Source organism: Dufourea novaeangliae, unplaced genomic scaffold, assembly GCF_001272555.1.
Source record: "Dufourea novaeangliae isolate 0120121106 unplaced genomic scaffold, ASM127255v1 scaffold52, whole genome shotgun sequence".
Lineage (NCBI taxonomy): Eukaryota > Metazoa > Arthropoda > Insecta > Hymenoptera > Halictidae > Dufourea > Dufourea novaeangliae.
This window is the reverse complement of record NW_015373929.1, coordinates 156,773-228,861: the sequence shown is the minus strand read 5'-3', so window position 1 is coordinate 228,861 and position 72,089 is coordinate 156,773. Positions and strand designations below refer to the sequence as shown.

The 72,089-nt window shown below is 36.1% G+C and overlaps 1 protein-coding gene across 1 annotated transcript; it reads left to right on the top strand.

Moving 5' to 3' along the window:
• The first annotated feature begins 42,744 nt into the window (after positions 1–42,744).
• On the top strand, positions 42,745–48,120 carry LOC107195128 (major royal jelly protein 1-like). Its single transcript, XM_015584911.1, has 3 exons — positions 42,745–43,092; positions 44,081–44,487; positions 47,488–48,120. The coding sequence occupies exons 1-3, from the start codon at positions 42,745–42,747 to the stop codon at positions 47,969–47,971; spliced, it is 1,239 nt and encodes a 412-aa protein (XP_015440397.1). The 3' UTR covers positions 47,972–48,120.
• Positions 48,121–72,089: the final 23,969 nt, after the last annotated feature.

The window sequence follows — 72,089 nt, the reverse complement described above, 5'->3', positions numbered from 1 at the left end:
TTGTTTTCAATTTATCAGATGTTTTACGTAGCCAAACGCTTGCACAGCAGCAGCCGCATATCCGTTATTCTGTACGTACCATTAGAGCATTGCGTAATACTCCCGTGAACTGAACATCTCTTTCGTCCGATTGGTAACCACTGACAGAATTTTTCCGAAACGGCTTCCTCTACCTCCAAGTAGTTTCCCATCGTTACATTGTAAGTTCACTCCCACTGCAGCAACAAGATTTAGATAAAAAAAAACCAGCGTTCTAGGAAAACACGTGCTTTGCAGAAGTGCAACAAACGAACCGTCGTGCAGTTTCACCGAAGCGGGGGCTCCGTTAATTTACTGCCAGGATATCCATTGCTTCGAGATAGAAAGCAGAAACTACGTTTTCCTCGAGGAGCAGGAAAAAGAATTTCACGGACACATTTCATAAATTGAAAACAATCGGCTAGGGGGTACTTGCCCCCCTCCCCTGGACGGAAAAAAGTGGCTTTTGCCCTACCCTACAAAACAGAAATTGAATTTTGCCTCCCCCCCTCCCTTCCCAGAGTTACAACATTTTTACATAATGTTTAATATTGCAGTATAATTTGAAAGACGGCTAACAGCTTCTGTTAACAAAGCGCATACAGTTTCAACGATTTATGACTTTAAAAACAAAATAAAGTGTGTCCCGTTACGTACGGCCTTTTTTACTGTGGCAATCGATGTGTTAATATTGTTGCCCCTGACTGATAACACTGGTAACCTGGCTACGCCCATGCATCGGTGTGTTCTTGACTCGCCAGGTTTCCAACATCTCTGCATTAATTAACTTCGTTGCTTATTCATTTTATTTTTATATTAGATAGAACCTTGAAACGAGTAGAGTACACCGTGTAATTTTGTAACAACGAAAGGAATTTTTATTAATTAATAATTTTTATTCATAACTTTCACATAAAAAATCACTGTCAGTAAGATCGCTCATTTCATGTGCAATTGTTTAATATTTCAAGTGTAATGAATTTATTATAAAACTGTACGGAGAAAAACTATTACCTTGATGACTTTAGCTAACGCAAAAATCATGGATTAGTTCAACATACTTCCTGGCAAATGATCCGCGCTTTAAAACGCGATCCCATTAGATTTCCGACTTGTGAAGTTTCTACGACTAGCTCAGAAAAACGTGACCGGGGGGGGGGGGGCCTCCCCGCCCTTGTTGTTTCCCCCTTCCGTCGTTGAGAAGTTCGACGATTGTGGTTTGCTCAGACATCATGAATTCCGCATTATAAAGACGTCTGAGTTTTACTGTGGTCGGCCATAAAGAGCGTTATCATAATCGCGTCGGTACATTTGGAGAATTACCGTCCGGCGGGATATTCGATTTTATCAGCATTGAAATCAGCAAAAGATCGCGGTCGCGGGAGCGGAGCGGAATGACGGAGAAGAGATGCAAAAGGGATACGGAAAACGTTTGCTGCGTCAACGGTGCGAAAACTCTGCGGTGAAATTTGGGTCAGCATCATGGAACGAAAACGGCCGTCAATTTTTTTCATCCCTCCTCATTGTCGTTCGAATCCCATTCTCTCTTTCCTTCTCCCTTCGGACCAGCGGAATGCTGTTTTCGGCAAGTCGACATCGTCTTTTCCGTATCGAACTCTCTGAGTGTTCTCATTAACAGAGAAAAATCGGTTTCCAAAGCGAGCGATAAAAGGAACTTAAGTGATCCAAGATTATGTGTAGGGATAGTTCACCGTTTCTCTGTTATCTTCCTTCTTTCAAATTCTCGAGTTAATTAGTACTGGACACCTTGCAAGTACAAGCAATATTCTCTTTTAATTCGTTCATCCGTTTATTTATGGATCTTTGATACATGTATGTAATTGGGGGTTGAAATTTGAGGACGTAACCTCAACTCTGTTAGACCTACTGTCCAAAAATTACATTCTATATTTTATGGGTACTTATGTATAATCTTTCGGATGTCAATTAACCATTTTGTGATCAAATTGCATTACGCGTTTAGAGGGATATTAGTGATCCATATGGCAATAGTACATAAAGTTCTGGCTTTTAAAATTAATTTGGATCCAAGAAGCTTGAGGAAATTTAATTTACTTTATTAATAATTTTAATCAATAGGATTTGATATTCATTTTCGAAAGTTGCACAATAAATAAAATAGACAATCGATTAATGGTCAGTTCAAATGTATACATATAATGTAATACTTTCCCCACTTCATCAATCTTGCCGTGTTAAGGCTTTCCATCTTTTGCCTTCTTTAAAGTTTCTGAGCTTCCGATTATTATGGAAATCCAGATCATTCTTGAATGTGTCTTCTAATCTTTCACATTTCTCTCCCCTTTTGCAGTGGCACATGGATTATTCAATACTAATATGAAAACTGGAAATAGTTCGATAGATTCGTAGCAGGGATTCTTGAGCAAACTCTGGTGCGTTGTAAACATTCCGCAGCCATCTGCAACCTTGAACGGTTAAGAATGCATGGTGGAATATGAAGAATCCTAATTAAATCAAGCGGCCCTACTCACCCATCAAATATTAAGCATGAACCTCTAAGTATTACCAATGAAATAGTAGACTTTAACGGATATAACTGCGATGGAAGTAGTCTTTTTGGGTAAAACTTACGTTTAGGGGAAACAGCTTCGATGAACTTGATCTTGTCATATGTTGTCTGAACAAGCCCCAAAAGGCTTTTGCCATCTCTCATTATTTCTTTAAAAGTTATTAAGCATTAAATATATGACATTCACCGTGCCAATTTCGCTTTCGCGAGGACGAATTTGGCAGATTTTGATAACGCAGTATAAGATATAAAGAGCTTGTAACATCGGTTTGGTGACTGGATTAACCCTCCGACAACTGAAGCACGCACTACTGTGCCGGAGTCATTTCTAACCCAACACCGATATTCCACGAACGCAGTGAAGGTGCTCGAGCTTGGAACTCTGACCGATATATTATAAGATTGTGTCGATCGCAGCAAAATATAAACGGACAACTGCAATTTTGTTGGTTTTCACTATTTTAATCTATTTATGTAACAAAGTGAAATTCGTCAAAACTGCAGTTGTCCTTTGTACTTTGCTGGCGTCGAATTGAATGATTTTGTGTAGAATGGTTATTGCAAGCATGCCTCTTACAATAATCGCATTTCTAAGTATGTTTATTATTGTTCCTTTCAAAAACACAGTCTTTCTAAAATAAATTTTCTATCTTGTCGGACACGTCTTGTTGCTTCAGAGCGTTTCAAGGAACTGAATCGTGCCCTCTGTTTCTGCACCTCCATCGCGACTTCTCGAACGAGCCGCAGAAGTTTTGACCCGAAAAGCTGGCCGAAACCCCAAATTTTACCTTTGTTCAAAATGAATGAAACTTTGTCCCTATATACCTAAGAATGAATAAAAGAAAACTGCTGTTTTGGTTTTTTTAAAACAGCAGTATTTAGCAACAAATTGAGGCTTGAATGTCAACAATTTTTGTGTTCGAAGAAAATGCCAAGAAACCTATATTAAGAATATGATGTATTACAGGTGTAGTGTTAAGGAAGTGCAATAACAACATATGTAGGGTATAGAGGAAGGTATGTAGAGTAATTTGGCACAAATCATTGAATTACTTTTTTGCACCGCAAAGCACCCCTTTACTTTTGATATATTTTTATCCTTGGACATTGCTTTATATATTTCTTGAAAAGTTAGGTGCTAAGAGGTGCTAAAACTACAGTTCTGTTCAAAAGTATCGCCTCACTTGTGCACTTGTGAAGAATTATTGAGATTCAATGTTCCATAACTTTGTTAATATTCGTCAGAATTTGTTTAAATAAAAGGAAAATTAAAGTTTGAACCTTCTACATTTTGATCCCTTCGTTCGATTGTATTTAACCGGTGTCCAAGAGGTAAAATCTTCCCTTATAAAAAGGGCCTTCAAATTGTAAAATTTTGTTCATATTTGAGAATAGATGTTCCTCATAGACAACAGTGTTCGGAATTTTGAATGTATTTCAGAAATAATGATTCTTTGTCTTCAAAACGAGCCAAACTGCATCGAAAACGGACGTTTTTTAACGAAGATATACTCATTTACGGTGCCATGCACGAAAGACACGAAACCATAAAGAAGCAGGCGTTTCTGTAAATGACCATAACTTCATTAAAAAACATCCGTTTTGGATGTAGTTTAGCTTGTTATGAAGGCAAATAATCATATGATAGGCGTATATTATATGGTTGATTTGATGATGGGTTAATTGAGGCGTGGATGATAGGTCGATCAACGACAGATATATCATAAGTAAGAAATACTGTCTAATGAAGAATCTTGCACAGCATTTTCTAACCAAAATTAATTCTATTATATATTGCAAATGAAAAATATTCTTAAAATATATATTATTTTATATATTATATACCATAAATCAGAATGTTTATGATCGTAGATACAATCGATCCGCATGCATCCATCACTGTCAGTTGATTGTTAACCTATTAAGTAAATTTCGTCTGTCGATTCCTGATGATTGAAGTTTTTAGCATGTATTAACTTTATTGGGACTAGGGTTCGTTGATGACCTTCTATTATATGTATGTATTATACCATATGTATATGTACACATTTCTTACCGTACACAAAACATTTGTAAAATATAAGTTTCCTTTAAAGGGCTGTATCTTTGTTAAACAACATTCTTCGATGAGATTTGGTTTATTTTAAAGACAAACGATCATACTTTCCGGTGGTATATATCAAAATTGCAAATAAATATTGTTTGCACTCCGTAGCACTTGACGAACATCAAGGGAAAGTACAGTTTGACACACTCCTATTAAAGGGTGAATTTTACCCTCTGGACAACCATTCTGATAAAATAAAAAACTAGAAAGTGCAAACTTTAAAATGATTTTTGTTTCATCAACTTCGGATGAATAGTAACAAAGTTATGAGATTTTGAAGATCGAGTAAATTCTAAAATAGGTTTGACCAGCTTTTCGGGTCAAATACCCCACTGTGCAGCGAGTCAAACAAAAATAGGAAGTGAGCCGAAGACGTAAGTCAATATTTCTGCGGCGTCTCAGCCCGGCCGTTTCCATACAATGTCACAAACCTCGGTCACGTTCCGACTTACACGGACAACTTCGTCACAGTGTGGATGCCGCTTACGGGACCGCTTGTTTCCACCACTGACTCTGTCACTGTAGGCGTACGTGTCGCTGTCGTGACGGGTCTGGAATGACTCCAGTACCGTAGTCGGAGGGTTAAAAATACTAACCCAAACTTAGAAATGATGTCATTTTTCTTAAACTGTCTGTAACCAAATTTGAAGCATTATACTGATCGGTGTTGGTTAGAGACAATTCAAGAATTGTTGTGTTCATAACTTTTTAATAAAAAACATGCGACGGCTATAACCTTTAGAAATGAACTCACAAGATTATCCTTGCCAACATATACCAAGGACAAGATCATCACATCTACGTAAGTTTTACCTTTTTTTGTAGTAAGAATTCTCCTGTTAGTTCTGTTACATCGTACAGTACTCTTAACTTGCAATTACTCTTAAACTTGCTTCGTATTATTCGACTTGTTTGTGTAAATATCTATGATTGAAAAAATATTGCTCTTAATGTTGAAGTAAATGTTATCATCTTAGAAAATGGACTCACTGTTGCACTAAGCAGTAAGTAAAGTAGTAAGACTGATCAAAAGAAAGCATCGACGGTATAAAAATTTGTCTACTATTAACATTAGTGGAAATAATGGATTATGAAAGTAGTGAACGACGACTCTACTTCACTTTCTCTTTTTCAAAAAGGTTCACTTTGCTTATGATTTTCGGTTACTCTTACAATAGACTACACATAATTTTGTATGAGGTGGTGATTATGAGAAAATGTAAAACACAAGCGTAGTAATAACAACGTAAACTTTTATCTACAATTTGCAACAAGGAATTACAAGTTGGCAAGAAAGAACTGTATTTCGTAACACTGATAAAGTGCATATATTTGCAGGTATGAGAATGTACAGATTTTATTTTAATAATAGAAAGAAATCAAAAAGTTCCCAAGCTAAAAGTAAGTTTACACACGTACAGCTTTCTCCAGTTCTAGCTTATAATATATTTTCTAGTAGAGTCGACAACTTTTTAAATGTACATTAACTCACAATCAGAGGCATACAAACAGGGATAGTATTCACTGTATATTACTTCATATAATTCTTACTACAAAAGGCAAATTAAGTTTATTCGTCTTTGCATTAAATATCTGCTTCTTCTATATCTTGCAATAGATTAAATAAGTGTAACTTACATTGTTTTGTCTGGTATGTAGGCGGATCAAAAAGATGGCGTTTCGTCTCGGGAATCGTCTACCAAGACTCGACAGTGCGGCTGACGGTAGACAACCCTTACCCCAGACGCCTGGGTTGCTCCTCGGCGCAGCCCCTTAAGTAGCCAAAGGCTTTAATTACCGCTTGCGAAAACACTCGCTACCTAGCGGCCGTTATCAAAAACCCAAGCGACTGGGAGAAACGTCTCCACACACCGCCTGTTCCATAAGATCTACAGCTACAAACTGGCGGCGCGATGACGGTAGATCGAGTCCGCGATTGTCGAACTGCGCACACGGCGAATTAACGTCGAGAACGCTGATTGAAACGGTCCGTCGGAAGTAAAGGATTTGCACTGGAATCCGGTGGTTTAACAGGATGGTATATTTCCACTGAGATGATTACAGATATGGTCTGACGAGTTCGAATGTCTCTATTGGTTTCTGAGCTTCTAGTCGGGTGTGTAAAATCGTGTTGGAGTTAGTTGATTTGCCTGGTTGGAAGAGGTGGAAGGTTTGGTGGAAAATTAGGCATTGCTAGTCTCTAATTGGTTGTTGGGTTCTGTTGTTAAGAATATTGGAGTGAGTAAGAAGAAGAGTGGTGAAGGATGAGCGAGTACAAGTAGGAGAGGCTGGTGGAATAAGATCATCTGAGGGTTGATGCGTACGGGGGTACCGGGTGGTTTATGGTGGTGTTGTCCTGACGAGTTTTACGGTTTTGCAGAATTTGGCGTGCACATGTGCGATTTGTCGTTTACGGTATAATTACGGTATAATCCAGGGTTCAGAAACTAGGCACGTAGTTAATTGGGAGGTTTGAAGTGTTTTAAAAAGTACCGCTGTTGGATGGTCGATTGTCAGGACCATACGTACCTACATGCTAAACTAAATGAGAAAACAAAATTAATTAAAAGAAGACAAAATTTCAAGTTTGTTCAGCAACAATTCGCGACGTCTTGTATAAATTACTTCTAAATACCAAAGAAATTTCCATAAACCTCTATATGGTAAGTGACACACGAGACAAGAATTGTACAAATACCCGCGGAATTCTATGAAATTTAAATTCTAATTAATCCTTATCCATAACAAAATTTTCCCCTTTGATACCTTTGAATGATTTCCGGCAGAACGCACATTTATTTCCTACGCTTACACATACGAAAAACATACGTTTGTAGATTGATCTTTAATCGCGTGGTATTACATCGACCTCGCGGTTTCGCCTTTCACAGAAATGTCAATATTGCCGACCAAAGCGTTGAAGCGGATTTATTGGCAAGCAAACAGTTCACCGGCTCGTGCTTATCAATACACTACCTGGCTGTTCCACCTTTCTCCCTCGCCATGCATCACGGAACACTTTATGCAACTTTTTGGAGTGACTATGATGATTAGCGAGGCATTTTCTGAGCATAGAACAACAAGCATGAGTAATTGCGCACCAGCAGCTTGACAGAATGTTCAAATCGACTCTATTGTATTAAAATGCCGCGAAGACATAGAAGATAATCGAGCAATTTAATATGGAACAGTGCATTTTCAGTGCTTCGTGAATTGCTTTAACGATTTAATACAACCAATTATACAATAAATTAAATCATACGAGCAAACTGTACACTGTATTTAACAATATTTGTCAAAAATCGTTTTATTAAGTAAATTCATAATAATGTCGTTTATTTAAATTTAATACATTTAGAACGATACTTTTACAGACCATAATAAGTTTTATAATTTTTAATGATATTGTTGCGACTCCGTGCCTCTTCGTTACTTAGAATTAATTTATTTAACCGTAATAACGGTAACCATGGCGACAGTAACATTAATAATAAACAACATAATAAATAATTATTTAATTTGAACGTTTCGAACTCGAACTTCTAGTAATTCAATATTCTTCATGTCGGCGAAGATCGAGCGTCGATCCAATATTCTATTCGGTGGTCCTACCATACTCGCAACAATATAAACGGATTTTTTAAGTATCTCAGGACTAAACATTATTCTTTCCTTATTACTTCAATATTAATGATTAATCTTGTATGCACCAGTACCTACTTCTGTCTTCAATTTTATATCTGCCTCCTTTCAGTAGAACGTACCTACTCTAACACACTGTTTTTATATTACATTATTATTATTATTATTGTTATTATTATTTTTATATTATTATAGACCATTTAAATACAAACATTTTACAGAGTCATAAACTAATAAGCAAATTTAAGAACTTCCTTTGCTAAATAATTTGAGACAACGTACATTTTTGCTTGGTAGGTACACTGAAATCACTATAATGATGTGAAACATTCAAAGAACTGTCCTTCAAATTTTTAATATTTCTTATAGGTCAAAAAACATTATGAAAATACCGCTGGCTAGTGTAACAGAGAAGCATACCTATTGAGTGAAATGTATTATTGAACGGCAGACGATGTATCAGGGGGAATGGATCTCAGTGAATTTCGTTGTATTAAAGAGGACTTTTTCGTCGGCACGTTGGGTAAGCCGGGACCAACCCTCCCCAAGATAATAGTGGTTGTAGCCAAGTCCCACGGGGGCGGTGAATAAGGGCCGCACCGTGGACTGACTTCGTAGTAGTTAGATCGCGTGGAAACTTTCGGTACCCTACTCGCGTAATTTTCGAAGTTATATCGTCGCGAAGCCCGTGTAATTTCTACGGTGTATATTATAAGCCGTTCGTGACCCGAGCCTGCAATGTTTTTTCATTTTTTTTCTCTTTTTCATTTTTTCCACCCCTTGGTCACGATCGGCGGAACGATCCGCCCGCGTTGAAAATTGCGTAATCATTCTTGAAATGTGGACAAGCCGACGAAATCATTGTCCGTTCGTCCCCTCTAATTTCAGAAACGCGAGAACATACGATGTAAATTTATTGTGGATCGTGGGAATATATCTCTCGAACGAAAGAAATATGCGTCCCGGCAACGATATTTCAGCGAACCGCTTCCAATACCCAGACCCGTCCCCTTATCGCGCCAATAAATATTTTTCATCGACACCCCCCTCCCCTCTCAAATCTCCATGGCCGAGTAATGAGTTATTTCCGGAGGACGATTAAAGCAAACGATGTGGGATAAGATCATCCTCACGGAACCTAACTGTCGCCGTCGTTCGTTTCGGTACGTGGCCCTTTCTTTTTTTTTATGTGCCGAGACGTCAACGAAACGGCGGGGACCTTGTGGCGGAAAACGTAGGCTCTGTTCGCTCCTGGCGGGACGCTACGCGAGAGCGAGAACTTGCAGAGTGGCCCTTTATTTCCATTTTCCGTCGCTTCCCTCGCTTCCCTCGTGGCGCTGTTGCTCCCCATATTTATCTAATAGCACCACCTCCAGACCGCGAGCTCTTTTCCTACACCGACAACCGGTTCACCGCAGGCTGCGTATAGCTCCGGTTGCGCGCACTTTGCGCCTCCATTATACGGGCAGTTGCCTTTCCCGTTCTACCGCGTCCTCGAAATAATTAAGAGTTCATTAAGGGAAGATTGATTACACTGTTTAAAGCTGGGGTACCTCCGGTACGATTCAATCCTTCTTCCGTATTCGCGACAACCTTTCTCTCTTCCTCGTTCCATCGTCTATTCTTCATCGCGTCGTACAATCGCACGACACGAAAACCTATGAATAGAGGAGCGTTGTTTATTAGCTGCCAGATCTATTTTCTCCGTTTTTCCTGTTTCAGACTCTCTCGCTTTCTACGTTTTTCGGGCCGTTCTAATGGTTAATGGCCCCCGTCACAATGACTTCGGCGTGGCACGATCGGTGCGATGAGCTATTTGTTAGCCAACAAACTTCTCTGACACCGCTGTTTTTTACAAACCTCGTTCCAGCGTGAATTTCGAACCGCTCGCTTTTTCCCTAACCTCGAGCGAAAGAATTCCAGTAGATGATCGATGTAAATTGTACCGGAACGGTGATATGTTTACGACGAAATTCGGAAATCAATGCATCACGTGCATAAAAATCATTTCGTACAGTTCGATCATATTTAGCTTATATAAAAGCCGAGAGCTCTTAACAGTTTGTTTTTACTTAGATATAAATAACAACAATTTTAAGATCTAAATATTGTGAATCTCATGATAAAGTTTATACGAAATCACAAGTACATTTATTCTTGAACATATCACAACTGTCCAATAATTTACAAAATGGTAACATAACAACAATACAAAAAGAAAAGTAGAATAAAATATGAACATTTTTTGGTATTTTAAGTATTTCGTTAAAGAGAACCTAATAAAGGCAACTTGTCTTTGAACTTGTATATATGTTTACGCAAACATAAATTGTTTGCTTCGCCACGTCGTTTACATTGATATTTATTTTCTGCTCTCGACGCTTCGTGAACCTTCTCGCCAGTTAGGAATTTAATTTGGAAGAATTTTCCACGGTAGAATAGGGTTGTCAAGGGACTGTAGATACCCTCTCGTTCGCTTTCATTTTACGATAAGACCTGAAACGTCTGCGGGATCTTCTTAACAATCCGAATAGTTCTCGTATTCTCGATAGTCTTTGCACAGCCAACGTTATCCGTTGTTATGAAAATAACGGTACTAGAAACGTAAAAGTTGCTACTTCTGTACCGTCGGCGGGGAATTATATCGGAAATAGTTTCGAGCCAGCTATGCGACGTTGGGAGACCTGCACGCTCGTGTCGAAACTTTCCCGGCAATACTGACATAGTTGACAGACTACGGTATGTCGGCTCAATAACAGCATATTATTTATTCAGGTTGATTCGTCGCGCTGGCAGGAAAGTTTCGATGGAAATACGAATAAATAATATGATAGCCGCGCGATGATTCTCAATAAAATTCTCCCTTTCCCACTTTCTTCGTCCCTACATGAACAGAGACATGGAATGGATGGAAACGATAGAGAAAAATGTTTGGCGTTCTTCAACAATGATGATACATTTTTTGGTAAAAGAAAGTAAAGACGCAAAGTATTTTCGTTAAAATTCCCATGGATATAAAATAGAGCAGCAACATAATTTTTAAGCAATGACATGAAGTCTTATCTTTTCGTAAATTTGTTATTGTAACTTCAGAGACTTTCGTCTTGTTACTATTAAATTGTAGAATTTTTTTGAAATTTCATATTTCACAATTCTCTCTCTATTTAGTACGCAACGGAAAATACCTTTATTCGTTCTTCAATGTATTTTAAAAACGACGGTCAAACCTAGTCGGTTGAAATTAATCGAAACTTTCCAGCCGCTAATTCTGTTCATCGTGTAACCGTGATGAACAATCCGGCGGAACATTTACGACTCATTTACTAAAACTGGTCCGTTCCCATAGAATCTTTCAACAAATCACATGCATGGCAGACTGATTTAAGTGGGAAGGCGCTCCGGTGGATTTGACAATAAGATCGAACGAGAGATTCGAAAGAAGGATAGTTACCTTCGAAGGCCGACTCCCATTACGGTTATTACTCGTTGTCCGGAGTAACAAGAACCCGGTAGATTGCCTCAAATCACCGACTGCGATCCGCCTAGCAATCAAACCACCCCGTTTTTCTTCGTCCTGACGATTCTAGACTTCACCTATAAATTAACCCTTCGCCTCGTCCTACGCCCGAAATCTATTATCGATCGTGGCCCGTCTAACGAACTTTGAACCAATGATTATACTAATAAGATGTAGATGCAAGACTTCGCACTTGTCTGATCCGTTGAAATCTACAAATTACCTCACGCAATTCTGCTGATAGTTCACCGATCGATCTGTTTTCATTGCCGCCCGTAGCCTTGTCGATCCGTCGATCATACCCCTAGCTAGACTGTCCTGTGAATTAAAAATGAGTGTTCTTGCCCGCGATAAAAATCACAACGATGATATACATATGTACACTATGCCCTGTGACGTGTCCCTTTTTAAACTAGCAGTTTTGTTTCTCTACAACGAGCGTACCACTGTGTCGTACGTACTGTAAATTGATAACCGAGCGGCGCAATTTCAACCAGGCTTCGAGCCTTCCCCGTTATGCACTCTGTTTTCACCTACGTGCGCTGTTCCGCTTGCACCGTGTGTATCTGTCGCCCTTTCGTTTTTGGCATTTTTCTCCTTTTTTTAAACTGTGCTTGAAAGCGCGAAAAGCGAGCGCCGTATCGTATTTACACAGACACTGGCTGCTGACATTTTCAACGACCAGGGAAAAGAGCAGCGGCCATTGTACTCCAGTGGGTCACACGTGAAATAGCCATGGCGACGGGAGGAGAACAAACACCTATATGCGAACTTACTCGATTAAGGACGATTGAAACGAACCCGGTTTACCGAGACTACGGAGCGAACTGCACATTGCGCGCGCTCCGGCTTTGCGTGCTGCACAGATGTGTAAATCAACATTCGGGTTTATCTGAATAAAACGCGCGGAAGGGTTCAGGTATATTTGGTGAATAAACAACGCGTTCCGTTTCGGGAAAGACCTGAAAGACTGCTAACGCGTTAACTTTGACACTGACTTTTGTAAACAACACGTGGACAATTTCTACGACAGCGACAAAAATTTTAAGCAGTCATTGAAAGAAATTGCTATCGTATTTAGATTTACTTTAGTGTAATTTACACTAGGTATTCATACGGGTCTTTCACTATCCGTGCGACTGCTCTTATTTACTACTGAACTAGGATAAGTGTGGGTATTACTGCGGACTTTTGGGATAGGTTAACTTTAGAGTGCTCGATAAAGCATACAAATGAATGAAAGTCCATGCTTCTTGTTTTTAAAGAAAGTTGGATGACATTAATTCCATAAAAAAATGAGAACGGGGTACCTAATAGACGGATATAATAGAAATCAAAGAAATGAGAACCACATCTCATTGCAGAAATTACTACGGACATGCATGTATTACTGTGTGCCAGTTACTAACGCAATACCTATTACTGTGAGTATATTATTGCGAATTTGTTTTAAGCAAAATATTAGTATAAAAACCTATATCCTGTAAATAGAAAAATTATTTAATTTTATTTGTAAGAAGGATGTGATATAATATACAAGACAGAAAGTATTAATTTATTAGACATTTATAGTATTATATTAAGTCTTATTACAATTTGAACATTAATAATAAAAAAATAATAATAATAAACTTTTTAAAGGAAACTCAAAATTTTGTTTATTCTGATTTTTTTTTCTCAATAACATTAATTCTGTAGCTGCATTTTTTAAATGAGTAAATACGATCGAAAATAGATTAGGTTATGCAGTCACCTGTCCGCAGTAATAAACACACGTGGTGTAAAGTACTGCATCTAATACTGCGGTGAAAAATAAAAATTAATAATACACTGTAAATGAATGATGTATTGTTTCTGTGAAAAAATAACTCTTACTCTATCTAGTAATAACATTACATTACATGTAGTACTGTTGATAACAAAGATATAAATGTTTTTTAAGTAGGCGTTTAGAACCGTCATATTGGGAAATCAATCAAACCTTCGTTTTGACGAATTTCAAACTACGATAAAAAAAATTAATAACTACTTTGCTCTACATATTTACTAATAATTATTTGTAATAAAGTTTAAAATAATTTTATCATTAATCTTCAAGAGTTTATATACATTCCAACATTAAATATTATTCGTTTTATAAATATCCGTAGTAACGGGGCTTTCGCAGTAATACCCACATTTACCCTGCCCGGGCCGTCGATGATTCTATTTCTCCAAATTCATATAATATACACAAACAACAAACATACCTGCTGCTGTGCTCGACCCACTACAATACCTTTTTTTTTAATTAAAATACTGGGTCCTCATCTATTTTTCAACTGAAATCATTTCGTTTAGTTTAATAACTCTTAGTGTTAAACAGAAGTTGAAACTAACAATACGTGGAACATTAACAATAATGTCATATTCTTATATACAGTACAACAATCAATTTTTAGGATGCGAATCGACATCGTTTACAGTTACTGTGTGTCAATTGTCTATGACATTACAAAATCGTATATGATACAAAATTTTTTATATTAAGTTACCTACTTTAGGCCGTTCAAAAATTGCAGTTGCCATGACAATTGAACACCTTTTATAGGGGTTCCGACTCAATATAGGAAGGAAGAAACTCCACAAGCATTTGTATTTTAAATACATAATTTGATTTTTAGCTGGTCGTCCATACATCTGTACTTACGTCATCGTTCCTTCGATTGACTACAAGTTATTAAATGAAACATATACCTATACATAGAAATTATTAATCAGCTTATTGAAGGCGATCCTCATTTATAACTTCCTTCCATGCTTGAATTAAATTGTCAATGTTCCTTCTGTACTTTTACAAATATTCCAGTATTTTTTTAAGTAAATCTCAATAAAAGCAGAAATTTTCCACTTTTGTGTTTTAAGTAACAGTTTCTATAGGATAACATACCAATTTACGATGCTACCTGATGAATAAACTGTTATAACAGTTACATCATTGAAAATCTGAGTTGCTAATTTACGCGTACACCCAGGTATGACTGTTACAGCAATAAGCGCTATTTTTTAGCTTCATATACTAAAAATATTAGCTATAAATAAGTTTAGATTTTTTGTAGTATTCTATATGTATACATATGTCCCAGTATTGATGGTACAACCAGGAAGGGAGTGATTTTATATGAGAAAATAAATCGAAAACGTAAAATAAAATTTTGGCACCCGAGGCTTAGTTTTCGAAAAAGTCGAATTTGAAGATTAATCTGTAAGGCGTATGTCCATGATAGTAAGTAGAACCGGAATGCAGTGAACAGACGCGTTAGTCAAGTCTTATTCAATTGCACGCGTATCCAGTAGATTTTCAAAGTCGATTTTCTCGAGAACGAAGCCTGAAATGAAACAATTTCATTGCATATTTCGACTTATTTTCTCATCTAGAATCACCGCCTCCCCGATTGTACCATCAATACTGGGAAATCCTGTATAAATATTAGTGACATGGCTAGAGAAAACTTTCGGAAGAAAGCCTATCTGCCACGGATCTACATATCCAATCAAATTTTAGAAATATCGACAGGTTTAAGTACGTAAGCCCTCAATTAATTCAATTCCTTTTCGCCAAGCTGACGGCATTAGCTTGAAACAGAACGCAATGAATCCGAATGGGCATTCCGATGCACGATCGGCACATCTTACCGGCAATCGGGTTTATAGACTCTGCGCAAACACGATTCGTTGCGCTGATCAAAGCGCGCCTGCATTTGATAGATGTCAGGCGCCCAGTGTGAACGTAATTCAATTCGACAGAGGTAGACTCGAGCTGTTCGATAGACATAAACTGTGCATACCCGTGATTAATAACCCCCACTCCTACTGTGATTCCTGTCACCGTGTCAATGTATAAATAATGTTGTTTTCGTATGTACGGAACCTTTTCAAGCAGGTATATACATATCCAGCTAATCGCGTAACAATAGTCACTTGCACCAGCCGCCCGGGCGTACAGTTCAGACGTGCAAGAAGATACCGTGGAAAAGGGAAAAGATACACGGACAGGATAAGAAAAATGCGCAGTGCCATGGTTACGGTGATAAATCACCCTCGATCTTACTCGGGAGATCCTTTCAGGTTCTTGTTAGCGAAACGTCGCTCTTCCGGGATACCGGAGAAAGGGGCCGAAGGAAGGATTCGTGGACTAGGAATGGTAAAGATTCTATCCTGACGACGAGATGCAGTTCTTCGTACGCAACAAAACATTACAAGATTCAGGTGACGGTACAGTAATCCTATTTGACTAACATGAGATAAGAGACGTCGCAGTGTCTCGCGGCCGGAAGAAAAATTACATACAACACAGAACGCGGTTCGGTCTCTCACTTCCTCCGGGAAGAGAGAGACCGGGAGAGAGAGATATAGGGGGGGGGGGGGAGGGAGAAGGGGAGAGGGAGAGAGGGAGGGAGAGAGAGAGAGCGGGAGGGAGGGAGAGATGGCGAGAGGGAGAGAGGGAGAGAGGGAGAGAGGGAGAGAGGGAGCCCTTGCGACTGAGCACTTTCGATAATTAAAGTGCCGCGTCGGCGCCGGTGTCGCCCTCTGTGACAGTTCTGAACGTAGAAGGTTAAACGGTTGTAATCCTTTCCTACACCGATTGTCCTAACAACTTTGCCCCTATTTATTTTCGCGAGTTTGCCGAAGCGACGGTCGAACAGAAGTGCGGCGGTCTGGAACCCTCGAAATTTGTTTGGGCATTCAACGGCTCGGAACTTATCAAGAATATACCTCATAAAATCATTTCTAAAATATGATTACATTACAATTTAATTTCCATCATATTACCATCCTTTTTTCTTCTTAAAGAGTAGGGAAGAAATAATTCGTTTCTATTACAATATATTCATAGTCTTATATGACCCTTGAAACTATTAATGCTGTACGTGAACGTCTTATGACGTATATGTCTACCTTTACTAATAACTCGAGGTGGGTTGTTGAGTATATTATCTCAATTTGAGTAAATACTGATCTATGTTAATACAACTATCCACATATACTCATTGTCAGTATACTCGCGAGGGAACATACTGCAATGACAATCGCCGATTTTAATGCAACGTAGTCAGAAAGTAGTTTTCATGAATATATTTAACACGTATTATTTTCAGAAGTCATCATTCATGTTGAAGTGTTGAAAACAATCCTGAAAGACATAGAATCTAAAATATATTTGACCGAATATTTCAGAAACTATTAAATATACAAAATCGGTTAAAATAGCAATATTGTGCACGTTTTAATAAGGTATCTAGCTATCTTACTCATTTTTATAAGAATCCATTTATTTAAATAATTCTTTTTTCTGGTCAAATATTGCTCGCTATGTCGATTCAGAACGATACTGAAGAAAATATAATACTGACATGTACGTCGAAATGAAATGCAGTTTTGGTGAGAAATACGGCTCTTAAAACCATACCACGAATCGGTGAAATTTTAAGAGGTAAACAGGTAAAATTTCTATGAAACCCACAGAAATTAAACAACACTATTGAATTAATACATACTGAACTTAATACATACTCCGGTACGCATAGCCCCAACCATACCTATGCCCTACAAACGCTATTCAGTGAACCATACTTAAATTATTAAATTATCTATTAAATTACATATGTAATTGTATTCTATTTTTCATTTTCTTATTTATGTTTGTCAATAAATATCATTAGTGCATGCACCATGGCTGTTTTTAAAATTATTTTCCTAATTTTTACCGCGTTATATGTATAATCCAGTAATGCGGCATATTGTTTGCAATCTGGTAGTGCAAGTCCCGAGCATTCTGGATTATCGGACTTCTACTGCATGTATACGCAGTTTAAGTGCATAAACATCCACAATTTACTAATAACTACTTTTTAAATACTTATTTCCCCCGTTTTTTTCAATTACTATCTACCTAACTCGGAAATGAAACTTCAAACATAATTCCATTAGGTTTTTTTTTTTATTTGTTTATTTATTGTCGTATCAGCTTACACAGCCATCAGCGACTACTGTTGCGTTAAGTATTATATAGATACATTATTTAGCATACTTAAATTAACTAGTGAATGAAGTGTCTTTATCTGGACGAACTAAGTGTAAACAATCGCTTTAATAGCCTCCTAGTATAAAATTTAGGGTGAATTTGTATGTTCACTTATGTTTCGTCTTAGGTTAGATAATTCTTGACTTTTTAATAGTATATCTTTAGTTACATGTTGGTATGTTCTAAAAAGGATGTTATTTATTGAAATTCTTACATTGTGTATTAGTAAGTTCTGTGTTGCAGTTACATAGGATAAGTCGCTTGTTTGGTTGTTGTGACATCATGGTGATGAGTTAACTTACTGTTTCCTATTCTTAATCTCGTCATCAAAATTTGTTTTTTCCTCGACAACAAAAGAGCTAGCTTGTTAATATAAATATTATCTCGTATAATCATGGAGTTAGGTCCATTTGCTAGTCAGCCAGTCTTCATTCCATTTGTCTACAATCTTTTTTGTAGTGTGTTTCTGTGCTTCTTCAACCGAAATCGTCAGATTTATTAGATTTACATTCATCTCCATTTTATCATTTACCGGGATCTGACGTATCTAGATTCTTTTTATATTGCACTATACTTTGAACTTTAACACTAGAACTACCAGCATTGAGTATATTCTAAATTAAATTGTATAATACAATAGTATACAGAATATATAAGACAACCTAGCATAATATACCATAAAATAAAATCTGTAGTAAATTACAAGCTAACATCATTCCGTAAAAAGCACCATTATAATTTCAATAATGGTTCTAGTGTTAAATAGTTCTTACTGGAGATTGCTCGTCGTTCTTAATTTTTGTCTTAGTTTGGTTCGAAAACAGAGAAAAAACTATTCTTATGGTAGCAAATGAGAGTTATTTCGTGGAACTCTAGCAGGTCCATGTTACACAAGGGATTTCTAGTGTATAATCAGCATAAAGTGTGTTCCACCGATGAACAGGAAATGCTGCATCGAGATTGGTTCAGCTTAAACTTCGGCTTTCTATATGCGTATTTGGATATTTAACTTGGTGAATTGTGTTATTCAAATTTGTACCTGCTCTTATCCGTCACTGTTTTCCATCGCGTTTCGCGTATCGCTGCAACCCCCCTTTTTCCCTTTTTAATCGTGGGATTCGCTTCGGAAAGACTCTGATTTTTATTATTTCCCGTTGTGATGAAAAACCACAGCTAATTGCTTGAAATGAATAGGAATCAAAACGAAAAATGTAATAGCACGGCTACGATTGAAACAAAAGAATTTGTTCATTAATAAACGACCTTTCTATCATAATGCTGATTGTATTATTTAACAGTGTACGCGTGCGCATTAGGAAAGGTGGTGCAACGGCCGCTGTTTAAACGCACGAGTCTCCCAACATTTCATTTTCTCAGGCGTAAGTAACCACCGTGGTTATTACCTACACGCGCAGCAGGCTATTAACAGTTCAATTAGCATAAGTTTTAATTTGTAGAATTACTACACAACAAAGATTCGGTAGCAAATTGTAAAAGGTAGTGGCGGTGGTGATAGGGGTGGGGAAATCGCTGATTCGGCAAGAAAAAAAAACAATTACCATTTTTCGCCGCAAATGTCGCTTATGCTCTTATTTTTGTGGATCATGGACTTATGTGTCCTAATGAAATTGCTAATTATTATAAATATTTAACATTTTCCTAATTTAATTTCTACATTACTTGATTTAATAATTGATTCAGATCATGATTTTGAATACATTATTGCTGTTAACAAATTATAACACATCGGTTATAACGAATTGTATTTATAAAATAAATTGATTATTTCTATAGATTTATGATCTAACAGGCGTTGAATGTAAAAGAGACTGTTCTTTGACTCTAATGCCATTTTCTTCTAACGTTCCGATATTTACAGAAGTACGCAAAATAAGGTCGTAACCATACACTTTTAATAATATGGTTTATACTTCAAATACTAAATTTCTTATTAATCATCTTAGTCTGGTAGATATAATTAAATCTTTTTTCAAATCATTTATAAAATGTCTGATCAACTTGTTAGCCATCAGCGACCACCTTAGTTTACATTAATATAGATTCACACACTTATATGTCGTACAATTTAATCCACATTACATACAGTAAGAAATCTACGTTAAATGTGAACAATTACAGTGCGTATAATATTAGTTTATCATCTTATCATTTTCCCAAAAAGTTTTGCCTTTATAAGTAGGATACAATTCTTGCCGTATATTTATTATCACATTACCAGGCTTCCAACACTTTTTGTAATTTATCAGATTCTCGTATATTTTTATATATATATCGCACGGTCTATTGTTATGGTTCGTAACAATAATTGTGTATAATAGTCGATACAATAAAATAACTAAATCTATAAACAATTTGTAGATTTGAATTATTCTTCAAGGAATAAATATAACAGATCCTACAGAACTTATCCTCTACTTACATCGGTGAAACGAATTAGCGCATCAAGATGTATACCCTTCAGTCTAGAATCTTATTACTCGAAAGACGACGACAGAACAGAACTAGTTGGCAATTTTCCGGAAATAATGAGTCAGTTATTTCGTTACGTCACCACCCGTTGCTCCGTTGTACCCATGGAAAAGTTCTTCTGGTAGGGCTGTCACGTTCAGTAGGTCCAACAGACGTGCCCGTGACACCAAACTCGAATAGATTGGACCATGGGTCAGACACCGAAGTGAAACGAGGTGTAGCAAGAAGAGAGGGTGCCCTATGTGCTCCCCACTCGAACTATTTATTCCGGCACAAATCGCATTACCAACTTCAACTGCAAAATTGACTTCGCCCAACTTTTACGACGCCTTTGCTCTTACGCCACTTCGACGCCACCCGCACGGTCAGAACTTCAACTTGTACGAGGGTTTACCAAACTCAGTTTAAGAAGAAGAACTGTTTCAACCAGATAGAGGGAGACAGAGAGAGAGAGAGAGAGAGAGAGAGTCGGAGAGAGGGAGAGAGGGAGAGAGAGAGTTTGAGAGAGGGAGAGGGAGAGGAGAGAGAAAGACGCATCTTGCGGGACTTTCCCTCTTCCCATGTCGATATAAAATCGTGCGACGCGAACTTCCGGTGGAATGGCAGTTCGAAAGTTCGAGCCGCTGGGAATAACGAACAGTATCGCAGTCAATTGCTTTATTTTTTCGCCCTCTTTTCCATTAACCTCAACAGAGGAACTGTGGAGAGTGTATGTTTTCGGTAGATTATAGGTTCCATTCGATCGGTGATGAGTTGGGTTAAAGAACCTGAACCTGATAGCGATGACATGATTGCGAAATAGAAAGAAGGATGGCAAAAAGTTTACCTACTTTTAATTTATGGTTCTTCCAACACCTAAAATGTTAAGGAGATATTATTGTATGTACTCCAAGGAATTAGAAATGCATGATTATTTACCGTCAATGTTACGGGAATGTTGTTAAAAAAAATCAAATGAAGAAGAAGGTGCTTGAAGCGACAAATTCGGAGCTGTTGGATTTAAATAATCATAGTTTCTAAAGGAATGCTTGAAATATAATGTTTCAAGCACTGCTTTGTAGATAAAAGTCTACATTTTAATCGTGGGTAAAAGAGCAACACAAAACAGATTGATTCACCACTCTTAGAATACGATGAATTAAAATAATAGATCATGAGAATATTCGAGGATATGTTGAAACCTGTTAACGATGTTTAAGGTATAAAACTTCGATGTATCTAAAACATGTTTGTTTTATGATATGGAATTAAAATAAGCTTCTTTTCTTCGCGTTAATTTTTTTCGGTGAAAACGATGACTTTGGAACAATGGGGATCGATCTGCAAAGGATTTGCTTCTTCGAAAAAAAATCTTGAGAACAGATCCCCTTATCCGCTCATACGATGAACGATGCAGTTTCAAAAGTATTTCTGATCTCCTTTTTTTTCATTGTTCCTCCGTGTAGTTTAGTTTAAGTTTGTGTGTTCTAGTTATTGTACTAGTTTGACGGTCTTTCGCGGCGTGTTTGTGAACTTTCTGATGAATACTCGTTGTATATGTGTAAGTTTCTATTGTTAGTAGACATTCATTATTAATGTGCGAAGTTTGTAATGGGTATTTCATTTTAAATTTGCGAGGATTTCGTTAAGTAGGTAGGCTTAATTTGCGTAAAAGTTTTTAAAGTTACACAGATTCCTGTAGCATCAGCGAATATCGTATTTCATTTTAAATTTGCGAGGATTTCGTTAAGTAGGTAGACTTAATTTGTGTAAAAGTTTTCAAAGTGACGCAGATGCCCAGTCACCAGCGAATATCGTCGTATTTGTCACAGTTTCCACGAGATATGTTTCTAGTCCCCATTGACATTTTAACGTGACTGTAGGCACCTCTCTTCAGCTAACTTGCGCTTGCCAACTGTCTGTGAACCGCCTTCTTTCAAGCAGTTATTACCCTGATTTTTAAATGCTTATAACCGAAAACTAATGGCTGAGTGGCACTGTTGTTACTCTTGACTTTCGTCTTATTTTATCATGTAGAATTATCCCTTAAAGTTTCTGATACCTGTTACCGAACACACTGTATAAAGATACTTTGAAGTATACAGACTGGTCAGCTATATGTGATCTAATCACAGAAACGGTTATTTTACAATAACTTCTACAAAAACGTATCTCTACAAACGTGTTTATCTGTTAAATCTGAACTTGATGGATGTTTTTACACATTCTTATTACAGGTACACAAGAATATTTGCAAAAATAGTTGAATCGGATAAAACTCTTTTATAATTATTTTCTTAAAAAAAAATAAGTACAAAATCTGAGGACGTTTATTATCATAATCAAACTGCGGATTTTTATACTTAAATTGTAACTGTAATTTTATAGCTCACTTTTAGTAAATGCCTAGAATCTGCACTATAACCATAAGTCAAGGAAATATTAGACTAGGTTATGTGTATATCGACACATGATCAAATCAGAACTGTTACTATAGTACATCATCGATGAGTGTTCGAAGGCTCCTTGGCACTGAGTGTTCAGACGTTATCCCGTGAAACCAATTAAGCGCCCAGTGATGCGGATAACGTCAAACACTCAGGGCTTAGGAGCCTACCAACACTTATCGATGATTTACCGTATTCAAATTTAGTTACATTAAACATCACTCGGTTTAACTTTAATAAATTTACTCCTTGAATAAATAATCTATTTACCGTATTTCTTTGTTTTTTCTTTCTCATGGAAGAAGAAATGTTTGTGCATGTCATGTAAATAGTCAAGAATTTGTACTAGTACGTAGGGCAACTGAAAGCGAATTATAAGTTGTTCAGTCGCTGACATTTAAAAGCACCTGAAAGTTTTTACACCCTCGTTTTCCCACAAACGAATATTACATTTGGTACGTAAGAAGTTTTTAATAATCTTTTCGATTGGGTTTCGAATTGTTAATGACTCCATTCGATTCACATATTCTAGTGAGGAGAAAGAAAGTAATTTCCTATACAGGGTGTAACAAAAATGTTGTCCGACCCGGAAATGGGGCACTAGGGGGGTGAATTGAAACAAGCTTTTCCTTAGCAACAGTGTAATCTGAGGCTTTGTTACTGACATATTAACGAAAAACCTCGACCAATCAGAGCGCGCATTTGCCAGCCGATTTCCCGCGGTAACGCTGCCTACCAGTCGCAGCGCGTAGCCACCGCTAGCGCTGGAATATATGAAACGCAGACATTGGGACACACTTTGATTTATACGTTAAAATGTGTTGCTGATGCTCAGGAACCTCGGTCAAAAAGTCAATTTAAAAAAAAAAAGTTAGTTTACAAATTATGTTAATTTATGTACATAAAGCATAGAGTGGGGACACACATATATTAGGTATGATTTGAGACCATGTTCTCGAAATATATTTTAAACATATACGAAGGAAATTTTTCAACTGACCCCAAAATATGCGTTTAATTTTTAGGTCTTTTATATATTATTTGTTTCCTTTGAGGTCATGTCATATATGTAAAACGCATACTTCGGGGTATTATATAGACGTATGTGAATATATGTGAAGTGTATCGTTTGAGACACACCTTGATTCAAACAGTAAACTATACTGTAGATGCTCAGAATTATTTTTCACAGGACCGATCTTCTTTAAGAACTTTTGGTTAATAAACTCAAGTCTCTTGTGCACTTACACAAAGCATAGATTTGGGACGCATGCACATATATCGGGTATGGTTTGTAACCGGATTCTTGAATTGTTTTATTTCGCATTGCATACAGTATAGACTCCCTCTTAATCGACAACCGTTACTGGAAAAACAGTTGCGATTTTTACTAAGTTCTTTGTGTAAGTGAATGTTGAATGAACATTATTTCCTTACATGTTATTACATGATATTGATGAAGTTGTATTATGTTATATCTAAATTGTATATGTAGATAATAAATATTATATGCATATTGTATATAATAAATATTAAATGCATATTGTATATATATACGTACTTCTTTTTATTTTATTTGCAGCCTATAAATCATATTGTCGGATTAGCGGGCCATTCGTTTATTCGGCCAGAGGTCCAGTACCATATGGGTCGAGTGTACTATAACACTGTTCAACAAATTTGAACTTTCTTTCGTTTTTGTAACCTCTAATAAGCGTTTCTGATAGATCTTCATAAGCTGAATACGAATCTGTAAACCGTTTCTTTCCAGCACGTCCAGGTTTTGAAAAAATCCATTTTTCAAAAAATTGCAAATTTTCAACTTTGGAACTGTGTTGTGCTTTTACAGTAATAGTTAGTAAATTTATTTTGATATGAAATAATTCTCTGGACTCTTCCGAACAAAATGATATAAATTATTATTATATTATAGACATCTAAATATGTTTAAATAATGTGTAAAGTGAAAAGGACACTTAACCTTTACTTTATTTCAAAAGTAAAGGTCTAGGAGAAAATCTAACCATAGCACGCGATAGAGCAGACCTTTCTGCTCAGAAAAGTGTCAGGGAAAGTTACAAAATCTGTTTTGTTTTACATAGGGAAGCGAAATAGTTACAGGGTGTTTCCGAAATCGTAGTACAATTGTAAACGAGATAATTCCTCGTGTTTTTGAGAAAATCGAATCCGAAAATTCTTCAAAATAACTATAGAAAGTTTGTTTACATTGAGGTGGATGACAGGTACAACAATTTCTTCATTAATTCAATTTAATTAGTAAATGTAATAAATTAATAAATGTAGTTATTAATAGAATTTATTAATAGTCAGTATGCTTCATTTTTGAAATATTTATATATAGCTGTATTCAATTAAATCAAGAATGTGGTACGTACGCCGCTTAAATAACAAAGTTATGAAGAACCCAAACTAATGATACATTTTAGTGGTACTAATAATTAAATTTAATAATTAATAATTATATTTAATAAAAAAGTTATAGAAATTCTCATCTACCTTGCTATAAACAAATATTGTGAAGAATTTTCAAATTTGATTTTCTCGAAAACGCAGTGTCGTATGAAAAAATTTCATTGTATGATTTCAATATACTTTTATGCGAGGAATCATGTACATTCCGGTTATAAGACGATTTTGGAAACAGCCTTATTTTATTTCAAATTTTTTCTAAGTCTTGAATTCTTCACAGTTTAGTTTGAAAGTCATAGAACATGGATTGGTAATTCATCTGACCGCTATTTTGTCCATTTACGGAAACATGATAGCCTTAAGTTTCTATTAAGTTTTGAACATATTTTAATTCTATAAAAATCAGATCTAAAGTAGAACCTACCCTACTAGGAAGTGTGAAAGGCAAATTGAAATGAACAATTCATCTCTTGTAATTATTCGTCTATTTGCAATGTTGTATTTCATGTAGCACAAAAAATTAAAATTACAATGCTATCCAATATAGAATATAAAGGAAGTAATTTTTACATGCAGGTGTCGTGTGTAGTATTTACAAGCACCATACGGGTTTCCCTATTAGAAAATATTTGGAAAATAACAATTATTTCTTTCTTGATGCATATAATTCCTGACGTTCCTTCTTTCTTCGTTGGTTATCAATCCACGTTTTTAATTGTTGAGGCTGCCTCGTACTTAATGCTTCATGCGTGTTAATTGCAGTTTGACATTCCTTTAAAGATGGCAACTGAGATAATTTAGTTATATTACCAAAAGATTTCTTTACAGCTTGCTTTTGTTCTTCGCTCCACTTTAAACGTTTAGTTTTTCCATAAGGGGAAGCTAACGTTTTCAAAAAGAGAATAATATGAGTTAAAGCTGAAACACAGAATGTTAAAGAGCTATAGGGTAAATACTCACTGCTGCGGCGTTTTGAACCAGAACTATTTCCGGAACGATTTGAAAATATTTTACTCGTATTGTCATTCTCAGAAAAGCTGGTGGATGCATTCATGCTGTTTTGTCGCGGAATTTCATTATGACCAATGTCACAACTGGGCACAATGTCTATTACTTTACCATTTTCATTATCGGCACTTTCGTCGCTCTCATTCACATCCTCGTCCTCGTCGTCGCCCATTGCAGCTTGTAATAATTTAGACACATCCGTCATTTCTTTGACAGGGACCGGTAATCTATAAAATTTTTTGTGAATTTCTTTGTTGTGTCCTAAGAAATTCGCAAGAGAATCGACGCGAGTTTCTTCGATTCCTAAAATTGCAGTGTAAGTTGCGATGTGTTTTCGTAAAATAGTTCCACGTAGGGAACATGGCATAGATGCCCCGCATTCTTCGGAAAACTTCCTCATTAACGGACAAGCTCGGATATATTGCTTTTGAAGTGCGTGCGTATTTGGTGTACTAAATACATATTCATTACCAGATTTTACTCCAGCTTCCTCACGGTAGTTTAATATGTTATTTATGCATTCACACATAAAAGAATCAAGTAAAACAGGTACTGTTCGTCCTAGTTTACCACGAATAGTAATTCGGACAAAGTCTTTGGCATAATCCTTGGATTCCTTGGACAAATGTTCATAAAGATCTGGGTTAACATTTTTATCCAACGATTCTTGATTTTTATAATCTGTCTGTGTCAATCTTTCAATTTCTCCTGCTCTTCGACGATTAAATATTTGAATAAAAACTAAACTACATTCCGTTAAAAATGACCAGGCAGTAAAATCGAATTTATTTTTTAAAGTGGATAAGGAACTCATACAATTCCGTTTTAAATAGTTATATAACAGTCTTATATCTTGTTTTAAGGGTAGAACCACAGTTTTTTGTCTTTTTTGTTTTACTTGATCCTCCATAGCTTTTTTATTTATTAAAGTAGGAACTTCTTCCTCAAATAATAGTAAAAAGTCTTCAGTGGCCTTCTTAGTGTTGTCGTCTTGCTTTTTTATACATTCAGATCTGAGCTTCTATCCCAATGAGCAACTAGCCGAATCGCTTGGATGATCGCTTCAAAATATTGCGGTCGAAAAATTGAGGCAAAATCATCAATATCAGGAATAATATTTTTTATTGAGAGCTTGAAGCGACCTAACAACCTCAAATGTGATCTTATCATGTCATGCTGATGTATGCTCGTATATTTGTCACATAGTTTATTACCGTATAAAATGATCAATTCATCATATTTTATCGATCTCGTAATTGCATCATCCCGCATAACGGGAAAGACAACTTTACGGAGCACATCATTAGCACAACTGTGAATATACCCAGCTAATCGTCTACCCATGACAGTAATTTCGCGCACACCTTTTTTATGGCTTTTTTTGCACTTTTTATAGTGAAGTCGTATAGTGCGTTTAAATAAAAGTTTCTTACAATTGCTACAGTAAATATAATCATCAGCTGTATTATTATATTTAGGTTGTCGTTGCCTAGATGCTATTACTATTCCTGTATTCAGTTCGGTTGTAGTATTATGAATGTAATTACCATAATTGCGAATTGTTTCGATGATTTGTTTGCGTTCATGGCTTCCTTTTTTAAGGTTTATGAACTTTTGAACGTCTGTCTCCACCTTGTGTTTCAGTTCAAGATGCCTTGCAAACTTCGTTTGCAAACTTGCAAAAACGACAAAAATATTTTTTTACCGTTCTTTTCCCATGGTCCCTTGAGACAGGAACATCTACATTTCTAATATCTACGTTTGGGTCATGTTCTGGTGCTACTGATTGCCCAAATTTTGAGCTGGACTCCGAAAATTGGGCGGATGTAACAGTATGACTCTCCTCTGGTTGATAATCGACATCGTCGGGATCCTCAACATCGCTAGAGGAACTACTATTATTTGCAGCATTTTCATTCTCACTACCTTTGGGATGAATATTATTTCCTTTTTCTGTATCATTCATCCATGAATCACCAACTACATTTAATATATTTGTAGCGCCAGTTGGAACGCTACTTTCTTTTGAGTCATTAATACTAGGAGATTCTATATTAACTGTTAAATTTGATAAATGGATTGAAAGTAAGGGCAGTGATTTCTTGTCTATCGGCGTGGAACAAGAAACTTTATTTAATTCGGTAAGAGATAAGTCTACCGATGCCTTCCTCTGCACATTATGTCTCTGCACATTTATGTCCATTCCTCTGCAAAATATGTTGAAAATTATAAAAGAAATGGTCTTTTCGAAACCTTCGAGTAAAAGATGTAGATAAAAGATGAAAATTGTATTCGACGCTACGAATGAAACGTTTCGAATAAGTAATAAAGATAAAGTATCCTTTATTCGAACAGGTATTTAAATAATTTTTTATCTAAATAATGCCCAACTCTGCTTTGTATGTTGGGTAATGACGACGTTCTTTGCACAGTATCATCGTTATATTTTCAAATGATTATCTGTTCTGCGTTATTAGAGAAGAATAGAAATGTAGTGCTTGTTGTAATACGATACAACGTAGTGCGTGATAAATATCAGATCGTTTGATTGATCATTTACATGCTCTCTGTGATTGTTCTCAATGACAGTGATAGAAATATATCCAACCCTTTCACGGTATCTACCGATTGTCATTGGCATAAAATAGAACAAACAATGCAATCCCTTTCGGCAGAACATTCCAACGAGATGTTTCGTGATTTCGTTACGAACATAATGACAATCTTTAAAGAAAAGTTTCATTTTTCTTATACTTGTGAGCCTATTCTTCTCGCAATGCTCATTGACCCACGTGTAAAAGATCGACTGCTAGATGATATGCAAAAACGAAGGATATTTGACATTTTATTAAATAAGATAACCTTACTTTCTAATAACGAAGAAAGACAAATAGAAAGATCAACTGGAAATGAATCTACACCGAGTAAAAGCATTATAGGTAATATTGCGATAGTATCATGATATCGTGATGATACATGTATATATACATACTAGATAAATTTGGCAAATGTGAATGTAATTGTATACAGAGATTTATGTATAAACAATTTTGCAGCACTGTCCCAAAGTTCCAAACTTTTGCAATTTTTAATAAATGTGTAACCGCTGAGGCCACACGATACATGAACGAAAAAGACTGTGCCAGCTAGTACCGAGATTATAGATTGGTGGAAAAAAAATTACGGCCGGTTCCCTAAATTGGCACTATTAGCAAAAACAACCTGGGAATACCTGCCACTCAAATGTCATGTGAAAGACTTTTTTCTAGTGCGAGGAATGTTGTCACTGCCCAACGTACAAAGTTATTAACTGAGCACGTAGAAGAATTACGCTTTTTACATGAAAATATGAAAATAAAGCAAAAGCATTAAATTAACGTCGACATTTTCCTTCCTTACAGTTACATTAGTATTTGATAATAAATAGATAAATGTTCGAATAATTCGAACAATTCGAATATTTACGAGTATTGCAAAAAATGATTTTTGGACTTGAAAAAATTTATTCGTGAAGGCTGGTCTTTCTCAATTAACCCCTTCGCACTGGTGGACGAGATATCTCGCCACGTGGTTTCGTTCATGATATGCTTTCACGAGATCGTCCAAAGCATATTATGAACGAAATCACTGTGGAAGATCGTAAAGAATAATTGCATTTTTACTACATATGTTTCTTTTACTTCATTCTACTGCATAACTGTAGTTAATTCAGGATCATTTTTAATGTTAATGTTTTTTATGCACTTACCTGCTTTATCTATGAAGTAAGCATTATACTTCGCACCTTTATATTTAATAAGACAATTTGTACTGTCGAGTATTTGCACATGCTTCGATGACACGATGCAATGCTCATTATTATCAAATTTTACTAACGAATACATTCTGAAATAAAGTAGTGTTCAAGTTTAAGGAATAGTAGAATAAACTTTTAAAGCACTTATGAAAAGAAGGATTAATCCTTCAAAGTTTATGTTTCGAATTATTCACTTAAAATTTTCATTTTCCGTACTAAAATAAGATGATTTACTTACACGTAAAATCAATAATAATACTATAGCTCACAATTTTCAACTGAATTTTTTAATAATTGGATATGGATAATTCTATATTATATCCTAGTAAATTGATAATCTCACACACTTGCACTGAAACGTTTCTGAACACTGTCTTCGTGGAACTGACGATGCGATGTCCGATCTGCCGATCGCCCATACGAATTCGCGAGTATCATTTGTTTTCCGGGCGTTAGAAGTTCTATGAGAAGGGGAATAGATTTCAGGGCTGTGACTATCGAACTTGATACCTTTGCCCGAGAAGTTTTTATTAGGATTATAAAAGTTTAGAATCCCTGCTTTTTACAGTAAACAATTTATCGTATTGAAGCAGGCATACAAGGAATTTATACGATAATTTATAAAGTTATATAGGTCGAAAATGGGCTATGATGTAGTCCATGTGGAATTAGGAGGGGTTTAAGTCATTATTTTTCAAGTTTCGAATTTGTTTAAGAAATACAGGCCTTTCAATTTTTGCCCGTTTTTGTGAAAATGGATTGTACTTCTGAATTTATGTCTCGGAAACTATTTATCGTATACGGTTGTTTCCTGTTTCGTTTCAATCGAGAAGGATCAGTCTTCGTAAATACATATTGTCAGGTATAATAATCATTTCTAAAATACTCAAAATTATAAACAAATTCTTATTTTGCACATTTCGGCTCAAAGTCACAATTTTTAAAATCTTCAAAAATACTACCGCATTCGTTGATGTGTTTTTCATAAAACAATCCTATTAGTAGAATTGTGCTGTTCATATTAACGCTGCAGTAAGCTGTTAAAGTGAAGGAATCGGGCGCTCCGCTATACCAGGGGCTCTTCTGATCTCTAGAACTAATTCCAATGTTACGTTTCCTTTTTTATTGAGCTTCGACAAGCTGATAGAGCTTGATGAGCAGATTATAATGACATGTATATACTTTTGGAGGCAGATGGGAAATGGGTTTCCAAATATTTAACGTTGAAGTTTCCGGAGACAGTTATTTACTACGTCGCGAATCTCTTTAATTGTATGTCTTTAATTGTATGTCCTATAAAGAAGAGGCCAGTCCCAGTCCGTTCTCTACGTTTCCACAATGTTGGTCGGAAGGGTCGAAAATTTTGCGGAAATGTATGTCATACATGCTGGTAGATTTTAATGACAACCCTAGTTGAAAATATCGCGTCTATTTTTTATAGAAATTAAAATATAAAAAAGACATGAATAAGTTTTTATTATTTCTTAACATTTTCGTTTTTTTCAAACGGTGTACTTCAAAGCATTTCACTTTTATGACTTTGGTCACATACTACTTTAAGTTCCAATAAATTACTTGCATAATAACACCAGTTTGATTTCATAATAATAGGGTTAAGAATGTTTTTCGAATTTTTAAAAATCTTGCATATTGTACAGATTTCATACCATTTCAACTTTCGGAACCATTTATGTATAGGAAGCATCAGTTAAACAACTGGAAAGTATGCTAGCATTAACTACTGTTATATTTAAAAAGCAGTGTATACAGAGTGTACACGTGTTTGCCCTTAACATAGGAATTCAAATTCAAATATTTTAGGTTATATTATATTTTACTGCTTGCGAGAACAAAAAGTGTCAAAGGAACCATGGGTCCCAAGTCAACCGTTCTCTGGAAAAATGATCTTAAAGTTTCATTAATTCTTACTAGTCTATCCGAATAAGATATGAAATGTACCCTTATATGAATAAAGATTAATAGGTGTTTTATTGTTTAATGCGGTCGTAATGATTTTAAAGAAAAAAAGGTCAAATAGAAAATGTAGGTATTAGAAGTACCCAGAAAATGACATATAGTATGTTAAAATCTGTCCACATGTTACGGTGCAAAATAATTAAACTTGTCGAAATAGGCTCATTTTTCAATTGTTTAATACTCGAAGAGATTTGACCATAGAGCTTTGAAATTTTAAGAGAATATGACCTCTATTACGGTCATGAAGTGAGCCTAATTTCAGACTGAATTTATTTATTTTCTTTAATTCCTGTGCTGTTTTGCTATATGTAAATTCTTTAAAGATTGCATAAACACACATTGCTTAAAAAATGTGCGGAAATGTCGATGTATAAGTTACTCTAATACGTCAAAAGCAACAAGAAAGACGATTTTCAATTTTTTATACTATGGGGAACTAAATAAAAAAATCTGAAAAAATTCTCTAAAAATGTAATTAGGTATAGTTCTGCGACTGCTTCAATATAGAATCGGCATTCTAGAACTGTTATTTGTTCGGTTTTGTATCGGTTTCAAAACGGTTTTGCAAATGATTCTCGTATCGATCTTATAGTGATTGAAATCGTGAGATATTACTTCACATACTGATTATGTTTATTACTGCACATTTGCAGTTAATGTTTAATAGTTGAAGACTACTTTTTAAAATTACAATTGACAATTCTGTTTCTAATTACAATTGAATTTAAGTGTAATCAGAAGCAGTTACAATTAAATAAATAAATAAATTTAATCTGCATTGATTAATGCCAGATTCTGTTTAGTAATATTGGAAGATGTACCTAATTCGTATTTGATAATTTCTCTACTGCAAACGCAATCCGCAAGACACGACACTTCCTAAATTTTTCGTAGATAAAAATAGTGTTCAATGCTCGATGCTCGGCAATCGACCGCGGTGGCTCGAACAAATGAATAAACGAGCTACCGAAAGTTATACGAAGACGAAGCCCTCAAATTAATCTTCGAATAACGATACAGATACAGATGAAAACTTTATCCGAAGCTATAGATGAAACGTTCTTCGAATAAAGAAAGTATTTTTATTTGTCGGATAAATTTTCATCGAATAAATTCATGTATTTGTCACTCGTCGAATAAAGATTATTCAGATTACTCGAACCTTCGAATAACTAATAAGGATAAAGTGTCTTTTATTAAGACCGTTACTCAAATAATTTTTTATTTAGATAGTGCCCATCTCTGGTTACGAAAGTGCGTTTTTATTTCTACGAGACAGTCCGAATCCCGCTATGATGTTCTACATATAAAAAAATTGTTTTCAATTATACTTTCAAATCAGCTCTGGAATAGATAGATATACATATTCTCTGCACTATTCGCAGTTATGTTTCATTATTTGTAACTATTTACAACTGTTTATAATTATATCTTGTCATAAAAATTATATACATAACAATTCAGGATTCCTTAACAACTGTAATTGTACGAAATATCATAACTCCTCCGCAGCAATGTAAAAAAATATTAGTCAATGTTCGCAATTTACAAGAAAGATTTGGAAATTACAAGAAATTAAGGACGGGGAGAAATTAAATTACTGTGAACTAATAAATACGTAAATTATTAATTATCTATTAGTATAATTATATACATTATTAACTATTACGTACTTAGTTGTAAATAAATATAAAAACCTGTAATCAGAAGTAAATAGTTGTAAGTATGTTATAAATAATGAAGAATAGTTGCTAATAGTCCAGAAAATATATAAATCTGTCTACCCTTGTACTGATGTTAAGGAATGATTGAAAAAGAATAATAAAATTTAAAGCATGGTACAGCCGGCTTCGAACTCGCTCATAAATGCAGAACCAAATAATTTTTGATAGCGTTCGAGCCACGCCGCCGAGGACTGGGGAGTCGAAGGCTGGCACGGGCGTTACAATGTATATAGAATCGCCCCATGACGAAAACAGGGATTGAACGAAACCGTGAACTTTTATAATGTACTTTCATAAAATGTGTTCGTCGCATAAATTCTCAACAAATAAAAAAATGATTTGTAATTCGACATAATGTCAAATATGTTTTTTATTTGTTGAGAATTTATTTTCAGCGTCTAATAAAATTTTCATCTTTACTTATATCTTCATTTGAGGTTAAATAATTTTCTGAGCGCGTTCGAGCGCGCCGCCGAGGACTGGGGAGTCGAAGAGTCGCACGCGCGTTACAATGTATGTATACATATATGTACGACTTATATATAGTCTACTTACATATTTCAGTGCAGATTTTAATATTAGTAACTATATGAATAATACTTGAAATGTGTAATAGAGTAAAAATCATACAGACTGTGATAATTCTTTGTGAAAACGTTAATGCAAAAATTATAATCCTTAGTTAATATTAACAAAGAATTACATGTATTTTATCCTGCTATTATACGTACACGGTGCTTTTCAAATTTATTTTCCGCCGTGTATTTGAGACTTATTCAAAGTTATAATTATACGCAGAAAATAATGTTGCAGAAAACTTCAGATATGTTGTGTTTCATTTTAATGAACAATGTTTAATATTTATCTTGCTCTTATGTAAGATTACTCATTACTAACCCATATTTAGAAATAAAGATTATTGCAGTATTATGTTATATGTTGTAATTCAGAATTTATTTCTCACCGACTAATTGGCTTATATAATTTTTATTATCACTTTCTGAGAAGAATATGGGTTCTAATCAGGAAATATATGCACGCACAGAAGTAATTATTGTGTACTAGGTACCTATCATGAAAGAAGTAAGTTTTTTGTATAAACCTCGGGACTAGTGCAGTATGAAAAGAAATATCTTAATATTCGATATACGTAATGAGTTATTACAACTCGATAATTTAATTTTATACCTATTCACTAATTCTCATAAAGTGTTGCAACATTGCTGAATTATTCATTTTGAATAAGGACGCCAAGGTACTCATGTATACAGAGTGTCTCAACCAACTTGATCACCTCGAATCATGACTTAAGGATACACTTTATGAAAATTTTGAGGCGTGGAACTTAAATGGCATCAAAGATCACATCTTATAAGGTACGTGTTTTTTGTGGGTGTAATGACCTATTTTTTGTAGCATAGATCGATAGAGTATCAAATTCTGAGTAAAAATCTATTGACCTTTATAGATCCTAAGTGAACGAGATAATTATTTACAAAATAATCACTGTATTGAAATCGCTGTATTGAAGTTGAGGGGTATCAGTTCGAGCACCTATAGTTTGCAGATAGTAAGTACGTATGAAAAATTATGAAGGTCAATACATTTTTATCTAGAATTTAATACTCTATCGATCCATGGTACAACAAAATAGGGCATTCCGTTAAAAAAATCAAGGTGACCTTGAAATTATCTGAAATGCCTCCACTCACAAAAAAACACGTACTGTTGTGTCGAATGCAATAATCGATGTCGTGTCGCACGCCAGTTAATATTGTGTGACTGGTGAAAAATTTATTTTAAAATAATTGACGACTCATTGAAGGTACTATGTGAAATTTATTTACTGCAAGATATGGTCACGATTGACTGGTTTGATATCGTGTCTTCGTGTTTCGTGCGAATAACTCCATATACTCATATATCCATAACTCCGTATAGGTTTTGTCAACACTCTCTGTCTCTCTCACTTTGACTGTAGGTCGCGAGCTGACGATAGATCGCTGGTTTGAAATTCTTACTGGACCATTGGCCTTTTGTTATTTGGTGATCTATCGGTCAGCTGTCGATACAAAACAGTGCACTCACACACGCAATCATACCGGACACATACGCCTGAACCGAGCGACTAACCTCCAAAATGTTTTTATTTTGGGTCTTTGACACGTCGCTCGGTCAGCTGCGCCTACAAAACATGTCTACGGTTGCGGACGACAATTTTCGTAATATAGGATGGAATTTCGCTATTCCGACATATAATTATACGACGGAACACGTACCTTATAGGATGCGCCCCTTGATGCCATTTGAATTCCACGCCTCAAAATTTTCATAAAGTGTGCCGTTAAGTCATTATTTGGGGTATTCAAGTTAGTTGAGACACCATGTATATTCGTGTTGAAGAGTGTCCAATATATTTAGGTCACGTCATTGAACTCTCTTGTTTCATTGCCTTCTCATCGAATGCCAGTTTTAAAAGTTGTCGGAGTTTTGAGAAAAAAGAATTCAGCCAAGGCTACCGTGTTCATATTATATTCGCAACCTTTCACCAAGTACCTAGTATTATGTGTATTCCATAGTCAGAGGTAAATAACTGAAATTGCAGAACTAGTGAAATGTTTGTACCCGAATCGAGTGACAGACCAAAATGAAGTAATCATTCTCATTTATTAGACAGTACTTACACGCTCCTATACGGTTGAATTCTGTTTCCTAATGTTCTGTAATGATGCAGAATTCATGCTTCAAATGATGCACTCCTATTCAATGGAAACTACGCATATAATAGATGTCACATTATAAAAATTCAATGGTATGTGTGTAACATAATGTTTGTAAACGTTAAGAGTTTCGAAAAAGTGAAAGTTTCAGTATTAATGTATTCACGAACAAATGTCAGGGACAACCAGAGAAAACATTTAATTCAGTTTAACATGAGATATTCGAAAATGAACGTAAAAAATGTTAATTATAACTCTGTTCACAGTGATCCTTGTATTAACACCCAGGATAAATTCCATGATTCATATTTAGAGTCTCGAATTTAAGAGCACGATTTACACGTAATTCATCAGTATGATGGAAACTGTTTCATTTTTCATTAGTACGGGATAAGAGCTCGGTTACGTCTCTAACTCACGATGGAACTGGTTAACCACCCGTTTGTCTTCTCCTTTGGCTTAATCGTGACTAGCCGGATGATTTATGATTTCCCGTTCTCCTCAGCAAATACGGTATTGTCCAAATGCGGCAAGGCGTGTGAAGCAATTACGCGGTGAAATCGAGAAAGGCGGGAAAAGAATTAGGCGCTGTCCGCATTGAAAAGCGTGGAGATTATGACAGTATTACCTGATCCAAAGGAAACGGTCAAAAAATAGTTTTGCCGCGCGAATTTCTTGCATGTAGAGACTGCTATTATTCTACATATATACATATCGACTTTTACATATGCATAAACGTTGAGATGTAAGTGTAGATGTTACAAACACAACAGAACATTCATTCATTTGCCGTCTGTGCAAGTGTATTGCTACTGACGGGCACCATTCTCATAATCGTCTCATTTAATTTTAAACGATATTTTTTTTTATCGTTCATTCAGATATCTATAATAAATTGAAGGTGGTCTTTAAAATTTTGAAAAACGAACGACTAGTAAAAAATTTATTATAATCATCTTAAAAACCTCTTTGAATCATATTATGCGACACAAAACAAATTTCGACCGATTCACTAAGATCGGAAATATTTAAGATAATTATGTTAGACGGTTCAACCTATTATGTACCTATCTTATGGTATTTATAGAATATCATCCTAATACGCTGTTTCACGTTGAATTACATATTTTACGTGTTACAAATTGTGTTTAAATTTGTGTCACTAAGCTTACAGGTGTATTCTATATCTTAGAATTAACAGTTCAAATCATTAACACTTGATGTCAAAAGATGTACGTACTACATAATACGCTATCGGTAGGTACCAGTTTACCTAAAACTACTGTTCGAAATTTTTCCTGACAAAATGTTATGAACATTTTAATATTGGCTTATACACCAGGATGAAGGAAACAAAAGTATTTAATATATTTTCTTATCTGCTTGGGTCATAAATGGTATTCAGAAGGGGTATGCGGGTACCCGAAATCACGGGATTCTCGAGACTCGGGTCGGGTCGGGAGAAGTCGGGCCAAGAGCGGCCGGGATCCCGACAGATGTCGGGTCCCGTGATATATTCGGGTCCCGAATGATATTTTCGAGAACTTTTTCGTCTAACAGCAAAAAATTATACTATACAATACGATGCCATATTGAATTTTCAGGTTCATGATATGAACTATAAATGCTAAATAAGTTGACGATTCCAAATGGAATCCTGTGGTTGGACAGGGTTAATAATACAATCTTCAGTACACATTTCTTCGTACGTTATGTTTTTATTAAGTATAATAAATAAAGTGGCAGTATTAGGGACATTTAATCTATCATACAACATACAGGCATATATAATATTATTTTCAATTATAATGTAATAACCATAATTATTGCCGGACAATGTCGAGGAATTATGTTTTTTACATTATAATTTAAAATAATATTATATATTATAAATTTATATTATACTTTCACTTTCGTTGAACATCTTACAAGGGAGCATAAAGGTTGATTTCTGTTTATGTTATTTGTACTGAAATGTTTGTTATATGTACTTTGAAACCAATTAGTAAATCAAAATTTTTTATATTTTTGACATTTGGAAAAGTAAAATGTATATGAAAAGTATAAATATTGGATCCGCTACTTTATTTCTATATGCTATATATTATGCGTAATGTAAAATATTATTGTCCTGTATCAAATGTACTTTTCGCCCTGTTTTATGCATTTTGCACAATTTAACACATATTTATTATGGTTACATTTGACGTACCTGTACAGACCAGTCAAAAGTGTTCTAACATAGATTGGGCGTATGTCAATCTTACGATATTTCGAAGAAAACGTAAAAGCATGTCTAAAGTATTCATTAGAATTTATTTTAAATTCTAGTCATATTACCCTAGGCAAAAAGTATGCAACCAAACGGGTTAAAATGACCACTGGAAGAATTATTAATGTACAGTTTGGAAATTGAAAATACTGTTTGCATAATACAGTACTTAAAGAAAGTAAGTAATATACTTTCTTATTTACCGAATTTGTTTAAATAAAATAGACGATGATAAGGGTAGTCGGGAAGTTCCATCAATGTGTACGTGGCCGAACACTAATTGTAATTACTTCATAATTGACCATCCCGTATTTTTTAAGTAGACGGGATATTTATTTTCGTACCATTAATCTACTTAAATAAAGAGAACTATTTCTTTCTACTTCTCTTACTATTAACGGATCATTTGTCACGTTTATCACACGAATATTTTATTGCCATATGTAGTAGATAATTGCTCCGAAATTTTATAGAAATTATTCCCTTTCTGCATTCCCGTTCGCTAATAGGGCGTAGAAATTGTATTCATACTAATAGTCTGAGTACTCGGGACATACATAACTATAAAGATACGCTCGCTTGCCGCACTGAAACCTGTGCATAATTTCGATCGCTTATTCTCTGTTCGCTTGGAATAGCGTGCTTCAGATTTGATATTACAGCCGACAATTACCGGCAATTAAGGAATCGCTACGTGAATTACTGGAACGAAGACATGAAAAACGTAAATGATTAAGCAATGCTTCTGCAATTTACAGACATGAAATAAGAAAGTTTGAATTCGCGCGCGAAAGACGCCGGAATCGAAGGCAAGCATTTGTAATAACCACCGATGTGTTCGATAATTTGCACGAAAATAGTTTCCAGCTCTATTTCAGGTGGGCGCGTACTGCTTTCAAATAGCTGATCCAGTTTCTGATCACGCAGTGGTTAATGCGTTCATAACCACATTCCGTGAGCATTCGTTATTGACGTTCTATCGCGCTCACTGTGAACACTTCTGGCATTCATACACATTTTAGTCATGAGCTCTAACAAAATCAGCAAGGACGATATACAGAGTGAGTATCATAATATGATGATTTCAAATAACTCGTAAGTTCGTTGTACGAAAAAATGTTTCAAACAAACGTTGCATGGTTTTCAGGAGGACATACAATGCTGTAATCTGTTTTTTGTTACTTTGCTTTTTTATCGAGATATGAGGGTCATATTCAGTTTTTTAAACGGATTGCCCAACATTTTTCCTCGAGTTCGAATAAAGCACCAAATTCTGCATAAAAAAGTATTACACCAAAGAGGGTTTAAAATTAATGATTCGCAAAATAATTAGTAAAACAAGTTTTATTTTAAGCGGTGCTCGAAGTGTTGTCCATTACAGTCAATGTACTTGCGTAATCGGATTATGAGTGAATGAAGAACTTTTTCTAGGGTTTTTGCAGTTATTGCAGCACATGCACTAATAACATGTTTTCGCAAATCTTTGGCCGTCGTTCGTGGCTTGCGCGATAAACTTCATTTTTTTATGTTCCCCAAAGGAAATAATTGTGCGGAGTTAAATCTGACGAGCGAGCCGGTCAAGCATTGTTACTGCCACGTCCGATCGAAGGATTAAGAAACATCCTATTTAATATTTGCCGTGACTACTGAGTATAATCTGCTGGATAGCCGTTCTGTTGATACCGCATTATTTGACGTATTAAAACACGGTACATTTTCTAATAGGCCTGGTAGTGTTTTGGACAAAAATATGTATAATAAAATATTTTTTGTATTAATATATCCGCAATTTGTGACCGTGGCTTCGTCTGTCCATAATGCAGTCTATACAAATCTACCATTCGAACCTTCCATCTGGTGCAACAACCAATCACAGAATTGTACGCGTTTCTCAAAATCTCGTCCATGAAGCTTCTGATGTACTGACAGATGATACACATGAAAGTTATCCGAATAAAGAATACGCACAACACTGCTTTGACTAACGCCTAAATCACGCGAAATCTACCGTGTACTGATATGTGGATTATGGACAACAGTTGCTAACGTAGAAATACGACATCCTTCATCATGTACAATTTTACGCCGATTACGTTTCTGTACGTTGAAACTGCCATGTTCTTGGAGCTTTTTACTAAGCCTTAAAAAGGTAACATGTGATGGCCGATTTCGATCCGGATACTTACATAGTTTGGCATAATATTTCAGCTCTCATCATTGTCTTCACACGCACCATAAACAATTATCATATCGCACTTTTCTCTGTTTCTGAACATCTTACTTTTACGTTTACTGAGCTACTAAACAGCTACTAAACTCAGCTACATCTCATATTGATGATGGCTAACATGTAACAAAGAACGTGTTTACAAACATGACTTGTCATCGTAAACGAAGCTGTGTTCTCACGTTGACTGAGCATTATGAAGTATTTCCTAATAGAAGATTATTAATTTGAGAATATCTCAGTAATTATTGATTTTAAGCCCTTTATGGTATGATACTTTTTTACGCCGTATTATTGTACATTCTATTTAAAAAACTGAAGGTAAGCCTCATATTTCGATAAAAAGGCGAAATAACAAAAAACAGATTACAGCACTGTACGTCCCCCTGGAAACCATTCAACATTTGTCCGATCAAATTTTTCTGTAGAACAAATAATTTACGAGTTATTTGAAATCGTCACGTTACAGGATTCACCCTGTATACATAGATTGTTCTATAATTTTTGACGTACAACCCTGTTAGAAAGAGCAGAAAAATTTCCTTTTCACCTTGTTGAATAGTACTACACTTTTCAGGTATACACTCTAAGCCGTGTAACTAACGCGTTAATTTTTGTGAGAAATCAGAGTTGAAACGTTGTGCCATGACGTCTCTCACAAGACGTGTGAAGAAAAACAACAAAACTTTTAAAGGGATATACATAATTCACTATATTGCCTGAAATACGAATGAATTCCATTTAAAAAATGATCAGCAACCTTTTAATCTCGAGACATCTTCACCTAAAAGAAAATCAAGGTTCTTGTACAAGGACTATGTCTTCTGGGAAACTTATTTCTTTCAAATTAATCACTTTTTGCAGACTTTCAAAGTATTAATGACATTTGCCTCAATCACATTTTTTCATTCGAGGAAATTGAAAGAATGGTTTCGTTTATTATCGGGAACATCGCTAAGCAATAGTTGTTATGCGTTTACAGAATATGCAAGCGAAAGTATTATATTTATGTTCGCAAAGCTCTTAAGTCACGAAATAAATTCTTCTCTGGTTCTAACTTTTGCAACAAAATACTTACAAATGGTGCTTGCACGAGAATTCGCAGTCTATGTATAAAAAGTTTCATAAAAAAATCCAATGTTTTCATAAGGAATATGTATGCAGATTTATTACGTACTATAGGTACCAACAGAATTGCCCCTTTTCATTTATTACACTTACCAGAATCAACACACCTAAACTTTCAGTAAGCAATGCATGCATGGCAATATTTTTTGAAATGATATTAATCTATAAAATACACGACGGGATTGCGTAAAAGGCACCTGTTTGCGTATTTCTTCATCGGAGCATGTAATGTATTCATCTTGTACTCCAACAAGTGGGATACTATATGCTAACGTCCTTGCGTTTGTCTGTTATTCAGGAAGCATACGTAACTAGTTCCTAGTTATAACCTAACCAACGATCTATTAACGTTTCCTGATGAGCTACTGAACTGTAAAACACATTGGGCGGTCTGCTTAATAACCAAGTCAAGGTGAACTGTGCTTCCGAGCCGTACCAACAGGGAAAGTGGCCGGTCTTGGTGGTAGTAGAGCCACTGTCAAGAATGCTTCTGCACAGCTCCGTGAAACAGTGTACCTTGAAACGTGAACTCGATCGAAGCCACGTTTCAACAAGTCCGCGAGTTTCCATTTATTCGTATCGCCGTTACACGTTTATCTTATGTCGCGACGAAAATTCAAATTGTTCACTTATTTCTAACCGTATACATGGTGCTGTTCCTAAGTTTAATTCTTGTATTTGGCTCCCTACACTGTGCCAATGGAGGGGGACTCGAAGTCGTTTTCCAGTGGAAATACTTGGACTGGGCCTGGCCGAATATTCCCTTAACGGGGAAAAACTTCACGCTGGGCAATGCCTTCACGCAAGATGTAGACATTGATAGGTACGGCCGTGTATTTGTCACGAGTCCACAATGGTTGGAAGGTGTACCGATCACACTATCCTTGGTGACAACTTCTTCGGGACATGGTGGCCCTTTACTGATTCCATATCCCGACTGGACCTGGTTCAAACCCTTCAACTGCGACAACCTAATATCTGTTTATAGATTGGCGGTAAATATCATGATAATAAGTGTGTACGCTACTGGAAGATCTCTAGAGTCCTATTACTGAAATTTTAAGAGGTTAGGTACTACTTGTCGAAATTGTTCAGTGATTAGTTGTTGTTCGATACAGTTGTTACTGTTGAAGCATTGGAGAGTCAGTGTATTCTTAAGTGTCAGTGGTGTTATTTGGTCCCCGGTAAGGCAACATCCAGTGCTACCGAAACGTTGAAGTACTTTTTTTAAAAGGACGTCAGGATTTCAACCGAAGACTTTCACAGTAACAACTGTATACCGTTAGGTGATGAGAGTCTTAAATCTAAATGTTTGAATATTCACGATCATAGTACAAATAAAACAATATTTAAATATCGTTTGTTATATTTGATGATTATTCTGGGCATATTTATTTATAAAATGGTGTATCAGTTGTTATGATACTACGTGTATTTTAAATCAATTCGCATCGTTAGATATTATTTCATTTCAATTTCATGATTAAGTAAATGCTACAAATACATGGAATCTTGCAAAAATTCTCGAATAAATTTTATTTTATAACAAAATCAGGTGTTTGACAGCTACTTGGCAGCTGTCAAATATAATATCAATTGTTTTGGTTAACTAGTTTTCTGTGAAGTAGTGATCGCATTTCTTAGTACATACTAATATGGAACTGAATACTAAAATCTATTGATTAATGTTTAGATATTTACTGTTTTTACAGTTTCTATTACTACAGCCGATTATATTTTATCGTGAAGGGAAATTGGAAGTATATTTTGCTTTTCTCCGTAACCTGTCAAAAAGTGATACAGATTTAAAAGACATTTTCTAAGAATATTCCTAACAGTATGAATATAATTAACATATTATCGAATCAGTTTGTGCAAGATTTCATAAAAAGTAACCTAATGTGTAGAAAACCTATACAACAGTCTACATATTAATGTTTGCACAAAATTATATTAAGTGTACTAAAAAAATCGATTGTTCAGATAGACGAATGCAATCGTTTGTGGGTCGTGGATACTGGCCGCATCGGTGGAAATGCCGTTTGTCCTGTGAAAATACTGATTTTCGATCTTGCAACCGATCAATTGGTTCATAAATACGTAGTTCCGGATGATCAAGCATTGTACGGGAAGGCAGCATTCGTTACACCGATCGTCGATGTCGGAAAAACATGTCTCGATACTTATCTATACGTAGCGGACGTGGATCAAAATGGGTTACTGATTTATGACTTATATCACGATCATTCATGGCGGGTAAACAATACTCGCGGCAACGCTTTCGGTCCGGACGACGATGCCATGAATATCACGATCGCTGGCGAATCATTTGATTTAACTGACGGTACTCTGGGAATGTCATTGTCGCCGTATGGATTTTATAATGAAAGGTACATAGTTCATTATAAAATACTTCGAATAGTCTGTATAGATATGTAAATAGTATTAACAAAAAAGGAAATTAATTTCTGAACCTTGACATAACCCTTTTGAGACGGACTTTGTTTAACGCTGAACTTAAGAATATAGTAGTACGGGTTATAATACACTCACATATGAAGAAAGGACAGATTAAGCATAGTTTTGGAAATGGGTTATACGGCGTGTTTCCGTAATAGTGGTACAACCCAAAAGAATGTAATTCTACATACAGAAATAAGTCGAAAATGTAGAACAACATCTTCAGGTACGATGCTGCATTTTCGAGAAAATCGGATTTGAAAATCTGCTGGATACGCGTGTAATTGAAATAGTACTTGGCTTACTCGTCTGTTCATTGCATTCTGTTTCTACTTATTGCAACTACGTATACATATGTGTGAGATGAATTTTAAAAATTAATTATTGGAAACGAAGTATCGTGTGAAAAACTGTTATTCTACGTTTTTAACTTATTTTTATATGTAGAATCACATCCTTTCGGGTTGTACCACCATTTGGGAAACATCTTGCATAGTCCCATTAATCCTTTTTACAATCATGTATCCCACTAGGTTTCAATGGTGTCAGAAAAATGTACAACAACTAGGAAATAAGTATATTTATTGAAATGTCTTACAAAATAGTTTACAAAGTCAAATGGTTGATCGAATAAGTTATGTAATTAATTATAATATTACGAATGATAAAGTGTAAAACTTTTAATATAAAGTCCAACTGTACAGTTTGTACATACAGTTCTAGTCAGTTTTTCCACTTTGGCTACTAAACATTTAATACATATTTTTCTTTATAAATTTTATTTGTGCCGGTAAACAATCGAATTTATGAGAATATATCCTACCAAACATTGTAAAAGTTACGTTGGGACGTATTGTCCCGTCAGTCTCGAAAGGGTTAACACTTTTTAATTTATAGTAAAATTGTCACAATAACCGATCATGAAAATTTATTTTTGAAACATTATAATATTTCAAAGTTAATGGGACAGAATCGTAGCATAATTTATTTCGTCCTCCCATAATTTATGCGATTTTTTCTAATCATCGAATTTTAAGACAATATAACTTCACACAATTATCGCACATTTGTTCGCTGTAACACTCTAAGCATGAATATTTAACGAACGCTGTGTATTAAGACTGAGTGAGAATCTAATAGATACATGCCTCAGTTATGACAAACATTTTGGCAGTTGGTGTTATGTGGATTGAACGAAGAAAATAACAGAACTGTATCAGTGGAAAAATATTCCAAGTGTGTAGAAGAATTGTTGGTATAATTTTCATTTCTTATTTATTTCCCTATATATTTTCAATCTATTACATTGTAACAATAAGTAAATTATCTACCAACGTTGTTGTGAATATAATGTAATTAACAATCATAATAGACCAGTGGCTCAGATCCGCTTCAATTCTTAAAGTCTTCATTACGTAGCTGTCCTCTGCACCAACAAGGTTTTTTTAAAATCTGTCTTTATTATCTAAAATAATAATGCTTGCGTGTATCATTATATTCTGGTAATAGTCTTTTTGCATGAGTGTTAAAATGATTTATCAATGTCTTTGAGTATTTTTGAATATATCTTACAATGTCTTCTTTGACTGAAAGAATTTCTATTTTAATTTCTAGAAATTCTATCTTCTGATTTGTATATTAGAATTAATAGCTGAGTCTATAATTGTGTTTCGTATGTCCATTTTGGTTTTAAGATGCATTTGTAAAATATTAATTTAGAGTTCAGTAATAACTTTGACTTGGATCCTAATAACTAGTACCTCCGTTTATTTGACTTGTTCGGACCAATTTCGATCTTCTTCTGTCTTTGGTGTGTACATAAAATGAGTTGACGTTTCCTTATTGACTTCAATTCCTCATTTCGTTAGCTAATTTTGAACGGTACTAAGTGTTTGAAAATTATTGCTAGATTTGTGTATGAGGTTATAATTGTGGTATCATTTGCAAAGATTGCCACAATAGTGTTTTGAATATTCGTAAGTCAGCCGTATTCAGAGTGTAAACAATCAGGGCCGTTCCTGGCGCGGGTGTAGAAGGTACCTTCGGACCTGGGTGGCCAAACTCAGGGGCGGCCGCAGATCGTTTATTATATAGTAAAACTTGGAATAGTAAGAATAAGAATCATAAGCTATCTGACGATTATGCAAATTTTAGACCAACAGAATTTAATCAAATTAATTGTACATGTACTCTTTGTAACACTACTCGTATACAAAAAGGAACTATCTTTATGGACAGCCCAAAATGGCATATGATATTTAACCATATTTAGTGGATTAAATTCGTATAGGTAATTAATGGTCGCTGTTTATCAACCATAACATCATTATTACAAACATTATGCGTTAGTTTCGTACTTGTATATGGAATAGAATATTCATATTAAATAAAACCATTCATTTTCTAAGGATCTTTGTTTCATTTTATGAAAATAAAAATTAAAAAATATTTTTTATTTTCAGAAAATGAAACAAAGATCCTTGCAAAATGAATGGTTTTATTTAACATGGCATTAATTTAAATAAACACTGTATATTAAATTCTTAATTGAATAATATTAAATTAATAAGGACATCGATACTGTTTTCGCACCTGGGCGGCCAACAACCCAGGTACGGCCCTGTAAACAATAGTACTTTGTTAGTGCTAAAGACAGTTTGAAACTTTCAAATGCAGAAGGCTTGTAGAGCTAACTAAGACTTTCATTGGTATTGTTGAAAAAAATTCTAGAATAATTATTATATAATTGGCTCGTGAGTTGAAAATATTGTTCACTAATTACTATTAAAAACTGCATTTTTTCTCATCCAACATATAGGTAGATGTATCGAAAGAATCGTATTATTTATGGGATGACCCAATATTTTTATTTCTGCCATACACTGTTTTGTTTTTTAAGAAATGAATTAGTGACACTAAGTGATTTTCAGGTATTTGTACTTCAACTCTTTGGCTAGTTTTCTTCAAAAATTTACAAATGTGACTTCTTTAAAGTTAAGTCAATACAACGAACCAATAATATATGAATCCAACTACAAACGAGCAAGCCAGGCAGGTGTTCAAGCAACTTCTCGGAAAGGTGTAATATTTTTCCAACTAGTTCAACTAACCGCCATCGCCTGCTGGAACATTGAGAAACCATTCGCACCTGAGAACATAGTGATAATTGCTCAAGACGTGGCAACGCTGCAATACGTCAGTGGTATCAAAGTAATCACGAATAACCGCGGTGAAGAAGAATTGTGGTTTAACACAAATAGATTACAAAAGACGATAAATATGACACTTAAACCTAGTGAAACGAATTTCCGTATAATCAGAGGACGAGTAGATGATATTATTAGGGGTACAAATTGTGAACCCACTGGAATGAGAAATGTCAGTCCGGATACTACATTCTGGCATAAGATATAAATTAAATATGGCGTATATCTTAATCAAGTACACCTCAAGAGTTCCTCCGTCTACTGCTTCACGCAGCCCACAAAAATCTGTGAACGCCGAAAATCAGTACCTTTGGTGCGTAAAAAGTCTAATAATCGAGCAAGAATTTATTATTAATAGCGAACCTCAATAATTTATTTCCTTCACTTGTACACGTTATTGTAAGGAACTGTTTGTAATTGTTTTTACGTCATTTACGATAAAATAATACACACCGTACAAAAGCTTATATATAATACAATATTCCTCATTTTTGAGTCACGTAAATAAGTTTTTTCCTATAAAATGAACTAGTTAATATAAATGTTAGAAACTTGACACATGATTTTAATCAGATTGTAGGAAAAATATACAGTAATATTTCTGTGGTTATAATATGTATCCGCTATTTGTTTCAGTTTGTAAAAAAGATACACTTCTATGGCTCCCACAATTCGCATTGTTGAATTTATTTAAGAGTAATAAATCAAAGTATAGAAATAAAAATTCAATTTTTCAGTTAATTTTATCAGGTTCTGTATAGATTCTACGATTTGAAGATTATTACAAGGCAAAATATCAGCCATGACCTTTCCAGTTTAAGTAACGGTGTTTGAAGTTAATTCATTAATTAATTTTTGCGATGTCGTAGAGATCCTTTTTGTAGATTATATTCTACTCTTCTATATGTTTTGACCCGCCAAACTGGAATAACCCCTTGAAACGCAGTTTTATCCGCCTCGGTTAACCACCGACCGTTTTCGACAGAGAGAACAAATAACCGCATTAACGTCTTCGATTACTTTTTTCATTTTGCGAAAAACCGTACCGTAATCGAACGTGGAGAATTGTTCGTATGTCGCCGAGGGAATAAGCCGCGAGAGTAGAAAAAGGGGACTTCTGTCAGTGACAGTCAGCGTGCAGCAATTTAGTTAACCGTTTCATTGCTGCGTTTTGAGATGTAACGACGAGGCCTGGCCATGACAGAGGCGTTACGGGGAATCCAAATGTTTCGATGGCGTAGGCCGCCAAGCACGGGGACAACGGAGACTAGAGAGGTGTCGCGAATGGCATCGTTACTAGGTTCTCCTGGACATCGAAATCGGTATGCCGGCCTTTTCTTGCCAGCAATTTCAGGTAGTTGTATCAGCCTTTTGTGTGCCACAAGGTCGAAGCCAGGGGTTGAGGGCAGTCCAAGGGAGGAGGCTGGTTGAGATAAATGCGCATTCACGAGGAATTGTTCGTGTTACTGCCGCGGCACTCTTGGGATACCAATAGAGCGCGCAATGCTGGGAAATTCGTGTCACCTACTTCTCTTTCTACAGCGTAGTTCGGCGTGTGACTAATGGCGGCATATTCATGGCACAGCTTCGCCTCTCTAGCGTCCCTCAACACTACCCCCGATTCCACATCCTTTACGAAGCTCTGGCAGTTAACCTCAGACAACCCCTTCGTCGCGATAATATACGGCTGCCCTTAAATTTTCGTTCCCCTTCGCTGAATTCTGCCCTACCCCGCCCCGCCCCTTCTCCGCCAACACCTACCACCAAACTCTGGCATCAGCCTACACTCGCGCGTATGGTAGAAAACCCCTCACTTCGTGGTTCGTTTCACCCTGATAACCGATCTGATCCGCGGTTATTCCATTAAAAAGAAAGATGAGTCAAATAGAAGTTTATTCACGGTTAGCGTGGTTAATAAGTACGGGCGTAAAGAGGCAACGGATAACAGTGCCTATAAAACCACGCGGTACCTACGCCGTTCGATATTCTTTTTACGCGATTTCGTAAAGTAGAGACGACTGAGTTATAGCGCCGTTCAATATACTATCGTCATATCAAGGGTATTATAAAATATTGTGACTCGAGTGGAGGGAGGCCGTGTAAGGGTATAACGTTTGACCGCAAACGATCCATGCAGGAGCACGTTTTCACGATCGAACTCGTTACCTTAAAAGCACGACGTGGAATTACTTAAAAGGTGATAGGCCCGAACAGTAATCTCCTTGTCGTGGACGAATCTATGGTGCGCGAAGAAAAGGTCTGAAATCGTTTTACGAGGGGTACTTTTAAAACAATTGTACAAGAACATCGGGGAATTCTGAAGTAAATTTGTATCAGTTTTACTGCCCCTAATATACATAACTACCAGTGTTTGCCACTGATACACGCTGGTGCACAAACCGACCACTCGACTCGGTGTATCCTCCTTTACCGGTGGTTAGTGTCCGGGATGCAATACAGAACCGACGAGGATAGAAAGCATGCATATATTGAATATCTTAATAAGGAACACGGCAAATTAATGTCCTCTTATTTCATTCACACGCAACTATAAGAAAGTTCTTTACGTAACACCCGAGCGCAGACGATCACGCGTCGTTATATAAACATTCTATTACGTGCAGTTGAACAATTCCCCGAAGCAAGACCCACTTTCCGCTAAAGAATGTTTCTCAATTATGGGAAAACTGAAAGAGGGACAAAGCGGGGTCATTTTACGTATTCAGTTCCCGGGAAATTAAATTTTAAAATTTAATCGCGAAATTAACCGTAGACTAACGCGTATTTCATAGTCGCGGCTCTTCTAGAAGCCACGGTAAATTACTTTGTTTTTCTCCTAATTCTACCGCTCTGCGTGTTTCGAATGAACAGGCTGCCACCCGAGGTGATGGCGGACCGACGAGCCGTGACTGCGCTCGCGCGAACGCGCGCAGCATCCCTCTAAACGAATTCACGTAGGCATCCGTTTGCGATTCGAAGGAACTTCGAGTTCCTGCGGCGATGGAACGTCGGGAGAATTTCGGGCATCTCCCCTGTCTTTATTAAAGCAGCTCATCTATAATTTACCGAGTGGCCTAGACAGGCTGACAGTGCCGGACTCACCGGCCGCATAAACACATAGCATCCCGTGCAGATGCTCGTGTACGCTAGTGTGTGGCATGCATTGCCGTTGTCAGCTCTAGTCAACGTGTAATTTACTATCCTGCCGCGGCTCAATGCAGCTGCACCCGTTGCTCGGAACCTGGACCTCCAAGTACCGTTGCCCTGGCAGAACGTCGGCGCTAACGGCCACGGGGACGTGTACATCGGGTGCACTGCTGTTGCTGTATTGCCGTTGTTGCTGTCGCTAGTTGCGGATCAAAGTGAGGGGTAATGCCCGGCAAGGTACCATTGACCACTTGGAACCAGGCCACCGAAAGGTCCCCCATAAACTAACTGTTACATCCTGACTACTGCTTCGCCATTAGTTCACCGAGATGTTTACAGAAGCCGCTCTGGATATCACGGGAGTCTGACTGACATCACGAAGGAATGTTTCCATCAATCTTACCACTGGTTCCTGATCTCACCGCGGTCCTCTTTACAGGGTGGCGCAAAAGTTCGGAGACTTTTTTCTAATACTTCAGAAGTATATAACTGTTGTATAAATTAAAATTCAATACCTTTAACAGGTTAATAACTTTTATTAAATAAGTAATAACAACATTAAGCAATTAAATTTAGAATAGATGTTCAAAATTGGCTCCTTTGGTCTCAATGCATTTCCGAAGCCGTTTTCGGAAATTGCCGACGATGGCCGTACACTGTTCCACGGTAATTTCGTCCCACGCGCGCCTCAAAGCCACCTTCAAGTCATTTGCACGATTTGTATCGGGTTCGGGAAATCTTTTGCTCTAAAATGGACCACACGAAACAGTCCACCGGATTCAAGCCCGGGGAATTTGAAAGCCAATCTTCTTTCCCCGAAAATCCAGAAAACAACTCCTCGCACGTTGCAATCATTTATTGTGCTGAATGAACCGGGGCCTAGTCTTGCTGCAACGTGAATCCGTTTTCAAATGTTCAGTCGGCCACGGCTCCCAAACGTCCCGAAGAACAATCTGCTGATAGATGATGGCGTTGATTTTGACATCCCTTTCGATAAATAACAGTGGCGTTTTTCCAGACTTCTTCTGGCCTTTTTGAGCAAATGCTGGCGATTTTGACGGTTGTGCACACCCTCGATATTGAAAATCTTCACGTCAGTAAAAACAACTTTTTGGAGGCGACCACCGGCGATCACACGAAGTTTTTTTTCGTATCATCATTGAGGAAGTGTGCCCGATCAATTTTATAACTGCGCAACTTCAGCTTGTTCTGAACAATCCTGCGAACGCTGTCTTTGCCGATCTCGATAATTTTTTCTATTTTCCGCATTGAACGTCCCGGATTGCGACGCATCTGCACCCAACCTTGTTCAAATTGTTCCGTGTTGTTGCGGTGGTAGGATGACCACACCTAGGACGATCCGATGTTCCTCCCAACTCCTGGAAACGTTTCACTGCCTTCTAGACAGTAGATTTCTTGATGCCAGTCGTTTTAACTATCTCAGCAGTCTTCATTCCCGATTTGTGGAACTCGATGATACTAACGCGCTTGTTATTTCGATCCATTTTAAAGGTAACCAAATATAAACAAACAATTGAAAGGCACTTTGTAACCTAAAATTGTATCATGAATTCAGAAAAACGAAGAAAATTCAAGATAAGTCAATAAAAGGAGAAAAAAGTATTTTAAAAATGTCTCCGAACTTTTGCGCCACCCTGTATATCTGTACCGCGTACTTAAAGTTACCTGCGTCTAGTTAATAGACCAGGAAGTGAACTATAACGAGATTACAGGCTGTAGCGAAGTATTGGCGTAACCATTTACCAGATAACGAAATTGCAGTACACATTTATACACCGTGGTACATTAAGAGTGTTACATAATCCATCGTCTAATATTAATAATATAGTTGTCCATAAAAGAACTGTTCTCTGACCTACTTTTTGTCTGGTATCCTGATTCAGTTTGTCCTGAAGACATGCATCGGTCACTACAAACAGGAAGACCTTAAAAATATATTTATTCAAAGTATGTACGGTATCATTGAAACACAATACATTACAAAGTTTCTTCCTCTTTATATCATGAAAAACGATACAGTCTGATTTAACATGTTCACGATGGCAGTTAATTTTACGAGAAGCTCACTATTGACGGCGTTTGGTTATTTATCATTAATACTCAATTTTTCAGTTTCTAACGCTTTCGCCTATAAAATATACCAACGTGTATTTTCCCAGAAAACGATAAAACAATCTCGTGACCAATTGAAGAGTCACACCGCCTATTCAACCGTCGGATGACCAACCTTCGTAATCACTAAGAACTCATAGATAAAGCGACCGAGCAAAGTAACCTAGCTGCATCATCCAAAACAATTAGTCATCACAAAGTCCAAATATATACATATATACATATACGATTTCAAAGACTATTCCGGGCATTCGTATTCTTGCTGGCAGTTCGTATTCCAGCTGCATTCCTTCACCTGGAATCTAACACAATCTTCTTGCCATCCATTCCAGAATTATCTATCCGCGAGTCACGAATTATTTTATGATTTATTACGAAAAAAGATATATATTTGTATATTTCTTTCTTTCACATTTATATTTCTCTCCTCATGTGTTAAGCTTCTTTCCGCAGATATATTTAGTTTAAGTAATAATTCAGAAAATGTTTTAAGTTGTATCTCTATGATAAATGTTGTTTAAATTCATGTTACGTTCCTTTAAACGTGTTACGCCTCACTATCGTTATAACGTTAAATTACTTCTTTAAACTTTTAAAGAAATAATACTTACAAAATACTTCCTAATATTGTAAAATAATAAAATATACAATTATACGAAATACTGCAGTCACCAAAAACCTAACAGTTGCGTTAGTTTGTAACGTTATACTAAACGTTTCGCTCGCGGCAACCCCCCACGCAACACGTCGCACAGTGAGGTATTTCACCCAAAAAGCTGGCCAAAACCCCAAATTTTATCTGTGATGAAAATGAATGAAACTTTGTCCCTATGTTCCTAAGAATAAATAAAAGTAAACTGCTATCTTGGTTTTTCGAAAACTGCAGTATATAGGAACAAATTGAGGCTCGAAAGTCAACAATTCTTATGCTCGAAGAAAATGCCAAGAAACCTAACATATATTAAGAAAGTGATTTATTACAAGTGTAGTGTTAAGGAAGAGCAATAAGAGGCAGGTATGTAGAGTAATTTCGGCACCTTGTTTCCTTCATCTTTTTGTGTGGCTTTGATAAAATAATAATTTGAAAACAGTGTTTTTTTTTGTAAATTCAAGTATAAAACATTGAATTACATTTTTGCACCCCAAAGCACCCCTTTACTTTTGATATATGTTTATCCTTGGACATTGCCTTATATATTTCTCGAAAAATTAGTTGCTAAGAGGTGCTAAAACTACAGTTCTGTTCAAAAGTATCGCCTCATTTGTGTACTAGTGAAAAATTATTGAGTTTCAATGTTCCATAACTTTGTTAATATTCGTCAGAATTTGTTTAAATGACAGGCAAATTAAAGCTTAAACCTTCTACTTTTTTACCCTTCCGTTCGATTTTATTTAACTCGGTGCCCAAGAGAGGTAAAATCTTCCCTTATAAAGAGGACCTTCAAATTGTAAAATTTTGTTCATATTTCAGAATGGATGTCCGTCATAGAAAACAGTGTTCGGAATTTTGCATGTATTGCAGAAATAATGATTCCTTGCCTTCAAAACAAGCCAAACTGCATCCAAAACAGATGTTTTTAACGAAGTTATGGCCATTTATAGAAACGCCTGCCTCTTTATGGTTTCATGTCTTTCGTGCATGACACGGTTCAATGGTATGCGTTTCTGTAAATGACTATAACTACGTTAAAAGTTGTTATGAAGGCAAAGGATCATACGATAGGTGTATATCGTATGGTTGATTTGTTCATGGGGTAATTGAGGTGTGGATAGATCGATGAAGAATAGATATAGCATAAGCAACAAATACTGTTTGATGAAGACTCTTGCAAAGCATTTTCTGACGAAAATTAATTGTATTATATATTGCAAATAAAAAATATTGTTAAAATATATATTATTTTATATATTATATACCATAAACCAGAATGTTTATGATCGTAGATACAATCGACCCGCGTGCATCTATCGGTGTCAGTTGATTGTTAACTTATTGTAAATTTCATCTGTAAATTCCTGACGATTGAAGTTTTCAGTATGTTATTAATTTTATTAGGACTAGGGTTCGTTGATGACCTTCTATATTTACACATAACTTACTGTACACAAAACATTTGAAAAATATAGGTTTTCTTTTAAAGGGCTGTATCTTTGTTAAACAACATAGTTCTTCGATGAGGTTTAGTTTATTGTAAAGACAAATGATCATATTTTCCGGTGGTATATATCAAAATTGCAAGAAAAAATTGTTTGCACTCCTGTAGCACTTGACGAACATCAAGAGAAAGTACAGTTTGGCACACTCCTATTGAAGGGTGAATTTTACCCTCTAGACAACCATTTTGATAAAATGTATTTAAAGAACCAAAAACTAGAAAGTTCAAACTTTAAAATGGTTTTTGTTTCAGCAACTTTGGATGAATAGTAACAAAGTTATGAGAGTTTAAAGATTGAGTAAATTTTGAAATAGTTTTGGCCAGCTTTTCGGGTCAAATACCCCACTGTGCGTCGTGAGATAAGAACATCACCCGATGACCCACTGGTGAGTCACACCGCACTATTGTTCAGAATTCGAAAATCCTATCCGAAACTCCTGAGGATCCAATATTCTATTGGGACCAGTCAAAAAATACTAAAAGGCATTAAATAATAATATAAATAACATTAAAACAACAAATTTGACGAAAAATCGATTTATACAAGGTGTCTCACTAAAGACAAGCTACGTAAATATCGCCTTCGGGTGTGACAATACAAAGAATATTTCACATTAAATTTGAGTGCTATGAAAGACGAATACGCTGTGAAGAATATTGTTATTTCACAGTCATTTTTGTCGGAATTTTCAAAATAACCGTATTCTTTTGTTTATAAATGAATATTTTTCTTCTTCTGCATTCTGTAACTGACAGTATAATGCGTTCAGAGATGTATAATAATATGAACATGTAGGTAATGAACATGAAAACCAAACTGACCTTCCAGATATCTGTGGTGCGACAGTAAACATGTTTGTTTAGATTCAAAAGTTGTGTTCCGTTGTCGCAGAAGCCTGCGATCTCGATCGAAATAAATTTTATGCTCTTCAGAATAGAATATACAAAGCACACTTTACTTGCGTTGAAATACAAAGTTAAACTGTTTCCATTAAGAATATTCACAGTAGCAGCGGAAATAATTTATATCAGCGCTGGGAAGTTTGGCTGTTTCCCCTTCCAACCTTTCTTTCGCACCGTGTGCCTTCGTGGAAACAAAGAAGCCCGGACTCTTATCTCTGTCACTCCATGGTAACGGTGGACGGTGGTGGGGACAAGTTTTAGCTGCCGGGAGTCAACTTTGCGCACCGCTGATTTAGATATTCATTATAAGTAAGACACCCTGTATTGTTTCAAGAATTTAATACGCATATTTCTTACTATTGCGCTGTGTATCGCACATTGATCGATAAAAGATCTGTAACTCTTGTTTAATTCAAAATAATTTACCGAAACTTTGGGTACATAAACCTTACATTATGACCTTTAACTTGTATAAATATAAGTGATATTACCTACATGACATTGTATAAATATGTATAAGTACGTGGTATATTCACTTTTAAAATATAGCTAGTTTAATATCTTTATTTTTTTTGACATTTTGGCTTTCTTTATTTACAATTTTAATGAAAACTGTTAATAATGGACCTGTTTTATTAATTACTAATATGAAATTATTGCAATATTAATGAATCAAATAGTTGCTGTTAAAAAATTTGTATAGATACTATTTACATCAATATCTAAGGGATTGGTCTTGTTTAACGTGTATATTTTAATTATATCTCATTTCCTTCTTAATCTTCGAAGACATTAAAAGCATAACCGGGCCCTGGATTTCTTTTTTAGGGGACATTTTTGTACTATTGCGGTACCTGCAATATTTGTAATTGTTCCGTCGTCGACCCGAAACGATGTCTATAAAATCGGACGATACAGTTAGTTTTCATTACTTCATTTCCTTCGTTCGTGCATTTTAGTCATTTTCGAGACCGGCCACTTGCAATTTCAATTTCGTTAACAGAAGGGAATAATAGATGGTCTGCAGTCCGCCATATGCGCACGGTAACCTGGGACCCATCCGCGCCGGGCCTTACCGGGGCGCGCTGACTAGCAAAAAATACGGTCATAAACCCTACCGTTGAGGGACTCGAAAATTCGTCGCGGTCAAGTCGCACCGTGACCAGATGCGCGATATTCGAGAGGTGTTCCACCTCCACGTCACTTGGAAAAACCCAGGAATTTGCCTTCCCCTTCAGGGCATAACCAATAAGGAGGTGAATTTTGGTAACGCCTTCAGCAAACTTGGAAGAAGCGCGACGTCACACGAAACTCGACAATTCATTCGCAAACACTCGTTTCGACAAGAACACTCGTATCGACGATCACGCACTTGTTTCGACAAGAGTCCCACGGACTCAAATATTCGTATTCGAACATTGGTACCGAGAATATTCACTCGCACAAACACTTGTATCGACAAGAGTCACACAGACTCAAGCATTCGTAATTCGATCGTTCACGTACTCGTATCGACAAGTCATGTATTCGTATTCGATCACTCGCAAACATTCGTACACGTATTTCGTATCGACAATCACGCACTCGTTTCGACAAGAGTCACAAAGATTCAAATATTCGTATTCGAACATTGGTACCGAGAATATTCACTCGCACAAACGCTCGTATCGACAAGAGTCACACAGACTCAAGCATTCGTAATTCGATCGTTCACGTACTCGTATCGACAAGTCACGTATTCGTATTCGATCACTCGCAAACATTCGTACGCGTATCTCGTATCGATAATCACGCACTCGTTTCGACAAGAGTTTCGGACTCAAACCATTCATCCGCCAACACTTGTATCGACAATTCAGTATTCGTATTCGAGCAGTCATTCGGACTCGAACATTCATTCGCAAACACGCATTCGACAAGTCACGCATTCATTCGATCATTCGGCAAGACTTGATCACAATACTCGCGAATCACCAGCTCCACCGGTCGAGCAATTATACGATTCATTCTCACTAAGAGAATATTGAAACAGTTGCCTAATATTAATTTAGCCGGCAACAGTCTCAACTGGACGCGTACCACGACGATCGAGCCTGGAATTTACAACTTCAGGCGGATTCGAAAAAGAATCCACGCGGACGGACGCGACAGTAATCTTTGTTCCTATTTTCCTGTGCTTTTGCTGAGAATTCGCCAATTGGTAATAAATGATGTCTAATAATATTTTTTCCGTGCCTTAAAACTTCGTGTACTCTAGCTGTTAATTTTTGCTTAAGATTGTCCTCGATTTTCGTATAGTTTGTACATCCATCCCAGTAATTGTTGACGTTATATCTGAATACTAAAAAAATCTCCGTGCAGTAGTACCATTGTTGGTGTTTCCATACCGTTGTTTTCACGAGTCAATAATATACTCCAGTTTATTCCTGAATTCTTTTTGAATTCATACCTTTTCCTCTTGCCTGTTCCGCTCATTTTCTAGATTATTCCATACAAAAAACAGACTCCATAAAGTGAAAGAATATACTCGTACTTTTACCTAACCCACACCACTGTGCGCCGTCCTGTACGTGTGAGAGATTAAGGAGTAACGGTCGATAGTTCTCTGATTTTATCGCAAATTAATTAATTGCATCTCCCTGAATTAAAGGTATCTCGGCGTAGATAACTTATTCCGAACACCATCAACTGTTTGCTTCCTCTGTATGATAGCGACTTCACCTACACGTTAACCTTAACATCCCTTCACCTTGTCACCGCGTAATTTCACCTCCTTTTCTCTTTTCTTGCACGAGCGGCGCGCAACATCCGGTTGAAATGTCGTTTGCTTTGTGAACCGGTCCCTTACATACGTAACCGTTCGTTATCATTAGTTCCGCTTGGCGAGAGTCGCGTACACAGCGTAAACACGTACATACGCGTACGTATCTACGCTAGCTACATAAACGTGGAACGCGGCGTTTCGAATGGCAAGACGAACAGAGACAGAAGCTGACAGTGTGTACGAGCGAGGTTGAGAGCTCGTTTCGGAGGAAGGTGTGGCCGTTTCGACTTCTCCCATTCGTTACCTTTGCCGCGAACGCGCGCGGACGTGCGAGCGCGTCGAGTCATGTTTTACGAACGCAAATAACGTAGCAGCCGCAACTTTTTTGTTGCAGTTTCTCCCCCTGTTCTTTTTCGCGATGTTCGCCGCAAACACGCCTGCTGTCGATGATATCACGCTTTTGGTAATCGTTCCCTTACACTCGATATTGGCACATTAATGCACACTTGCGTGTACACGACGGTTATTTATACGGCAATGGTTACGTGATCCGCTGGTACCTGTTGTTGTTTTCACTTTTTTTTACCGGTCCGTCAAATAGGCTTCACCCGGGCATTACCTGCTTTAAGGTACGACCTATAAATTTCGACTCTGAGTTTGCAACGTTACTAAACGGGCTGCAGATTTATTTGATATTTATACACCGCATAAATGCATATACTTGGTCCGATACCATGCTCCCGCGAGTATATATAGGGTTTTTATGTAATCATTGAAGTTTTGTAATAATAAATTCGTGAATGGCTCTTGGTAAATGTTTATCGTGAAATAGATCTTTACCATTGAAAGAATAGAGTATGTTCGCAGTAGAATTTGGAGATTTTCACGTAATTTGTAGAATTGCCTAAATTGTAAACTTCCTTAGAGTCACTTGCGTAACGATCGTGTCTGTGTAAACTTGTTATTTGTTGTGAAGTGTAGAAGTTTTTGTTCAATAAATTGTGTAACTATGGTAATTTTCACATGCATGTCGTTTGTTGAAGAATATAGAAAAATTTGTTTCTGATTGATAAACGGTGTTCTACTTCACTTGTTAATCAATAGGCAGCTGCAGTAAGCAATAATGTATCAGAACCTTGAGTCACGTTGAGTAACTAGGTTTCTTACTCCGAGAACATCAATAAACTACTTTTAGTTGCTAAAACTTCTACTCGTAGCACTGCGTCAGCCTTGGTATGATACAATCTGATTCTACTATTAAGAGGAATTGAATGGCAGGTTCCTACTTTATGACGTACAATTTTCCCACGTTTTATCATTTCCGCTACTTTACATAGTTTACGCTACCATTAAGTGTCATTTCAATTGACTCAAAATTATCTACTGTTAATACACCTATTATGATGTAGACAAATAGACTGTTCTCGTGTTCAAGTGAGAGTAACAAGAATCCGTAAAGTACACTGCCATTGGCGTAACTAAGATTTGTGTCTGAGGGGAGCCAGGTCCCCTGACATTCAGTCATAACACTCCCCATCAGGCACGTGTATGTATTTTATACCATGTACGTGGTTTGCATAAAATAAAGTTACACATTTTACAATAATTATTTACATATATATGTAACACTAAAACTAAGAATAGAAAGATATAAACATAATTCTTAAAAATAACAAACATGCGAAAAGAAATTGGCGATTAATTAAAAGCAAGAGTATATGATGTACAGATACCTATAGTTAAAATCTATATAAGCTTCAATTTGCTGTTTTTTTCTGCACAAATATTTTTCATATTCTCGAGCGCTAGTTTCCTTATTGCATTCGACCCTTAAATTGACGTTACAGGATTATTGGTTACAGTAGAATGTTAAAATTAAACAGCTTAAATCTAATACAATTTTATTTAATACTATAACGTAATGAGGAGAGTATTCGGCACAAGTAGATATTTACTTTTTATAACATAAGATTTTACTAACTGACGAATGTTTTTTTTACATATTCCCCCCCCCCCTCCTGGGCACAACCTAGTTACGCCAATGTACACTGCACGAATACACTACTATGGAGCACCATTACTTTAATATCTCACTGATATTAGGTATCATATGTGCAGGCATTAAATTCGAATGGATTATTTAGTTAACTAAATCACTTTTGTAAAAATATTTCTAATTCGCTAACAAGTAAATGTGAGTAACCAACTTTGTTCCCGTAAAGTCTATAGTTGACATAAGTTTAAATATTACCAGTCACTTGTAAAGTAATGTAGAATTAGTTAATATTCAACATAATGAAATTTCAGCCAGCAACGAAAGTGTGCAGAACATTTTCGCACTTACATTACTCAACCGACATGAGTATAAATTGTACTAGGTAAAGTAAGTGTATGGTTAGATTTTGGATTAAACGTGATAATTAAACAGAACTGCAAACGTGAGAAAATACACAAAACTCACACTATTTATTCTACAAACTAAATACTTAAATGGTATTTATAAAAGTTTGATCTTTAAATGCTTGTTTTAACTACAATTTTTAATATATCTCATTACTTTCATCGTTTACGAATGTGATACACATTTCGAAAGCAATATACATTCGTTAAACATCGATATGAGGAATTTGATTTTTTGGCAAATGAACAGCTAACTCTTCGATCTGGCCTACTGTGCGCGTCGCTCGCGTTCGCACGACTCGCGTCACTCACGCGATGCACTTCAGGATCAGCGACACTTCGGCGCCGAAGTGTTTACGTTAACACTGCGTTCACTAGCTCGCGAAACAAAGACGCCTAGGCAGGAACTGAGAATTTTGCTTGAACGAACAAGCCTAAGAACATTCAAATACTAGAAAGGGAAGAAAATTATTTTAACCTTCAGGTTAACAGTTTAACTCTGTCAGAGCTACATAACTTCTGTTCCCGGAGTCGGTGCCCCACTCCGGGGGTACTCCCACTACGTGGCTCAAGCTGTCTCGTCCGCTACGTACAGAGCATCGTATGCTACAGCGCTGCGGCTGCGGCCCGTAAGGGGTCGTACAGGTCTTATCGCTGGCGGTGTGGTAGGAAGACTTCTCTCCGTACAAGCCACAACGTTGTAGCATGCGATGCTCTGTACGTAGCAGAAAAGGCAGCTTGAGCCGCGTAGTGGGGGTACCCCTGGAGTGGGGCACCGACTCCGGGAGCAGAAGTTATGCAGCTCTGTTCTATGTGGACGTAATGAAGAATATGCGAATAATATTATTTTATGAACATTGACAACTGAGTTACATTATATAGGGTATTTCAGAACACAGAAATGTACGTAATACATGTAAACATGAGGCGAACATATGGAATCAAATTTTATCATATGATTATCTTCGTTTTCAAGATAATCAAATTTGAAAATTTGTTGGGTACGCGTGGAATTGAGTGGGTCGTAGGATTTGGTTAATGCGTCTGGTCATTAGATACCGTTTCTACTTATTGTCACTATGAATTATGAATACATACATGTATGGAACCCACACCAACGTGAAATATTCGCAGCGACAGCGAATATTTTCCGGCCATAGATTCGCAGCAGTATCGTGATCGTGACAGCTTAATAATAAAAGTATACGTTTGTTCACACCAACACGAACAATTTCCGCTAAGGCTGCGCTAAATCTGTAGCGTTTCTCTTTGTGGCTAATTTGTGTTATTCTTCATCACGTATCTTTCGCTGTCGTTCTAAACTCGCAACAATATGATAAATAACATAAATGAATTTCCACATGGTGATATTACTGGATTGACAAATCTTTCGAACTTTGTTGCGTCATTTAATCCGTAAAATTTATTATTGTCGTAACATATAAATAGTATTTGAAAATATCTCGTTATATTCTCACATTTACCTCTCTGTATTTAATGTTTACGAGTAAAGGCTCATGTTATAGGAATAATATTTTACACCTATTTTATACTAATGCGTATGTCATATATAAATCATGTACATCATGTATCATACCGATTAACAAATACCTGCAGTAATTAATAGTTACAGTTAATTTTATCGCTAAAACAAGTCTTGTACAGTTACAATGGGTGATGAAATTATTAGAGCCACAGTAAGAGAAATGTGATTCTTTCTGTTTGTGTTGAAATAAAATTCCTTATCAAGGTTTTTACACTGGATAATTTTTAATTAACAATTCTCCACTACAAATACCTACCAAATAAAATTAAACTTAGCTGATGTGATTATAAAAAACACAGTTAAAATCGTGAAATCGTGAATTTATCCACCGCAATAGATGAACTAATCAGAACTAGGTACTTCATTTGCGCCGATTTCAAATAGGCTTTTAAATAATTCACCCTCGGTGTGGTGTGTTTGCGATGCCTCTCGCGTAAATATCGAAGAAAAGTTCCATGGAAAATAAACATCGCTAGAAGGAAATTCACGGTGGAACCACTCGCACGAATTCGTAAGCTATCGTGCCGTCTGCCAATTTTCGTACATCGATATATCCTGAAAGGAACGATCGCTGAAGGATAGACATAATGAATAGCTCGGATGGAAATACACCCGGTCAGGTGCAGGTTCCACTGGAAGATAGTCGATGGATGTAGCGGTGGTGGCGACGCAGGGAGGTATGGGTGCAATCAGTGTGATGATAACCAATATTACCACGTCAACTCAACCCACCTCGCAGATCTTCGTGGCGTAATTCCCCCTGGTCCTATTTGCGACGAGGACAACGCGGATTGTATGACACGGATCGTATACTACCGGATGATATATTACACATTATTTATTTCGCGCGACCTCCCCATGTTGGTACTACAAACAATATATTAGAAATCAGGCCTCGGGGCCTTGAATATTCACGTCATTGGTTTTTGAGTCCGGTGTGGCCATCAATCATGAGAACGATGTGTCGTGATTAATTTCGCCAAATCTCTCTGTCACGGAAATGCAGCGCGTCACACAATTCCTGTCGATGACAGAATATGTTCCTTGTCAGTCGCTACTTCATTATGTTTAATTGCCTCAAGTTACGTAAAATTGATCGTTATGCTTAGGTTGACAGTTCGTTAATGACGGCTGTACGATAAAATACAAAATGTAGGAAAAGTAGAAATGTAGAATGACGTTTTTAGTCAATTAGATTTACCTCTTATCGTACACATACACATACATATGCGGTACATAAGGTATTTCAGAAATAGACAGTGACACTTTAAAGGTATAATCCAATTCCACTAATAAATAATAGTATATAAAAGCATGTGCAGAAATTTGTATTTTTACACTTTCCAAAGCAACGATATTGGTTTATTTCACTATGTTGAGTTCCCGATAACAATTGGTTTGTTCTTAATGTTCTTTTAATAGATAGATATCTTATTTCCTTTTTCATAGATAGAAATTCTAAAGAGTGTCTTCATCAAATAAACACGTTTCAATAAAGTAGGTAATAGGAAAACTGTTGAGTAATAAAGTTTTATAGAATTATTATTATTTTTGTGTCTCACTGCCATGAAAAACGACTTGGTTTTTAACGTGTTATACTTATATACATCTTACTCCTCATTCTCGCATCGACACTCGCTCACACTCTCGTACTCCCTACTTTACATCTTTTATCTCTTCTTCTTCGCTCTACTTCTCTTAACCATTCTAATACTACTTCACTTTACCTGCCGCTATGTATTCGATCCTTACGTTCTCTCTCTCCAACTGTGCGTTTTCGTACCATGTGTTCTAATTTTTCCCAACCATTTTCACATAACTCGGATCTCCTTTCCCCGTTAATAAAATTTTATATATATATATATATATATAGCATATAAATCAATTTAGTTTATTTTTTGAGTTGCACGTTAATAGGTATATACTTTCATGTAGTCGGTTAGTAGTTTTTAGTGTACAAATTTTCGTTCACATGGGCGTTTTTGTTAAGCAACCAGAATTGATGCATTTCATAAGTTTAGGAAGATGTGTGCATATATACAGAATGTTTCAGTTGTCTGACCCATCAAAAATATGTTTGTTGAAATCAAAAACTGAAAATATAATGGGTGCGTTTGTTTAAAATTATTGTAAACAGAGTTTAAACAAAGTTTTTTCATCAAAATGATATATTTTACTTTTTGACTTTTCTCAACTGAATATAAACTTTCTTATTCCAAATTATCTATTCGACATAGGTCCACTTGCAAGACTTTCTGCCAATTTGCTTTACCATTTTTTCAGCTGGCGTAGCCTGCAAAACCCAAGTCAAATGCGGAAACAGATGGCTATGGTTTTTTAGAGAACTTTTGTCATTTATTGCTGGCAAATTTGCTCGAAACTTGTACACAACTGGTTATCAGGATATATAATATAAAACTAAATTGACCTTTTTTGAAACTACTGCCTTGAATCAATTTCTTCACTTTCCATGGCCTTCTTAATTTGCCAAAATTACCATAAAAACGATATTGGTAATTATACTTGTCCGTTCAAAGGAATAAACATTTTCTTTACTGTTAAATTATTTCTTCATTTTAACAAACCAAATAATTTGTCTAATTGGTAATGCTGGTACCAAAAAAAGTAACGAAGATGTTCCAGGTGTACAAGATAAGTGAAATGCCCTGTCGAATGCATAGACTATTAGCTCATTTACATTCTGTCACTTTCGAAATAACTTTTATAATATCGATAAAATACCGAAGATAGAGTAACTATGAAACTTATCGAGTGAACGGCTTCAACCTACATGCAAAGTTTGCAACGTCATAACTTTTGTCCTTCTCTTACCCGCTTCCGTAGTTTTTCTGTCTCCCTTCTTCTGTGCGATCCTTCTCTCACTTTGAATATTTCCGTCTATTCGTTTCCATACATTCGCAACGTTGCTTGCTGTAAGTATACGCGAGTCCATTTTCTGCGTCTCTCGAAAGTAATATTCCCCCTACGCCCCCTCCTTTTCCCATACGCACACCATTTATTTCCGTACGTATTCCAAGACGGAAATAATGATTTTAATAATACATACCTGAAACCTGCCGCAGCTGTTGGATTTCCCTTGATTACATCAAGACCGTTGTTTTAAAAAGGACCCGTTCAACGCATGAGAACCATTAAATAATACTTCGACGGGTCTGCTTGTACGGCAGAACAAAAAGTGTTTCGTTCATCCATCCGGGACGATCCATTTCCATTTTAACCTGTCAATACTAAATGTATTTCATTCTCTATTGGATTTTTCAATGAATTATTTAACCGAAAAGTGTTCGATTCAAATTGTTCGACAAAATTTCGTTATATTTTTCTATTATTGGTTCAATCTTTACCCATTTAATCGTAATGTTTAGACATTTATAAAAATTTTACAGAGTTTATTTCCCTCTTTACACGTCTAAGAACAATTCCGTCACGCAACAGTAGAATACGGAGTTAGTTCTTCTGTCGACGGCTACAATTCGATCGAACTTAGAGGATTGTTGAGGTTGTTTTCAATTGAAAGTCTTGAGGTTAAGTAAACCTCGTGTTTTCCACTCATTAGATCTGAGCATATGGTGGAGTTCCCGTAAGCCGTTCGTTAGCCTCACATGTCTCATTTCTATCTTGCTGGTTTCTCGCTGCTTACCTAACTATGTAGTAAATACTACTTTTATACAAGCTACGTGTTTTGCTTGGGCAGCCATCGTGTGTACTGTAATAACTGGTTTGCATCGTTTGCACATACAAACATACTTCTCGTCAATTTCTACATGTCTACTTCTTAAAAAACTTCTAGACGGTTGCTTTAAAAGTAGTCCGGAACTGGATTTTATTGCCGTGAGGGGTGGCATCTATGAAAACGTACAGTGTTTCAGCCCTGTTTTCGAATTCGGAGATGATGTCTCGGGCCGAAGTATGTAGAGAGGCGGGAGAATGGAGAAGGGGAGTTGAGGTGGGAGAGGAAGTTGCTGGACCATGCAGACTGCTTCCCAAGCCAGCCGAAGTGGACCTATCGACTCGAAACGAGTGTGCTCGACGTTAAAATCCGGCCGCTGCTCCCGTTTCTCAGGCCCTTCCTCCCCCCACACCTCTTTTCCCAAGCTCTTTCCACCGTCATCGCTCTCTTGCTTTCCAACCCCCTACCGTAGTCACTACCCCTCCGCTACCCTCTATCTGTCTTTCTTCCTAGTCCGTTCATTCGCCCATTCGTTTGTATTGGACGTAAACGATGCAATGGGTGGACATGGTCCAGCAAATCCGAAATCCCCTTTTCCTCGATATAAAGCTTTACCTCTTTTTTCAGCTTCGCCCTCCGTCAAGCGCGACTTCGCGCCAATACTTTTTTCTGCGAGCAAACCAGCCAGCACATGTATCGAGCTACCGTTGAAATCGACTTGCATTTGAAGAATCCGATGAACGTCTGGAAATCGAATGCTCGATTCTGATGGATAGTTCATAGTGTTTTTGCGTGGCGGCGATTCATCACTCGATAATTTACACTCTTGCCGCGCAAACTGTTTCTCCTTTAATCTGGAATGGAGAGATGAGCGTGTGGTGTACGATACTGGAAAATATCAATACGTTATTTAATACAAAAATATCTTTGACGTTAAGTATTTGCTGTTGCTCAAAAATGTGAGTAGATGTATCACATTTATATTCATTATTATTCAAAATAGGGGGTGTAACAAATATAACTCATATTCAATTTTATTTAATATCATGTGTTTTCACACTTATCATTTCGACCAATGCAGGTCAAGAATAATGGAATAGGTAATATTGTTACAACAAAAATATAAGTTTCAGTGTATCTGTCTATGCATATGAATTCAAATTTTTAAGCAGAAAGGAATCTATGATTGCAATTTCAGAATTATAATAATTATTATATTATTATAAATGCGTAATATCTGTAACATTGCTTCTTAAGGAATACGTATCTTTTAAAAGAGCTTTCTGTGATAGTGAACGGAAAAAATCACTTTAATTTTGTGGTATGGTTTGAATTATATAGTAAGCAAAAGATACGTATGAAATTTTATTGAAAAAAATTATAAAATTGGTAATAAAAATGACATGCGGATAGCATACTCTTTAACTGAAATTTGAAACATATATTTCCCTTAAATGTAATTTTTATCTATAAGACACTGTTAAGAAAAGCGTTTTTGGAAGGTATGGAATACAAATAAATTCATTATGTTAAGAAGTAAATATTTTTCACTTTAAAGGGTACCACGAATTATTGTAAAACGTGAAATCTTTTTTCAATATCGATATCCTGTCGATTATGCCAAGAAATTTATACAAACTGAATTGTAAATTTGTTAGCATTTTTGTCCATCGTGCTTCCAAATATTTCGCATACATTCCCAATATTTCTACAGATATGTAAAACGTGCAACCGGTTGTGAAATATAGGCTATTCCATTAAACTACTTTTAATTCATGTTAAATATCATATATTTTCATGTACATCACATTTACCAACATTAAAAACATAAATACTGCTATTGTATAGTTATTTCTGAATTGTATTTGATACTAAAACTAGCTACACAAGTGTATCGCTCACTGAATACAAATATCATATAATTAGTTGCTGCAAACGAACACGCGTCATGTACCTACCAGTAATTATGAGTACGTTGTTGCATCAGCATTATGAACAGGTCGTTCAGGGTTGAACAGATACCGATACGACGAAAAAAACATTCATTACAATTTCAGTGCATAATTCATAGAAACGTAATACTTCAGTATAATTGTCCAAGATCTCGGACGTCCATGCCTGGCTCCTTTTGACCCACGTTAACAAGAGCGTCGTCGGACACTTCAGCTTACAATGACTCTCTTAGGCCGACGATAATTAATACTTAAGTGCCTACAAGATGACTCGGGCGTCTGAAAGAAATAACTTCTTTAGTCAGTATTCAGTCTGTATCTCGAAGAAAAGGCTTATATGCTCGGAAGCGGGTAAGATGTTCATATGCTCCACTAATGACAACAAATATAAATTCAAACGTGACAATAACCAAAGGTGTATGTAAATTAAATTTTATTGTGAATCAAAGTATGCTTTATTATGTATAATTTATAATATTTATTATGTATACGTTTATTTATATTCTATGAGAAAACAATTTATAGAACTGGAAATATTAATTTCTATAAGTAAAGAACCACTTATAAGAGAAAAAGGAAATGCTTATAGGTCAATATTGACCCATCACGGACCTCTGCGGACGCATCGAATCGTCGGTAATCCAAGGGTTAAATTAATGCTATTCATCGACCAGATGTAGAACACAAATTTATTATCAGACAATTATGCTGTACATTACCCTATCTGTACATTTATATTTCTCCGAGTATCTAATATGAATCCTCTAAAAAGATGGTCAAAATTTGAAAAAAATTAACGAATTTGTATATCTAAAATAAATTTAGATAATGGCGGAACAAGGTAATCGATAGGGATGGCGTATATTCCGCATGGAAGTGACAATATTATTCTGTTTCAGGGTGTGACGGGCGACCGGCTGGCCGGGGGCGCCGCACACCTCCTCCATCACTTCTTCTTCTTGCCACGACCACACACACAATGTAACAACAACCACCACTACTAGAGTCGACCGCGTGAACCACGTTCTCAATGTACTCGATGTGGTACGTCACTATACCCCTACTCGGTGTCTGTGAAGATATGTCATCTTTATTAAGTTTTAACGTGTTTCATTTTTACGTTATCGTGTCTCACAGTTAGTGCTCCTTAATGTTTTAATGAGTAATTCATATGACGGTCCGCAGTGATGATATCAGCCATCACTGTCGTTGAACGCACGTAGAGCGAAGAGTGCAGTATGACTATTAGCCTAAAACATTAAATTAGTTATTACACTTGGCGAAACGTTGCCTGTATTTTTACGTTGTTTCGGGTGGTCTCCATAGCTCGGTTATAATTACCATGTACTTCCATTATCCAGTATCAACGTGCAAGTGCAGAAGCAAATTTTCATACAGTGTATTCATTCCCTTTAATTAGACTGCACCATCAAATTTCGGTTCACATGCAAATTGCACGTTAATTAAAATCCATACATTAATCTACTCCACGATAGTTGAACCGTTCTACAGAAAGATCTTTTAACGGTGCACGCACGTCGGATTTATTTAAATTTCAATTACAAAATTAGCCGTGAATTTCGCTGACTGGTGCTGTTAATGTCGAACTTACACGTCTTGTATGATATAAATTTCCCCTGGAAGCAATGGCATTCTTTACATATATATTATGGATATGTTGGATTATGTCTTCACTGTTCGCTGAGTTCCGTTACAATGTGACTTGTGGTTGGTTTAGTTTCGTTGGTTTATCGATGTTCGATGTTGGCTGCTATTGTTGGTTGTTAGGTGTTTAGTGGTCACTCTATGTTGGTGCTCACCCTATCGACTTTCCCTTGTACCCGCAACCCCGACAACCTGCACCCTCGTTTTTCCCACAACTCGAATCCTGGAACTTGATGTTAGAAGTTACAATGTCAAGCTTGTCTCCTGCCAGGAGCAATCTTATTCGGCGACGGTAAAATTCACAGCCCTATTAATACATACCAATCAGACGATAAGATTTACACTCGAAAGTTTCTTTTTAAACAGCATACTGTTTTTAAGTCTACAGAAGAAAGAATCAAGTAGGCATTTAGCGACAAAGATTAGTCACATCGGGAGGAAAGTAAAGTATGGTTAACTTAAGTTTGTTTTTAAATTATTAGCAGCTATGTCGATACCGCATGAAGAATGAGAACGAAGATGGAAAATAATGTTTTTTTAAATAGAACAAAGTAATTTCTTATATAAATGACAGGTTTTATATTAATTTACAGTTAGATAACTGCAGTATCAGTGTCATAAACTCATAATATTCTGACATACAGTAATCAACTTTTATTCTTAGTGTAATTAAGCGTTAAATATCTAAAAATCCATTACTATGCAAAATATGTTCATTCGGTATAGAATGGGTCTCATTCCAGCCACGAAGCTATTCTTATTGTACAATGTTATCTACAAAAATTGATCACTTAGAAATATTCCTTCACATGCAATATTCTAAAAGAAAAAAGTCATTTGTAAAAATCGAATAACTTTTAAAGATACCTTCTCTATAATCAATGCTTTTCATTTTAAACGAATAATAAGGTAAACATGTCTGTTAAACCCGAAGTTATGATTCGATGAAAATTTAATGATATATTAGAAAATAAATATCGCGATTTAAAATTAATTTAACGTTAATACGTTACTGATGTAGTTCTCATTCAAAGTGTAAATTTTATTTTTATATGTCGAATGTGAGTTAATAACGATATTAAATATTCCTATGAAAGGTTACATTTCCCATGAAAATAATTATGAAATATATTGCAGATACAATGCAAATGGTAGAAAACGTATTTTTTAATAATGAAATGGAATATGCAATATAAAGTTAAATCGAGTATATTGTATAATGCAAAGAATAGGTAGTAAAAACAGCCGTGTACGAATGGAAAGCTTCAGAGAAACCCAAAGGAGACTACGTTTCGCTTCGTTATGCAATTATACATATATACATATTTGAAGAATAGGTAAAGATCCCAACTATTATTATGCAGTCTCCGTACAGGTCTCCTTTACAGAATACCTTGCTACTGAAAAATGGTTCGCACTTGATTAGAGAAAGTTGAATTTACCGTTCCGTTTTCCTTGCATGCATATTTCATATCTACACGGTTCATTATCATTTCATTAATACTGTTTCAGAAACAATGGGAATATTTACTGATTATGCAGTGGCTGAAGAATATGGCAACTACTCCAGCGCAAATAACGGCTGTAAACAGAATCTAAAATACATGCGTGAATGGACCGAATACTTTTTTCAGTTCATTTGCTCTGCAAATATCGGTAAAGTGATTTTTTTAAAACTTCTATTAATGATTTATGTAGGTACAGGCTGTTACCACGCGATTAATGGGCTTGGAAAACGATTACTGTTTGTGATTGGACAAGGGGAAAATCTGTGGTCGAAATGCTTGAATTTTTAACGAAATTCGACAGAAAAAAACATTTGCGACTTTACAGTGAACGTAAACGCAGGAATTAATTACACGGAACGAGAGTATTTTGTGGAAACATTACAAGCAATTTCGTATGAGAAATACGATAACACTATATTGCTATATATTTATTATTTTTCACAGTGATTAATGATCATGTA

Excerpts from the sequence above, each read along its gene's own strand:
- LOC107195128 (XM_015584911.1), top strand. The coding sequence starts at position 42,745 with ATGGTGCTGTTCCTAAGTTTAATTCTTGTATTTGGCTCCCTACACTGT. Across the intron at positions 43,093-44,080 it reads TATCTGTTTATAGATTGGCG|ATAGACGAATGCAATCGTTT; the intron begins GTAAATATCATG and ends TCGATTGTTCAG. Across the intron at positions 44,488-47,487 it reads TATGGATTTTATAATGAAAG|GTATTTGTACTTCAACTCTT; the intron begins GTACATAGTTCA and ends AGTGATTTTCAG.